Source organism: Lolium perenne, chromosome 3, assembly GCF_019359855.2.
Source record: "Lolium perenne isolate Kyuss_39 chromosome 3, Kyuss_2.0, whole genome shotgun sequence".
NCBI lineage: Eukaryota > Viridiplantae > Streptophyta > Magnoliopsida > Poales > Poaceae > Lolium > Lolium perenne.
This window is the reverse complement of record NC_067246.2, coordinates 266,206,094-266,278,182: the sequence shown is the minus strand read 5'-3', so window position 1 is coordinate 266,278,182 and position 72,089 is coordinate 266,206,094. Positions and strand designations below refer to the sequence as shown.

General features: G+C 44.5%; 2 protein-coding genes and 2 long non-coding RNA genes across 4 annotated transcripts; 3 read left to right on the top strand and 1 right to left on the bottom strand.

The window, feature by feature from the left end:
- Positions 1-44,742: 44,742 nt before the first annotated feature.
- On the top strand, positions 44,743-46,519 carry LOC127344065 (uncharacterized). Its single transcript, XM_051370284.2, has one exon. The coding sequence runs from the start codon at positions 44,810-44,812 to the stop codon at positions 46,295-46,297; it is 1,488 nt and encodes a 495-aa protein (XP_051226244.1). The 5' UTR covers positions 44,743-44,809; the 3' UTR covers positions 46,298-46,519.
- Positions 46,520-53,672: 7,153 nt separating this feature from the next.
- LOC127344066 (uncharacterized) lies at positions 53,673-55,478 on the top strand. Its single transcript, XM_051370285.2, has one exon. It carries the CDS (start codon positions 53,720-53,722, stop codon positions 55,148-55,150), a length of 1,431 nt encoding a protein of 476 aa, XP_051226245.1. The 5' UTR covers positions 53,673-53,719; the 3' UTR covers positions 55,151-55,478.
- A 1,064-nt stretch (positions 55,479-56,542) lies between these two features.
- On the top strand, positions 56,543-68,785 carry LOC127344067 (uncharacterized). Its single transcript, XR_007877727.2, has 3 exons — positions 56,543-59,009; positions 59,108-59,217; positions 68,574-68,785. It is a non-coding gene; the product is annotated as an uncharacterized lncRNA (long non-coding RNA).
- On the bottom strand, positions 60,374-62,798 carry LOC139837653 (uncharacterized). Its single transcript, XR_011754245.1, has 3 exons — positions 62,450-62,798; positions 61,302-61,406; positions 60,374-60,507 (listed from the first exon to the last, which is right to left on the bottom strand). It is a non-coding gene; the product is annotated as an uncharacterized lncRNA (long non-coding RNA).
- Positions 68,786-72,089: the final 3,304 nt, after the last annotated feature.

The window sequence follows — 72,089 nt, the reverse complement described above, 5'->3', positions numbered from 1 at the left end:
GTGACGGTGTCCAGCGGTGGAGACGGCGGTGATGATGGTGGAGATGATGATGGTGGTGATGGAGATGATGTCCAGCTCGATGACGGTGATGATGGCGTCGATTTCCCCCTCCCGAGGAATTTCCCGGCGGATTCCTGCCCGCCGGAGAGCTCTTTTCTCTCTGGTGTTCTCCGCCCCGCAGAGGCGGCTGTAACTCTTCGCGAGGTACCCTCTGTGGCTTAGGTTTTCGGGACGAAGGATTTCGCGAAGAAAAGGAGGCGAAAGGGGCTGTGGGCCCCCCACACTACATGGCGGCACGGCCAGGGCATGGGCCACGCCGCCCTAGGGTGTGGGCCCACCCTGGGTCCTCCTGGCTCCTCCTTCTGGCTTCCTTCGTCATCTTGAAAATAGGATTTTTGGTATAATTTCCTTCCACAGTTGATCTTCCGAAATATTGCGTTCTGACGGTGCTTTTTCCAGCAGAATCCTGGCTCCGGTGCTTGATCCTCCAATAATGATGAAACATGCAAAATAGATGAAATAACATAAGTATTGTGTCCCAATATGAAATATATCAATGAATAACAGCAAATTATGATATAAAATAGTGATGCAAATTGGACGTATCAACTCCCCCCAAGCTTAGACTTCGCTTGTCCCCAAGCGAAACTGAGCTCGATAGACAGGACCACATGTTTATGGAGTGAAGAGTCGATAAATAAAATACGGACAAGAAGCATCATATTCATTCACACAAAACATTATAGTAAACAACCTCTTATAACTCAACTTGAAACAAGTATAAGGTAATCACAAATAAAGGTGCATAAGAAATCATAATTGGTGATGGCAAACTTCGTTCTTGGTCAGAGAACAATTAACAGATTATACTTATCTCATTGAGCAGCGCTCTCATGTTAAAGTTTATAAGGCACAACTTGCATACTCAATCATAATGGTCTTTTCATGATCATTGATAACTTGCAAAGCTATATTCATTCAGATAAAACTTGTACTAAACAAGGAAGAATAAAAGACATGATGAAGCAAATCACAATATAATGGTTTGATCACAACTACTCAAATGCTTGCTTGAGATGGAGGGAAATAGGTTTACTGACTCAACATAAAGTAAAAGACAGGCCCTTCACAGAGGGAAGCAGGGATTAAATCATGTGCTAGAGCTTTTTCAGTTTTGCAATCATATAAAGAGAATAAAAGTAACATTTTGAGGGGTGTTTGTTGTTGTCAACGACTGGTAGCGGGTACTCTAACCCCCTTGCCAGACAACCTCCAAAGAGCGGCTCCCATATTATTTTCATTTTGTGTGGCACTCCTTCCAACCTTTCTTTCACAAACCATGGCTAACCGAATCCTCGGGTGCCTGCCAACAATCTCATACCATGAAGGAGTGCCTTTTTATTTTAGTTTTATTATGATGATGACACTCCCCCCAACCTTTGCTTACACAAGCCATGGCTAACCGAATCCTTCGGGTGCCGTCCATCAATCACATACCATGGAGGAGTGTCTATTTAGTTTAATTAATTTGGGACTGGGAATCCCATTGCCAGCTCTTTTTGCAAGATTATTGGATAAGCAGATGAAGCTACTAGTCCATTGGTGAAAGTTGCCCAACAAGATTGAAAGATAAAACACCACATACTTCCTCATGAGCTATGAAACATTGACACAAATAAGAGATACTAAGTTTTGAATTGTTTAAAGGTAGCACATGAAGTATTTACTTGGAATGGCAGAAAATACCATGTAGTAGGTAGGTATGGTGGACACAAATGACATAGGTTTGGGTTAAGGTTTGGATGCACGAGAAGTATTCCCTCTCAGTACAGGTCTTTGGCTAGCAAGGTTAATTAGCAAGCATAAGAGTCGAGGGAAACAAACAAATATACATGTGATAGAAACAATCATGCATCTTCCTTGTAAGCACAAACAATTTTAACTTCAGAATAATAAGCTATGAGCTAACAAGAAAGAAAGACAACGAAACAACTACATGTATTTCTCTTTTCTACTTAAACCTCAAAGTGTTGTTGCTATTGACCGATGCTAAGTTTGCCAAAACCAAATAGATTTATTCAATGCTCCCAAAGTGATACCATTACTAGCAACAAGGTAAATCATATAATAGAGATTGCAAACTAAAATAAGATGTGCAATATGTAAATGATAAGACTTCTCATTAATATTCCATAACGATAACTCACACCAAGGGATACATAGATAACCAACTAAAGAAGAGATACTTCCAACTGCAACCCATCTTATATGATAACTTCCCTACTCATGATATGACACTACTTGACAATAAAAGTAAAAGGTAGTGATGATGTGATACCGCGGCACTCCCCCAAGCTTGGAACAAACCAAGGGGATGCCAATACCGATGATGAATTACTCCTACGGTGATGGTGGTGATGAACTCCCGTCATCAGACTTCCAAGAAAGAGGCTCTCCATCAAGAAACGACATCTTGGTCTCGGGAATCCTGAAACTAGCAGCACGGCTTATGTATTTAAACCTGTTTTCATACTCACAGTTCTGATTATGAACATCATAGAGTTGTGCTTGGAGCTTGTTGGTGGTGTCGTGAAGTGAGAGGATGTCGCTCCAAAGCTTTGCAGTTTCCTTTTCATGTTCAGCAATGAGTTCAGACACAATCCTGTGGAAGATATCCACCTCACGCTCAGCCATCTTCTTGTATTTGAAAACCTCTTGTTCTAGCTTCTCCATCCTGTCTTCCAAACTTCCTTCTCCTTTAGGACCCTGGACATCCTTGACCTGCAGTTCTCCTTCAACGAGCAGCAACTCCTTGGGGTGCATCCTCAGCTCCTCCATGTACAAGTTGCCAACATCCTTGCTGGAGCTGTCCTTCGGAGTTTCCGATGAAGACATGATAGCTCTAGATCTGAAACAAATCCTGGCAGAAACAACTCGAAACAAAACACGTCGAGAACACGATATACGGAACTCCAGGGGTCCGGGGTGTTATATAGCAAAAAATTTCATGACAAAAGGAAAGTACCAGATCGAACCAGAGTCGGAAAGGGGCGACGGGGCGGCCAGACCATAGGGCGGCGCGGGCCCAGGTCAGGCCGCGCCGGCCTATGGTGGCGCCCCCTCGTGCGTCCTTTCCACTCCGTTTCGAACTCGTAATTTTTCATATTTTCCAAAAACAGCAAAAATATTGTTCGGAAAGTAAATTGCGTACTTTTCATTACCGATCAAGTTACCTATTCAAAGTCGAGTTCTGGCGGACTGTCAATTTGCCCTTTGATGAAAGCCTCCGGTGTTTCCACTTGAATAATATCAACATCAACATTATAGGAATCACCTGAGATATAATGCTTGAGTCTTTGTCCATTCACCACTTGCGTAGCATTGCCTTGGAGAGAGCTAATTTTGATTGCTCCTGAACGATACACCTCCTCGACAACATATGGTCCTTCCCATTTCGAGAGTAATTTCCCTGCAAAGAATCTGAGACGAGACCGATACAATAGGACTTTATCCCCAATATTAAATTCTCTTTTGATAATCCTTCTATCATGCCATTTTTTAACTTTCTCTTTAAAGAGTTTAGCATTTTCATAAGCTTCACTTCTCCATTCATCTAAAGAACTTAATTGTAACAACCTCTTATCACCGGCAAGTTTAGGATCTTTATTTAATTCTCTAACAGCCCAATAAGCTTTGTGCTCTAGTTCTAAAGGTAAATGACAAGCTTTCCCATAAACCATTTTATAAGGTGACATTCCCATGGGATTTTTATAAGCAGTTCTATAAGCCCATAGTGCATCCTTCAATTTACTAGCCCAATTCTTTCTAGTTTTATTAACGGTCTTTCCCAAAATAGATTTAATTTCTCTATTTGATAATTCCACTTGACCACTAGTTTGAGGATGATAAGCGGAAGCAATTCTATGATTAATACCATACTTAGCAAGAGTTTTTCTAAAACCTCCATGAATAAAATGAGAACCTCCATCAGTCATAATATATCTAGGTACTCCAAATCTAGGAAAAATAATGTCTAAAAGCATTCTTAAAGAGGTCTCACCATCAGCACTTTTTGTAGGTATAGCTTCCACCCATTTAGTAACATAATCAACAGCAACAAGTATGTGAGTGTTACCTTCTAAAGAGGGAAAAGGTCCCATGAAGTCAAATCCCCAACAATCAAACGGTTCAATAACAAGAGTATAATTCATAGGCATTTCATTACGTCTGGAGATATTACCAACCCTTTGGCATTCATCACAAGATAAAATAAACTTTCTCGCATCCTTGAAGAGAGTTGGCCAATAAAAACCTGATTGTAGAACCTTTTGCGCGGTTCTTTCTCCATGTGATGTCCTCCATAAGCACTACCATGACATTTACTCAATATCTCTTGTTGTTCATATTCGGGAACACATCTTCGCATAATACCATCCACTCCTTCTTTATATAAGTGTGGGTTATCCCAGAAATAATGCCTCAAGTCATAAAAGAATTTCCTCCTTTGCTGAGCTGAAATGGTTGGAGGCAAGTACTTGGAAATAATAAAGTTAGCATAATCAGCATACCAAGGACTGTCTCGCGAGCTCACCTTTATTACAGCCAATTGTTCATTTGGAAAACTATCATTAACAGGAACAGGATCATAAGCAATATTTTCCAATCTAGACAAATTATCAAAGAACAGGATTATCAAGACCTTTCCTATCTACAATATGTAAATCAAATTCTTGCAAAAGAAGTACCCATCTAATAAGTCTCGGCTTAGCATCTTTCTTTGTCATAAGGTATCTAATTGCAGCATGATCAGTATGAATAGTAACTTTTGAATCAACAATATAAGATCTAAATTTATCGCAAGCAAAGACTACAGCTAATAATTCTTTTTCAGTTGTAGCATAATTTCTTTGAGCAGCATCAAGAGTTTTACTAGCATAATGAATAACATTCAGTTTTTTATCTACTCGCTGTCCAAGAACAGCGCCTACAGCAAAATCACTAGCATCACACATAATCTCAAATGGTAAGTTCCAATCAGGAGGTTCAACTATAGGAGCAGTTGTTAAGGCTTTCTTTAGAGTTTCAAAAGCTTCCTTACAATCATCATCAAAAACAAATGGTACATCTTTTTGAAGAAGATTAGTAAGAGGCTTTGAAATCTTGGAGAAATCTTTAATAAATCTCCTATAAAACCCAGCATGACCAAGAACACTACGAATACCTTTAACATCCCTCGGATAGGGCATCTTCTCAATTGCTTCAACTTTAGCTCTATCAACTTCAATACCTCTCTCAGAAATTTTATGTCCCAATACAATTCCTTCATTAACCATAAAGTGGCATTTCTCCCAATTAAGAACAAGGTTAGTTTCTTCACACCTCTGCAAAACTTTATCAAGGTTTCGCAAGCAACTATCAAAAGAATTCCCATAGACGGAAAAATCATCCATGAATACCTCTACAATACTCTCACAAAAACCATGAAAAATAGCAGACATGCATCTTTGAAAAGTAGCAGGAGCATTACATAAACCAAAAGGCATACGTCTATAAGCATAAGTTCCATAGGGACAAGTAAAGGTGGTTTTCTCTTGATCTTTAGCTTTAACAATTTGTGAAAACCCGTAATAACCATCAAGAAAGCAAAAATGAGTATTTTTAGACAATCTTTCTAGCATTTGATCAATAAATGGTAAAGGGTAATGATCTTTCTTAGTAACTTTATTAACTTTTCGAAAATCAATGCACATTCTATACCCTACAACTACTCTTTGAGGGATGAGCTCATCATTATCATTAGGCACAACAAATGCTCCTCCTTTCTTGGGAACGCAATGCACAGGACTAACCCATCTACTATCAGCAATAGGATATATAATACCAGCTTCAAGAAGTCTTAATACCTCATTCCTTACCACTTCCTTCATCTTCGGAATTAGACGACGCTGATGTTCAACAACAGGCTTTGCATCATCTTCCATATTAATAGCATGTTGGCAAATAGAAGGAGAAATCCCTTTCAAATCATCAAGAGTGTAGCCAATAGCGCCTCGGTGCTTCTTCAATATTTCCAATAACCTTTCTTCTTCAATCTCTGAAAGCTTAGAACTAATAATAACAGGATATATTTTCTTATCATCAATATGAGCATATTTAAGATTATCAGGCAAAGGCTTTAAATCAAAAACAGGATCTTCCTTTGGTGGCGGTGTTGTACCCAGATCTTCCACCGGTAAATCATGCTTCAGAATAGGTTGGCGGAGAAAAATTTCCTCAAGCTCATCTCTTTCTTTCCTAAAAACTTCACCCTCGCTATCCTCCAAATGTTGCTGCAAAGGATTATTAGGAACAAGAACAATAGATGCACACTGCTCCATTTTAAAATCATTACTAGGCAAATCAGCTTTATAAGGAGTTTTAGTAAATTTAGAGAAGTTAAACTCATAAGATTCACCAGCAAATTTAGTCAAAATTTTCTCTTTCTTGCAATCTATAATAGCTCCACAAGTATTTAGAAAAGGTCTACCAAAAATAATAGGACAATAATCACTAGCAGCAGAACCAAGTACCAAAAAGTCAGCAGGATATTTAATCTTACCGCATAATACTTCCACATCTCGAACAATACCAATTGGAGAAATAGTTTCTCTATTAGCCAGCTGAATAACCACATCAATATCTTCAAGTTCACAAGAATCAATTTCGTGCATAATCTCCGTGTAAAGCTCATAAGGAATAGCACTAACACTTGCACCAATATCACATAATCCATAATAGCAATGATCACCAATTCTAACAGATAGCATAGGAACACTAGCTTGTTTGGGTTTATTAGGATGTGAAACAATATTAGAAGCATCTTCACAGAAAATAATATGACCATCCTCCACATTTTCAAATACAAGATCTTTAACTATTGCAACAAAGGTTCAACTTTTATTTGTTCTTCAGGTTCTACAGGTTTCTTTTCACTTTTATGAACCGCACTATTTATAACAGAGTACTCCTTCATTTTAGCAGGCAAAGGAGTTTTTTCAATATAAGCTTCAGGAATAACATGATCAGCAGTTTCAACTACAACGCATTTATTAATAGATGAATCAATTTTATCTTTATAAGGTTCATGATACTTATCAAAATTCTTCTTTGGAAATTCATAATGAGAGGCAAAAGCTTTATAAAGATTTACAGCAACTTGAGAATCAAGACCATATGTAGCACTCATATTACGAAATTTATCAGTATCCATAAAAGCTTCAATGCATTTATAATCATAAATTATACCTGATTCTCTATCCTTGTCGTTCTCCCAACCTTCAGTATTTTCATGGATCCGATCAAGAAGGTCCCTTTTAAACTCTTCTTTGTTGCGTGTAAATGATCCAGAACAAGAAGTATCCAGCAAGGTCTTGTCTTGAAAAGAAAGTCTTGCATAGAAATTATCAATAATAACATTACCAGGAAGCTCATGAATGGGGCATTTGAGCATTAAAGACTTCAATCTCCCCCAAGCTTGGGCAATACTCTCTCCATCATGAGGCCAAAAATTATATATGCGATTCCGATCCTTGTGAATTTCACTTGGAGGATAGAACTTAGAATAAAACCGGGCACAATATCATTCCATTCAAGAGAATCCCCATTATCCAAGAATTTATACCAATGCGCCGCCTTACTGCATGTTGATTGAGAGAATAGTTTCTTCCTCACTTCATCCATAGCAATACCTGCACATTTGAATAACCCGCATAATTCATGCAAAAACAGTAAATGATCTCCAGGGTGGACAGTTCCATCCCCTTCATAGCGGTTATCCATAACACGTTCAATAATTTTCATAGGTATTTTATATGGTATCACTTCCTCACCTGGCGCCTCATCCACTACCGTTGCAGTAGTAGTAGATTTCCCAAATAAAAATTGAAGAGAAGATCTCTCCATAATGACTTATAGCAGCAGTGTAAATAAAATCAGCACAACAAGAAAGGTTTTCCTTACCAATTCCACTTACCAATAGCGCTTCACTCCCCGGCAAGAACGGCGCCAGAAAATAGTCTTGATGACCCACAAGTATAGGGGGTGTATCGTAGTATTTTCGATAAGTAAGAATGTCGATCCCAACGAGGAGCAGAAGGTGTTGACAAGCAGTTTCGATGAAGGATTCACTGTAAATGCTCACAGACAAGTATTCAGGGGGTTTTGATGTAACAGTTGAATAAAGTACGAGTAAGTAAAGTGCGAGAGTAACAATTGCAGCGAGTGGCCCAATCCTTTTTAGCACAAAGGACAAGCCGGTTTGTTTACTTATAATGACCAAACGTTCTCGAGGACACACGGGATTTTAGTCTAGTGCTTTCGCTACATACGGCTAAATAATCTTCATTGTTATGATAAGTGTTGTGTGGGTGAACCTATGCTAATGTACCGCCCTTCCTAGGACTAATACATACTTGTGATTATACCCCTTGCAAGCATCCGCAACTACAAGAAAGTAATTAAGAATAAATCTAACCACGGCCTTAAACTCTGAGATCCTGCGATCCCTCCTGCATCGATATACCAACGGGGGTTTAGGTTTCTGTCACTCCGGTAACCCCGCAATTAGCAAACGAATACAAGATGCATTCCCCTAGGCCCATAAATGGTGAAGTGTCATGTAGTCGACGTTCACATGACACCACTAGAAGAATAACACCACAACTTAAATATCATACCATTGAATATTACTCAACCATAGTTCACTACTAACATTTAGACTTCACCCATGTCCTCAAGAACTAAATGAACTACTCACGAGACATCATATGGAACATGATCAGAGGTGATATGATGATGAATAACAATCTGAACATAAACTTGGTTCAATGGTTTCACTCAATAGCATCAACAACAAGTAGAGATCGATACCGGGAGAGTTTCCCCTATCAAACAATCAAGATCAAACCCAAATTGCTACGGCGGTGACGGTGTCCAGCGGTGGAGACGGCGGTGATGATGGTGGAGATGATGATGGTGGTGATGGAGATGATGTCTAGCTCGATGACGGTGACGATGGCGTCGATTTCCCCCTCCCGGAGGGAATTTCCCCGGCGGATTCCTGCCCGCCGGAGAGCTCTTTTCTCTCTGGTGTTCTCCGCCCCGCAGAGGCGGCTGTAACTCTTCACGAGGTACCCTCTATGGCTTAGGTTTTCGGGACGAAGGATTTCGCGAAGAAAAGGAGGCGAAAGGGGCTGTGGGCCCCCCACACTACATGGCGGCGCGGCCAGGGCATGGGCCGCGCCGCCCTAGGGTGTGGGCCCACCCTGGGTCCTCCTGGCTCCTCCTTCTGGCTTCCTTCGTCATCTTGAAAAATAGGATTTTTGGTATAATTTCCTTCCACAGTTGATCTTCCGAAATATTGCGTTCTGACGGTGCTTTTTCCAGCAGAATCCTGGCTCCGGTGCTTGATCCTCCAATAATGATGAAACATGCAAAATAGATGAAATAACATAAGTATTGTGTCCCAATATGAAATATATCAATGAATAACAGCAAATTATGATATAAAATAGTGATGCAAATTGGACGTATCAAGAAGACGCACGAGGGCGTGCCCCCACAGGCCAGCGCGGGCCCCATCCTGGCCGCGCCGCCCTGTGAGGAGGCCGCCTCGTCGCCCCTCTCCGACTCTGGTTCGACCTGGTACTTTCCGTTTGTCGTGAAAATTTTTGCTATATAATCCCCCGGACCCCTGGAGGTCCGTATATCGTTTTCTCGACGTGTTTTGTTTTGAGCTGTTGCTGCCAGGATCCGTCTTTGATCTAGAAGCACCATGGCCTCCAACAACAAGGACAAGGAGCTTTTGGAGGAAGTGAGGGGGATGTCTTCAACAAAAAGGAAGCGACAAACTGCGGGGAGTGAGCCAATCTTGGTGGGATCGATTAACACTGGACGTTCTTTTTCTCATAACTTGCAGGGACTTCTACCGCCTGCCCTTGACCTTGGCTCTTTCCCTGCTGTGGAGGAAGCACTACGGGTTACCGATGAGTTTTGTGATCAATACCGTGCTCTGAGAAGAGAGGTGGAGATACTTCAGGAGGAGAACCACCGACTTCGCAGAATGCTGGAGTATCACTCAATTTCCATCACAAGGCCACCACCGACATCTGTGGTCAACAATGAACCTCTCCGAGTCTTAGTGCAGAATTGCCAAACTGAGAAGCTGAAGTTGAAGGAGATCTTTAAGAATCGCGGGAAGAATTCACCACCGCCGGAGGAGTAATTCATCATCGGTATTGGCACCCCCTTGGTTTGTTCCAAGCTTGGGGGAGTGCCGCGGTATCACATCATCACTATCTTTTACCTTTTTACTTTCAAGTAGTGTCATATCATGAGTAGGGAAGTTGTCATATAAGATGTGTTGCGGTATGGAAGTATCTCTCTTTAGTTGGTTATCTATGTATCCCTTGGGGTGAGTTATCGTTATGGAATATTAATGAGAAGTCTTATCATTTACATATTGCACATCTTATTTTAGTTTGCAATCTCTATTATATGGTTGATCTTGTTGCGAGTATTGGTATCACTTTGGGAGCATTGAGTATATCTATTTGGTTTTGGCAAACTTAGCATTGGTCAATAGCAACAACACTTTGAGTTTAAGTAGAAGAGATGAAACACATGTAGATATGTTATTATCTTTCTTGTTAAATTCTTGGCTTAGTATTCTGAAGTTAAAATTGCTTGTGCGTACAAGTAAGATGCATGATTGTTTTTATCACATGTATATTTGTTTGTTTCCCTCAACTCTTATGCTTGCTAATTAACCTTGCTAGCCAAAGACCTGTACCGAGAGGGAATACTTCTCGTGCATCCAAACCCTTAAACCAAACCTATGCCATCAGTGTCCACCATAACTACCTATTGTGTGGTATTTCCCTGCCATTCCAAGTAAATACTTCATGTGCTACCTTTAAATAATTCAAAAGCTATTACCTCTTATTTGTGTCAATGTTTTATAGCTCATGAGGAAGTATGTGGTGTTTTATCTTTCAGTCTTATTAGGCAGCTTCCACTAATGGACTAGTGGCTTCATCCACTTATCCTTTAATTTTGCAAAAAGAGCTGGCAACGGGGTTCCCAGCCCCAATTAATCAACTTTCATTAATAACTCTCTTCACATGTTTTGCCCTGATTCATCAGTAAGCAACTTAATTTTGCAATAGACACTCCTCCATGGTATGAGATTGTTGGAAGGCACCCGAGGATTCGGTTAGCCATGGCTTGTGTAAGCAAAGGTTGGGGGGAGTGTCATCCTTAAATAAACCAAAGTACATGTGTAAACAAAAGAGAAGAGGGATGATCTACCTTGCTGGTAGAGATAACGTCCTTCATGGGAGCCGCTCTTTGGAAGTCTGTTTGGCAAGGGGGTTAGAGTACCCGCTACCATTCGTTGACAACAACAAACACCTCTCAAAACTTTACTTTTATGCTCTCTATATGATTTCAAAACTTAAAAAGCTCTAGCACATGATTTAATCCCTGCTTCCCTCTGCGAAGGGCCTGTCTTTTACTTTATGTTGAGTCAGTAAACCTATTTCCCTCCATCTCAAGCAAGCATTTGAGTTGTTGTGATCGAACCATTTATATTGTGATCTATTTCATCATGTCTTTTACTCTTCCTTGTTTAGTACAAGTTTTATCTGAATGAATACAGCTTTGAAAGTTATCAGTGATTATGAGGAGATTATTATGATTGAGTATGCAAGTTTCCCATAAGCTTTAATATGAGAGCGCTGCTCAATAGATAAGTATAATCTGTTAACTGTTCTCTGACCAAGAACAAAGTTTGCCATCACCAATTATGATTCCTTATGCACCTTTATTTGTGATTACCTTCTACTTGTTTCAAGTTGAATTATATGAGGAAGTTGTTTACTAGAATGTCTTGTGTGAATGAATATGATGCTTCTTGTCCGTATTTTATTTATCGACTCTTCACTCCATAAACATGTGGTCTTGTTTACCGAGTTCAGTTTCGCTTGGGGACAAGCGAAGTCTAAGCTTGGGGGGAGTTGATACGTCCATTTTGCATCACTATTTTATATCATAATTTGGTGTTATTCATTGATATATTTCATATTTGGAGATGATACTTATGTTATTTCATCTATTTTGCATGTTTCATGATTATTTGGGGATCGCGCACCGGAGACAGGATTCTGCTGGAAAAGGCACCGTCAGAATGCAATATTTCGGAAGATCAACAGTTGACGGAAATTATATGAAAAATCCTATTTTTCCAGATGACGAAGGGAGCCAGAAGGGGGAGCCGAGGGGACCCGAGGTGGGCCCACCTCATAGGCCGGCGCGGCCCAAGGCCTGGCCGCGCCGCCCTGTGAGGAGGGGGCCCACAGCCCCCTCTCGCCTCCTTTTCTTCTCGTACGTCTTCGTCCCGAAAACCTAAGCCCCAGAGGACAGTCGCGAAGAGTCACAACCGCCTCTGCGGGGCGGAGAACACCAGAGAGAAAAGAGCTCTCCGGCAGGCTGAAATCTGCCGGGGAAATTCCCTCCCGGAGGGGGAAATCGACGCCATCGTCACCGTCATCGAGCTGGACATCATCTCCATCATCATCTCCATCATCATCATCATCATCATCATCACCACCATCTCCACCGCTGCACCTCGTCACCGCTGTAACAATTTGGGTTTGATCTTGATTGTTTGATAGGGGAAACTCTCCCGGTGTTGATTTCTACTTGTTATTGATGCTATTGAGCGAAACCATTGAACCAAGGTTTATGTTCAGATTGTTATTCATCATCATATCACCTCTGATCATGTTCCATATGATGTCTCGTGAGTAGTTCGTTTAGTTCTTGAGGACATGGGTGAAGTCTAAATGTTGGTAGTGAATTATGTTGGTTAGTATTCAATGTTATGATATTTAAGTTGTGGTGTTATTCTTCTAGTGGTGTCATGTGAACGTCGACTACATGATACTTCACCATTTATGGGCCTAGGGGAGTGCATCTTGTATTCGGTTGCTAATTGCGGGGTTGCCGGAGTGACAGAAACCTAAACCCCCGTTGGTATATCAGTGCAGGAGGGATAGCAGGATCTCAGAGTTTAAGGCTGTGGTTAGATTTATCTTAATTACTTTCTTGTAGTTGCGGATGCTTGCAAGGGGTATAATCACAAGTATGTATTAGTCCTAGGAAGGGCGGTACATTAGCATAGGTTCACCCACACAACACTTATCAAAACAATGAAGATTAATCAGCTATATGAAGCGAAAGCACTAGACTAAATTCCCGTGTGTCCTCAAGAACGTTTGGTCATTATAAGTAAACAAACCGGCTTGTCCTTTGTGCTAAAAAGGATTGGGCCATTCGCTGCAATTATTTCTCTCGCACTTTACTTACTTGTACTTTATTCATCTGCTATACTAAAACCCCCTGAATACTTGTCTGTGAGCATTTACAGTGAATCCTTCATCGAAACTGCTTGTCAACACCTTCTGCTCCTCGTTGGGATCGACATTCTTACTTATCGAAGATACTACGATACACCCCCTATACTTGTGGGTTATTGATACGTCTCCGACGTATCGATAATTTCTTGTGTTCCATGCCACATTATTGATGATATCTACATGTTTTATGCACACTTTATGTCATATTCGTGCATTTTCTGGAACTAACCTATTAACAAGATGCCGAAGTGCCAGTTGCTGTTTTCTGTTGTTTTTGGTTTCAGAAATCCTAGTAAAGAAATATTCTCGGAATTGGACGAAATCAACGCCCAGGGTCCTATTTTGCCACGAAGCTTCCAGAAGACCGAAGAGGAGACGAAGTAGGGCCACGAGGCGCCAAACCCTAGGGCGGCGCGGCCTGGCCCTTGGCCGCGCCGACCTGTGGTGTGGGGCCCTCGTGTGGCCCCCTGACCTGCCCTTCCGCCTACTTAAAGCCTCCGTCGCGAAACCCCCAGTACCGAGAGCCACGATACGGAAAACCTTCCAGAGACGCCGCCGCCGCCAATCCCATCTCGGGGGATTCAGGAGATCGCCTCCGGCACCCTGCCGGAGAGGGGAATCATCTCCCGGAGGACTCTACGCCGACATGGTCGCCTCCGGAGTGATGAGTGAGTAGTTCACCCCTGGACTATGGGTCCATAGCAGTAGCTAGATGGTTGTCTTCTCCCCATTGTGCTTAATTGTCGGGTCTTGTGAGCTGCCGAACATGATCAAGATCATCTATCTGTAATTTATATGTTGCGTTTGTTGGGATCCGATGAATAGAGAATACTTGTTATGTTGATTATCAAAGTTATGTCTATGTGTTGTTTATGATCTTGCATGCTCTCCGTTATTAGTAGATGCTCTGGCCAAGTTGATGCTAGTAACTCCAAGAGGGAGTATTTATGCTCGATAGTGGGTTCATGTCTCCGTGAATCTGGAGGAGTGACAAGAACCTCTAAGATTATGGATGTGCTGTTGCCACTAGGGATAAAACATTGGTGCTATGTTCGAGGATGTAGTCACTGATTACATTACGCGCAATACTTAATGCAATTGTCTGTTGTTAGCAACTTAATACTGGAGGGGGTTCGGATGATAACCTGAAGGTGGACTTTTTAGGCATAGATGCATGCTGGATAGCGGTCTATGTACTTTGTCGTAATGCCCAATTAAATCTCACAGTACTCATCATAATATGTATGTGCATGGTCATGCCCTCTCTATTTGTCAATTGCCCAACTGTAATTTGTTCACCCAACATGTTGTTTATCTTATGGGAGAGACACCTCTAGTGAACTGTGGACCCCGGTCCTATTCTTTACATCGCATACAATCTCTTGCCAATACTTGTTTTACTGTTTTACGCAAACAATCATCTTCCACACAATACGGTTAATCCTTTGTTACAGCAAGCCGGTGAGATTGACAACCTCACTGTTTCGTTGGGGCAAAGTACTTTGGTTGTGTTGTGCAGGTTCCACGTTGGCGCCGGAATCTCTGGTGTTGCGCCGCACTACATCCCGCCGCCATCAACCTTCAACGTGCTTCTTGACTCCTACTGGTTCGATTAAACCTTGGTTTCTTACTGAGGGAAACTTGCCGCTGTGCGCATCACACCTTCCTCTTGGGGTTCCCAACGGACGTGTCAACTACACGCATCAAGCAAATTTCTGGCGCCGTTGCCGGGGAGATCAAGACACGCTGCAAGGGGAGTCTCCACATCCCAATCTCTTTACTTTGTTTTTGTCTTGCTTTATTTTATTTACTACTTTGTTTGCTGCACTATATCAAAATACAAAAAAATTAGTTGCTAGTTTTACTTTATTTTACTGTCTTTATTGCACTCTATATCAAAAACACAAAAAAAAATTAGTTACTTGCATTTACTTTACTTGATTCATCATGTTTCCTTTTAATTTTACCACGAAAGACATACCGGTAGGACGTGGGTCTATAATTGGGAGAAATAATATAGAAGAATTTTTCAATCATGTCAGTACCGTTGAAGATTTTGAAGATAGACACTTGGTAGAACTTGCTCCTACTTATGAAATTGCCGCTGCTGCTTTAGTTCGTATGATGGAAACTAAATTTGTTAATCTCAATCCTATAATCCAACACATGTTTCTCACACTTGGTGATATGGAAGAAGGGGAAAAGAAAGATTTTGTTTTAGAAACCCTTCTTAGAGAATTTGGTGGTATAGCAAGAGAAGCTAGAAAGGTCTTTGCTAAATATGATATGCTTGGTTCTTATACCAATTTTGTTAGTCTCCTTGAAAAGATGGATATGGATAGAATAAAGTACACTAATAATATTAATGATGGTGGGGAGATCAAAGCACCAATACCATGTAAGCTCCTAGCGATGAATGATGCACTAGAAAATAATTATGCTTGGCTTGTTCCTGAAAATTTGTTTGATGAGAGTAGCAAGCCCAAGACTAATGGAAAGGGGGATGCTAAAACTTATGTATCTAATATACTATGCCTGGTTGAGAAAACTCCGCATCCCGTTGTAGATGCACCATCTCTTGATAATACTTGATACACACTTTCTGCGCCTAGCTGAAAGGCGTTAAAGAAAAGCGCTTATGGGAGACAACCCATGTTTTACTACAGTACTTTGTTTTTATTTTGTGTCTTGGAAGTTGTTTACTACTGTAGCAACCTCTCCTTATCTTAGTTTTGTGTTTTGTTGTGCCAAGTAAAGTCTTTGATAGTAAAGTTCATACTAGATTTGGATTACTGCGCAGAAACAGATTTCTTTGCTGTCACGAATCTGGGCTGTTTTCTCTGTAGGTAACTCAGAAAATTATGCCAATTTACGTGAGTAATCCTCAGATATGTACGCAACTTTCATTCAATTTGAGCATTTTCATTTGAGCAAGTCTGGTGCCTCGATAAAATTCGTCAATACAAACTGTTCTGTTTTGACAGATTCTGCCTTTTATTTCGCATTGCCAGTTTTGTTATGTTCGATTGATATTTCGATTCCATTGACTTTCAGTAGCTTTGTGCAATGTCCAGAAGTGTTAATAATGATTATGTCACCTCTGAACATGTATATTTTGATTGTGCACTAACCCTCTAATGAGTTGTTCTAAGTTTGGTGTGGAGGAAGTTTTCAAGGATCAAGAGAGGGAGATGATACAACATGATCAAGGAGAGTGAAAGCTCTAAGCTTGGGGATGCCCCGGTGGTTCACCCCTGCATATTCTAAGAAGACTCAAGCGTCTAAGCTTGGGGATGCCTTGGGCATCCCCTTCTTCATCGACAACATTATCAGGTTCCTCCCCTGAAACTATATTTTTATTCCGTCACATCTTATGTGCTTTGCTTGGAGCGTCGGTTTGTTTTTGTTTTTGTTTTTGCTTGAATAAATGGATCCTAGCATTCACTGTGTGGGAGAGAGACACGCTCCTCTGTTGCATATGGACAAGTATGTCCTTAGGCTTTACTCATAGTATTCATGGCGAAGTTTCTTCTTCGTTAAATTGTTATATGGTTGGAATTGGAAAATGATACATGTAGTAATTGCTAAAATGTCTTGGATAATGTGATACTTGGCAATTGTTGTGCTCATGTTTAAGCTCTTGCATCATATACTTTGCACCCATTAATGAAGAAATACATAGAGCATGCTAAAATTTGGTTTGCATATTTGGTCTCTCTAAAGTCTAGATAATATCTAGTATTGGGTTTTGAACAACAAGGAAGACGGTGTAGAGTCTTATAATGTTTTCAATATGTCTTTTATGTGAGTTTTGCTGCACCGCTTCATCCTTGTGTTTGTTTCAAATAGCCTTGCTAGCCTAAACCTTGTATCGAGAGGGATTACTTCTCATGCATCCAAAATACTTGAGCCAACCACTATGCCATTTGTGTCCACCATACCTACCTACTACATGGTATTTCTCCGCCATTCCAAAGTAAATTGCTTGAGTGCTACCTTTAAAATTCCATCATTCGCCTTTGCAATATATAGCTCATGGGACAAATAGCTTAAAAACTATTGTGGTATTGAATATGTACTTATGCACTTTATCTCTTATTAAGTTGCTTGTTGTGCGATAACCATGTTTCTGGGGACGCCATCAACTACTCTTTGTTGAATTTCATGTGAGTTGCTATGCATGTTCGTCTTGTCTGAAGTAAGAGTGATCTACCACCTTATGGTTAGAGCGTGCATATTGTTAGAGAAGAACATTGGGCCGCTAACTAAAGCCATGATCCATGGTGGAAGTTTCAGTTTTGGACATATCCTCAATCTCATATGAGAATAATAATTGTTGCCACATGCTTATGCATTAAAGAGGAGTCCATTATCTGTTGTCCATGTTGTCCCGGTATGGATGTCTAAGTTGAGAATAATCAAAGTGAGAAATCCAAAATGCGAGCTTTCTCCTTAGACCTTTGTACATGCGGCATGGAGGTACCCCATTGTGACACTTGGTTAAAACATGTGCATTGCGATGATCCCGGTAGTCCAAGCTAATTAGGACAAGGTGCGGGCACTATTAGTATACTATGCATGAGGCTTGCAACTTGTAAGATATAATTTACATGATACATATGCTTTATTACTACCGTTGACAAAATTGTTTCATGTTTTCAAAATCAAAGCTCTAGCACAAATATAGCAATCGATGCTTTTCCTCTTTGAAGGACCATTCTTTTTACTTTTATGTTGAGTCAGTTCACCTATTTCTCTCCACCTCAAGAAGCAAACACTTGTGTGAACTGTGCATTGATTCCTACATACTTGCATATTGCACTTATTATATTACTCTATGTTGACAATTATCCATGAGATATACATGTTATAAGTTGAAAGCAACCGCTGAAACTTAATCTTCCTTTGTGTTGCTTCAATACCTTTACTTTGATTTATTGCTTTATGAGTTAACTCTTATGCAAGACTTATTAATGCTTGTCTTGAAGTACTATTCATGAAAAGTCTTTGCTATATGATTCACTTGTTTACTCATGTCATATACATTGTTTTGATCGCTGCATTCATTACATATGTTTACAAATAGTATGATCAAGGTTATGATGGCATGTCACTCCAGAAATTATCTTTGTTATCGTTTTACCTACTCGGGACGAGCAGAACTAAGCTTGAGGATGCTGATACGTCTCCGACGTATCGATAATTTCTTGTGTTCCATGCCACATTATTGATGATATCTACATGTTTTATGCACACTTTATGTCATATTCGTGCATTTTCTGGAACTAACCTATTAACAAGATGCCGAAGTGCCAGATTCTTTGTTTCTACTTGTTTTTGGTTTCAGAAATCCTAGTAAAGAAATATTCTCGGAATTGGACGAAATCAACGCCCAGGGTCCTATTTTGCCACGAAGCTTCCAGAAGACCGAAGAGGAGACGAAGTGGGGCCACGAGGCGGCCAAACCCTAGGGTGGTGCGGCCTGGCCCTTGGCCGCGCTGACCTGTGGTGTGGGGCCCTCGTGTGGCCCCCTGACCTGCCCTTCCGCCTACTTAAAGCCTCCGTCGCGAAACCCCCAGTACCGAGAGCCACGATACGGAAAACCTTCCAGAGACGCCGCCGCCGCCAATCCCATCTCGGGGGATTCAGGAGATCGCCTCCGGCACCCTGCCGGAGAGGGGAATCATCTCCCGGAGGACTCTACGCCGACATGGTCGCCTCCGGAGTGATGAGTGAGTAGTTCACCCCTGGACTATGGGTCCATAGCAGTAGCTAGATGGTTGTCTTCTCCCCATTGTGCTTAATTGTCGGGTCTTGTGAGCTGCCGAACATGATCAAGATCATCTATCTGTAATTCTATATGTTGCGTTTGTTGGGATCCGATGAATAGAGAATACTTGTTATGTTGATTATCAAAGTTATGTCTATGTGTTGTTTATGATCTTGCATGCTCTCCGTTATTAGTAGATGCTCTGGCCAAGTTGATGCTAGTAACTCCAAGAGGGAGTATTTATGCTCGATAGTGGGTTCATGTCTCCGTGAATCTGGAGGAGTGACAAGAACCTCTAAGATTATGGATGTGCTGTTGCCACTAGGGATAAAACATTGGTGCTATGTTCGAGGATGTAGTCACTGATTACATTACGCGCAATACTTAATGCAATTGTCTGTTGTTAGCAACTTAATACTGGAGGGGGTTCGGATGATAACCTGAAGGTGGACTTTTTAGGCATAGATGCATGCTAGATAGCGGTCTATGTACTTTGTCGTAATGCCCAATTAAATCTCACAGTACTCATCATAATATGTATGTGCATGGTCATGCCCTCTCTATTTGTCAATTGCCCAACTGTAATTTGTTCACCCAACATGCTGTTTATCTTATGGGAGAGACACCTCTAGTGAACTGTGGACCCCGGTCCTATTCTTTACATCGCATACAATCTCTCTTGCCAATACTTGTTTTACTGTTTTCTGCAAACAATCATCTTCCACACAATACGGTTAATCCTTTGTTACAGCAAGCCGGTGAGATTGACAACCTCACTGTTTCGTTGGGGCAAAGTACTTTGGTTGTGTTGTGCAGGTTCCACGTTGGCGCTGAATCTTCCGGTGTTGCGCCGCACTACATCCCGCCGCCATCAACCTTCAACGTGCTTCTTGACTCCTACTGGTTCGATTAAACCTTGGTTTCTTACTGAGGGAAACTTGCCGCTGTGCGCATCACACCTTCCTCTTGGGGTTCCCAACGGACGTGTCAACTACACGCATCAGTTATCACTGATCTATAGTGTAACGAGGGCCTCACACTGGCCTTGTTCTCGTAGAGCTTTAGGAAAATAATCCACATCGGTGTGTGGGACATATCGTACACCGCCGCCATAGGAGTCATGTATATTCCACACGTGGCGGCCAAATCGAGCCTCATGCTCGCCGCCTCATAACTTAGCAATGCCGTTGGCACAAACGACGTCCATGATGTACCCAGCAACACCTACAACCGCAGATCTCCGGCCTTGCCACCACCACGGCCACTCCTAATGTTGGGAGCAGCTTGATGTCTACGCACGCTTCTATTCCTGTAGACAGTGTTGGGCCTCCAAGAGCAGAGGTTTGTAGAACAGCAGCAAGTTTCCCTTAAGTGAATCACCCAAGGTTTATCGAACTCAGGGAGGTAGAGGTCAAAGATATCCCTCTCAAGCAACCCTGCAATTAAGATACAAGAAGTCTCTTGTGTCCCCAACACACCTAATACACTTGTCAGATGTATAGGTGCACTAGTTCGGCGAAGAGATAGTGAAATACAAGTAATATGGATGATTGTAAGTAGTAATTGCAATCTAAAATAAAGATGGCAGCAAGCATACATGTAACAGAACTTGTTGGAAACAGTGTTTTAATGCTTAGAAACAAGGCCTAGGGATCATACTTTCACTAGTGGACACTCTCAACAATGATCACATAATTAAATAAATAAATGCTACTCTCAAACACTCTCTTGTTGGATGACAAACATCATTCATTGTGTAGGGCTACAAGAGCACCCTCAAGCCGGAGTAAACAAGCTCCACAACATCATAAAGGAATCACACACAATGCGCACACTGTCACCGTCACACCGTGGAGAGTAACTCCGGAGTTCATATTAAAGTAACCTCTAGAGTGCATAATAGACAAGAGTAACATCTACATATTCAACTAGATTACAAAGCTCATGATCACATAAAGATCACACCATGGGAGAGAGAGATGAATGATGTCTACGCACGCTTCTATTCCTGTAGACAGTGTTGGGCCTCCAAGAGCAGAGGTTTGTAGAACAGCAGCAAGTTTCCCTTAAGTGAATCACCCAAGGTTTATCGAACTCATGGAGGAAGAGGTCAAAGATATCCCTCGCAAGCAACCCTGCAATTACGATACAAGAAGTCTCTTGTGTCCCCAACACACCTAATACACTTGTCAGATGTATAGGTGCACTAGTTCGGCGAAGAGATGGTGAGATGCAAGTGATATAGATGGTGATAATATTGCAGGAAATAAAGATGCAGTAAACGAACATGTAGTAGAACAGTAAATAAACGGTGTTTGCAGTGTTTGGAAACGGTGCTAGAAAATAGCTTGCTGGCGTGGGAGGCAATTCTCTGTGGTGTAGCTTTTCTACTCGGAAACAAGGCCTAGGGATCATACTTTCACTAGTGGACACTCTCAACATTGCAATCATAAAGAAATATAAATAAGCACTTGACTATGCTATTCTGAATTACTCTCTCGCAAGATAACGAACACTAATTCATCATGTAGGCAAACCTTAAAGATGTATTCCCAAGTACTAATAAACACCCCACGCTGTCACTGTGAGCATTCATAGGAGGTACTAACACACCACAATTTCATAGAGACATCCAACTCAAATCATAACTCAGTGAATAAGTATTCTGTGAAATATAGCCTAAGAGACCCACACGGTGCACACACTGTCACTGATACGTCTCAAACGTATCTATAATTTCTTATGTTCCATGCTACTTTTATGATGATACTCACATGTTTTATACACATTATATGTCATTATTATGCGTTTTCCGGAACTAACCTATTGATGAGATGCCGAAGTGCCAGTTCCTGTTTTCTGCTGTTTTTGGTTTCAGAAATCCTAGTAAGGAAATATTCTCGGAATTGGACGAAATCAACGCCCAGCATCTTATAATTCCACGAAGCTTCCAGAACACCCGAGAGGGATCAGAGGAGGGCCACAGGGGGCCCACACGTGTGGCCGGCGCGGCCAAGGAGCCAGGCGCGCCGCCCTACTGTGTGGTGGCCCCAGACCCCCTCCGACTCCGCCTCTTCGTCTATTTAAGCCTCCTCGACCTAAATCTTCGATACGGAAAAGCCACGGTACGAGAAACCTTCCAGAGCCGCCGCCATCGCGAAGCCAAGATCTGGGGGACAGGAGTCTCTGTTCCGGCACGCCGCCGGGACGGGGAAGTGCCCCCGGAACGCATCTCCATCGACACCACCGCCATCTCCATCAACGCTGCTGTCTCCCATGAGGAGGGAGTAGTTCTCCATCGAGGCTAAGGGCTGTACCGGTAGCTATGTGGTTCATCTCTCTCTCCCATGTACTTCAATACAATGATCTCATGAGCTGCTTTACATGATTGAGATCCATATGATGAGCTTTGTAATCTAGATGTCGTTATGCTATTCAAGTGGATTTTACTTATGTGATCTCCGGAGACTCCTTGTCCCACGTGTGTAAAGGTGACAGTGTGTGCACCGTGTGGGTCTCTTAGGCTATATTTCACAGAATACTTATTCACTGAGTTATGATTTGAGTCGGATGTCTCTATGAAATTGTGGTGTGTTAGTACCTCCTATGAATGCTCACAGTGACAGCGTGGGGTGTTTATTAGTACTTGGGAATACATCTTTAAGATTTGCCTACATGATGAATTAGTGTTCGTTATCTTGCCAAAGAGTAATTCAGAGTAGCATAGTGAAGTGCTTATTTATATTCCTTTATGATTGTAATGTTGAGAGTGTCCACTAGTGAAAGTATGATCCCTAGGCCTTGTTTCCAAATACTGCAATCATCGTTTATTTACTGTTTTACTGCATCTTTACTTCCTGCAATATTACTACCATCAACTGCACGCCAGCAAGCTATTTTCTGGCGCCGTTACTACTGCTCATATTCATTCATACCACTTGTATTTCACTATCTCTTCGCCGAACTAGTGCACCTATACATCTGACAAGTGTATTGGGTGTGTTGGGGACACAAGAGACTTCTTGTATCGTGATTGCAGGGTTGCTTGAGAGGGATATCTTTGACCTCTTCCTCCCTGAGTTCGATAAACCTTGGGTGATCCACTTAAGGGAAAACTTGCTGTTGTTCTACAAACCTCTGCTCTTGGAGGCCCAACACTGTCTACAGGAAAAGGAGTGTGCGTAGACATCAGTCACCTTTACACACGTGGGACAAGGAGTCTCCGGAGATCACATAAGTAGAATCGACTTGAATAGCATAACGACATCTAGATTACAAGCTCATCATATGGATCTCAATCAAGCAAAGCAATTCATGAGATCATTGTATTGAAGTACATGGGAGAGAGATTAACCACATAGCTACCGGTACAGCCCTTAGCCTCGGGGGAGAACTACTCCCTCCTCATCATAGGAGACAACAGCGTTGATGAAGATGGCGGTGGTTGATTGCGCGTAGTTAACACGTCCGTTGGGAACCCCAAGAGGAAGGTATGATGCGCACAGCAGCAAGTTTTCCCTCAGTAAGAAACCAAGGTTATCGAACCAGTAGGAGCCAAGAAGCACGTTGAAGGTTGATGGCGGTGGAGTGTAGTGCGGCGCAACACCAGGGATTCCGGCGCCAACGTGGAACCTGCACAACACAATCACAGAACTTTGCCCCAACGTAACAGCGAGGTTGTCAATCTCACTGGCTTGCTGTAAACAAAGGATTAGATGTATAGTGTGGATGATGATGGTTGTTTGCGAAGAACAGTAAAGAACAATTGCAGCAGATTGTATTTCAGATGTAAAGAATAGGACCGGGGTCCACAGTTCACTAGCGGTGTCTCTCCCATAAGATAGCAGATGTTGGGGGAACAAATTATAGTTGGGCAATTGACAAATAAAGAAGGCATAACAATGCACATACATATATCATGATGAGTACTATGAGATTTAATCAGGGCATTACGACAAAGTACATAGACCGCTATCCAGCATGCATCTATGCCTAAAAAGTCCACTTTCAGGTTATCATCCGAACCCCTTCCGGTATCAAGTTGTAAACAACAGACAATTGCATTAAGTATGGTGCGTAATGTAATCAACACAAATATCCTTAGACAAAGCATCGATGTTTTATCCCTAGTGGCAACAGCACATCCACAACCTTAGAACTTTCTGTCACTGTCCCATATTTAATGGAGGCATGAACCCACTATCGAGCATAAATACTCCCTCTTGGAGTCACAAGTATCAACTTGGCCAGAGCCTCTACTAGCAACGGAGAGCATGCAAGAACATAAATAACATATATGATAGATTGATAATCAACTTGACATAGTATTCAATATTCATCGGATCCCAACAAACACAACATGAAGGATTACAAATAGATGATCTTGATCATGATAGGCAGCTCACAAGATCTAACATGATAGCGCAATGGGGAGAAGACGACCATCTAGCTACTGCTGTGGACCCATAGTCCAGGGGTGAACTACTCACACATCGATCCGGAGGCGATCATGGCGATGAAGAGACCTCCGGGAGATGATTCCCCTCTCCGGCAGGGTGCTGGAGGCGATCTCCTAAATCCACCGAGATGGGATTGGCAGCGGCGGCGTCTCAGTAAGGTTTTCCGTATCGTGGCTCTCGGTACTGGGGGTTTCGCGACGAAGGCTTTAAGTAGGCGGAAGGGCAGGTCAGGGGGCCACACGAGGGCCCCACACAACAGGCCGGCGCGGCCAGGGCTTGGGCCGCGCCGCCCTAGTGTGTGGCCACCTCGTGGCCCCACTTCGTTTCCTCTCCGGACTTCTGGAAGCTTCGTGGAAAAATAGGACCCTGGGCGTTGATTTCGTCCAATTCCGAGAATATTTCCTTTGTAGGATTTCTGAAACCAAAAATAGCAGAAAACAGCAACTGGCTCTTCGGCATCTCGTCAATAGGTTAGTGCCGGAAAATGCATAATAATGACATATATTGTGTATAAAACATGTGAGTATCATCAATAAAGTAGCATGGAACATAAGAAATTATAGATACGTTTGAGACGTATCAAGCATCCCCAAGCTTAGTTCCTACTCGCACTCGAGTAGGTAAACGATAACAAAGATAATTTCTGAAGTGACATGCTATGATAATCTTAATCATACTATTGTAAGCATATGAGATGAATGCAGCGATTCGAAGCAATGATGAAGATAATGAGTAAACAAATGAATCATATAGCAAAGACTTTTCATGAATAATACTTTCAAGACAAGCATCAATAAGACTTGCACAAGAGTTACTCATAAAGCAATGAATTCTTAGTAAAGGCATTGAAGCAACACAAAGGAAGATATAAGTTTCAGCGGTTGCTTTCAACTTCAACATATTTATCTCATGGATAATTGTCAACACAAAGTAATATAACAAGTGCAATAGGTAAACATGTAAGAATCAGTGCACACAGTTGATACAAGTGTTTGCCTCTGGGATAGAAAGAATAGGTAAACTGACTCAACAATAAAGTAAAAGATTGGCCCTTCGCAGAGGGAAGCATGGATTACTATTTTTGTGCTAGAGCTTTTCATTTTGAAAACAAGAAACAATTTTGTCAACGGTTGTCGAGGGTGCTCCTCGGCAATGCCCTCCGATAGGGGCTTAGGGTTGATGGAATCCTGCAAGCTGACACGAGACATCGGTACACAGACAAGCGGGGAGAGCGATTTACCCAGGTTCGGGGCCCTCGATGAGGTAAAACCCTTACGTCCTGCTTGTCTGTTTTTGATTATGATGAAAACAGGTTACAATGGGGTGCCGAATAGTTTGGCTGTAATCTCGTCGAGATGCTAGTTGCTAGGGTAACCTAGTTCTAAGCTTCTGATGGCTAATATTGCTAAGGTTGATTGTGTCCCTCGATAGCCCCTCTCCTGGCCTTTATATAGGTGGCCAGGTCCCGAGAGGTCTAATCGAGTACGAGTAGGTTTACAATAGATCTATCTCCAATCTTTCCTTGCTCGGCTTCTTCCGTGTATTGTACTCCAAGTAATCTTCCGCCGCACCGTCCTAGTGGCCCATCTTGCCATCAGGTACCTTCATGGGCCTCCAGTTGGACCGTGTAGGGTAGAGCAACATTGGTTACCCGAAGGGTAATGCCCACGTCAGTAGCCCCCGAGTGTCTAGCCGAACATAGTTCGGGTAGAGACTAAAGCATGTCCTCTTCCGAAGTTCTTCTCCTCGATCATTCTTGCCTTCTGTCGGGTGCGCGTCAGCGCTCCCGATGGGAGTAGCCCCCGAGTCTAGGTACGGATGCTTGCAATCCGCGCGTAGACTCAAGTTGTTCTACTCGAACATCTTCTTCTGCCGAAGTTTTTCCTGCAAGTCTTTGTAGACCATCCGATACATTTTCTTTATGCAAGGGATAACGAATAACGTGCCCAACTTTTGTTGGTTAACTGCCGATGGCAAAACAACATTACCCTACACAGAATCAAGTCCCCGGGCATGATCCTGGAGTGAGAAAAAAGTTTTATCGGGTGCACGTTCAGCGCTCCCGATGGGAGTAGCCCCCGAGTCTGAGCACGGGCGCTTACGTCCGGGTGCAGACTCGAGTCACGTTTTTTCCTTCGAGTCTTTATTCTATCGGGTGCGCGCCAGCGCTCCCGATGGGAGTAGCCCCCGAGCCTAGGTGCGGATGCTCGTAATTCGTGCATAGGCTCAAGTTGAACACCCGATACTTTCTTATCTCTTCGTATGTAATCAACGGTGCCCATGACGTCACTGATGACACGCCGCTGTTGTGACCTGATTGACAAGACTTGACCTCCCGGGCCCACCCTAGTTCTGCGCAGGCAGTTTTTAGGTTTTGACCAGTGCACGCGCAGCGACTGAGGCGTTACCTCGATTTTCGCGCGACGTGGGAATAATGGGCCGCCGGTTCCATCCTGTTTTCAAGTGCCACGTGTACAGCTAGATTCGCTCCACCTCCCACGACGCCCACGGAGTTATGGCCATGATCTCATGTTAATCCTTATGGTATAAATAGAGGGCTTCCTCATTTTTACTTTTTTACACCTCCTACTGCTCATCTCCTTCGCGCATCCTCTCCTCCTTCCTGCATCCTTCCCTTAGAAGCTTTAAGCGCCGTGGGTAAAAAGAAGGGTGCTAGTGCTTCGGGCGCGGCCAAAGTTAGCCGTGATTGGAGTGCCTCCGCCATTTCCAACCGCGACATCAACAGACTGCGGGCCCTCGGATTCATCTCCGCGTCTGAGGACGATATTCGCCTTCCGAGTGCAGTTCTACTTCAAAGCCCCCAAAGGGCTTCACCATCGTGTTCACCGCTTTTTTGTTTCGTGGCCTCTCTCTTCCAGCACACGAATTCCTTCGCTCTCTTCTTTTCTTCTACGAGATTCAGCTCTGGCAGCTGACCCCAAACTCCATCCTCCACCTTTCTATCTTCATCACTGTCTGCGAAGCCTTCCTTGGCATCGACCCTCACTGGGGTCTCTGGAGGAAGATCTTCTACGTGAAGCGCCATAATGATAGCAACGCCCCCCCCCCCCCCCCCGTCGTCAGTGGCGTTGGCTTTGTTGTTAGGAAGGAAGTCGACTACTTTGACTATCCAATGAAGGAGTCCGTCCAAGGCTGGCGCAACAAGTGGTTTTACCTGCGAGACCCGTTGGTGCCTGGGCGACGCTTGAACCTTCCTCCCTTTGAAGATAAGCTGATAGCTAAGCCGAAGAAATCTTGGCAAAACATTCTTTCTCCCGAAGAGAGATTGACAGCCGACAGGCTGTTCGACCAAATAGTCATTCTGAAGAACACGGGAGGCTTGACAATGTGCGGTACTGAGGTTGTCTTGGTGTTCCTCCAACGTCGAGTGCAACCGTTAATGTCTCGCCCCCACCAGCTGTGGCTTTACACAGGCAAGGAGGATGAGTCCAGAGTTAGCTCTGGCGAACTTTCGGCTGAAGAGCTCCGGGACAATGTCCGCCGCTTAACATGCCTTAGTATGAGGGACAACATCGTCCTGATGTCGGCTCGCTCTCCTTATGACTCTGATCATCCTCCAACTGAGGTAATACTTTGTCTTGTTCCTTCTTTTCTGCTGTTATTATTCCTTTACCTGTTGTGTCTTCACAAACTTCTTTTCCTTCGGCAGGCGCTCGCTGCTGCCCGATGCTATCCTCCTACACCCGAAAGCGGTGTGGTACTAGAGGATGACGACGAGGATTCTGACGGAACCGAGGAGGCCCCGCACGCCCTTGAGGACAGCGATGTCCAAGAAGAAGAGGCTACTGAAGACGACGCCTACATCAGGAGTAGGCGTCAGAAGCAGGTGCACGATGAATTTATCACCACGGCTGAATCAAGTCCTAGCGGAGGAGATAATGATGCCGATGAAGCTGCCGCGCCACCTCCCGTCATGAAGAGTTCAACAAGCTTCTTTGCAGGCGAAGATGACCTTGACCTGTGAGTGCCTTATACTCCTTTCTCGATTTACTTCCTATCATCTTGCATGCTAACTGTGCACTGTTTCTATGTAGCTCTGATGATAACGATGATGAAGTCCCTCTTGCAAAGAGGGCCAAACTTTTCTCTGAGAGAGCCGCATCGGCCAAGGAATCCAATCCTTCTCCCGCGAAATCGACGCCTCCCTCGTGAACGGTTGTAGAGAAGGTTCCAGTGTCGACGGTTATTCCTCCTGGCGACGTTCCTACTTCATCGGCTGGTCGTGACCATGTAAGTATTCAACCTGCTCCACGTTACTGAGTTTTTCTTTATATCGACTGAATCCTTATGATCTTATTTTGCCGCAGCCAATTTATGCCACAGTCGATGCTGTGGTGGAGTTCGCCGAAGAGTTCACCCGACTTGAAGCCGAAAACTCCCAACTTCGAAAGACCATCAGATCTTCGGCTGGTCAGGTGCTTGAGGCCAACAGGCTTGCCACTGACGCTAAGAACGAGAACGTCTTGCTGAAGGAGGAAGTGAAGAAGCTGAAGCAGCGACTGAAGGATGAGCTAGATGCCAAGCACACAGCGGCGGCTGCGATCGACAAGAAGGAAGGCGCTCTTCGCGAGTCCATCAGGGATTTGTTAGGTAAAGCTCATAGTTCACCGTTTTTCGTCTTGGTGTTTCTATTATTGACTGCTGATCTGTCTTCCTTTCAGATGCTGCCGACCTAACTGTCACCCGACGTCATCAGCTTCGGGAGGACTCTACAGCCGATGCCTTGTCACTTGCTACCGAGTCTAATGTCCAAGTACTTAGTCTTTTGAAAAAGGCCAAGGAAGCGCTGTCGAGGTTATACTCGATGATCTTCCCGAAGATGAAGGAGGACAAGACTCTCGAGGAGATGGCGGCTTCTTTCCTCGTTGACCCTTCCGAGCCCGTGGAGGTATTGAAACGCCGTAGCCATTTATTTGGGGCGGTTCTTACTTTCCAATTGCTCATGGGCCATGGGATGGGATCAGAATTGGAGGAGTTGTCCAAGGCGTTGCCTGTCGATAACGACAATCATTTAGTCGACCTTGAACCTTACAAGCGATCGGCAGTTACTTGTGCCAACCGACTTCTGAAGCTAGTAGATGAAGCTCAAGCCAAGCCTGCTCCCGAATCTGCCCCTGACTCGCCATCTGCGAATCCTTGAACTTTTCATTCGACTTATTGTAAATAAGATCAGTCGTAACTTCGTCGTAGTCAAATTTTATTTCGGCTCTGTTGCCAATTTGAACATGCTTTTGAATGTATCACATATGCCCAGCGCTCCCGATGGGATTTTTACTTTGATACTAGTCTGAATTAAGGATTGCACTGCAGATTCCTCCGTCTTCTTCTCGTGCTGAACTTTTTCCGAATCCTTCAAGTAATGATGAGTCAAGCCTCGTTCGCCGCTTGCGTGACCAAGTGTCTAGTTTAGACAGAGATATCACTTCTCTTCGTGCGATGGCGGCCTTGGTGAAGAAAAAGGGGGAGATAGCAACAGCTATCGAACAGTACGCTCTTGATGGTCTCCATATTGCTACCGAAAGTTTGAGCTGTAAGTATTAACCCATGCTCTGCTTTCTGCAATAGTTTTGAGTATTCCCTAACTGGTTCTTATTCCTTTCCAGTCGTAGCTTCAGATGCGACTGAGGAGTACAAGAAGATCCATGAAGAGGTTGAGGCGATGACTGACGTTGGGCACCCGAATCACGGTTTGTGGCTGCATCGTCCGAAGGTTGTTGTCATGGCGAAGTTTAAGTATCGGGTGGGGAAGGCGCATTATTACTTTGATAAGTTCCATGCTCATCTCACGATGGTTTCGAACACCTTGTTTCCTCTGGACCAAGCACCCGAAACCTTATCTGCCTTGTTCACCCGATTCAAGTCTCCCGAAAGGGTTCGGCAACTGGTGCGGAAGGAACTCCTGGCTGGTGCGGAGCTTGCTTTTGCTTCAATATTGGCGTGTCATCCATCTCTAGACTTGGGAGCCGTAGCAAACACCGAGAGGAGCTTAGGCCAGTATTATGATGCCGCTAGAGGTCCTGCATACACCGTTGTTTCTCGGATGGAGTCGTGCCTTGAGAAGGATCTGAAGGCCCACTGGGACCGGGGAGCTCGACTATGAGTGTAATAGCCTTATTTCCTGCATAAGATTATTTATTGCGTACGTCGCACGCTATGTTAATTCGATTGATATTTTATTTGTCGGGGGCGGCTGAGTGATCAGTTCAACCTGCTCTCCCGACGACTTCGTTGGATTATGCAATGTTATTGCGAAGCCTTTGTGTAAGTTTTGTAAAAGCGAGACCCGTCGACTTAGTCGAGGGAATTAGACGCTTGGCATCGTCACGCGGTGCACCGGTTTGAGCCTTATTTTGTGATAATGTAACCATCGACTGCAGCACTCGCGTATTTTCTCGAGGCTTGGATTGGTTGTTTTCTTTTTGTGTATCACTAATCTTAGCTCCCGTTGAGAGTATTTAATTAATGACACTGCGTGTTTTCTGGGCCAGCGCTCCCGATGGGAGTAAGAGCTGAAGGTGGGGGCCGCAGTCGACCTGTTCAGGTGGTAGGGCCTAAATTGAAGAAAGGAGGCAGAAAACCTGATTAAAACTTTATTCATAAGGAAAAACAACCTTAAAGGCTATCCAAATAATAAAAACGATCATGCCCTAAGTGTAGAACCGTCGCAGGTGTGCGGTATTCCATGGATTTCCGACATCTTTTCCCGAAGTTGGATTTTTGAGCCTGTACGCTCCTCCTGGTATCACTTCGGTGATGATGTAAGGTCCTTCCCATGGAGACTCGAGTTTCGAGGGCCTTTTTTGTTTCAGCCGAAGTACCATATCCCCAACGCTAAAGCACCGGTTGCGTATTCGTCGACTGTGGTAGTTCCTCAGTGCCTGCTGGTATACCGTGGTCCTGGCTAAAGCAATGTCTCGAGCTTCATCTAGTAGGTCTACAGCATCTTGCAGTGCGATGTTGGAAGAGGGCTCTGTGTATGCCGTCACTCGAGGTGCTTCGAATCGAACATTAGCTGGCAGGACTGCTTCGGCTCCATGTACCAGAAAGAATGGGGTGTACTGCGTCGACCTGTTAGGCGTGGTACGCAAACTCCAAAGTACTGATGGTAACTCTTCGACCCAAGCTCCCTCTGCGCCTGTAAGACGTTTCTTGAGACCGTCCCCTATTAGACCGTTGATCCTTTCCACCTGGCCGTTTGTTTGCGGGTGAGCCACTGATGCGAATTTCAGTTTTATTCCCCTGTCATCACAAAATTCTTGGAATTCTTTGGAGTCAAAGTTAGTCCCGTTATCTGTGACGATACTGTGAGGCTCGCCGAATCGACATGTTATTTCCTTGAAGAATTGGACTGCTGTCTTTGCCTTCTGGTTTCGTACTGGTACTGCCTCGATCCACTTTGTGAATTTATCGACTGCGACTAATAAGTACGTGTGTCCTCCAGGCGATGATCTCGGCAGTGGTCCAACTTGATCGAGTCCCCATTGGGCGAACGGCCACGCCAAGGGTATCGTCATTAGGTCTGTTGCAGGGGCGTGCGGTTTTGGGGCAAACCGTTGGCAAGGGTCGCACTTCATGACCAGATCTCGAGCATCCGACGCCGCCGTTGGCCAGTAAAATCCTGCCCTGAAGGCTTTTGCTACGAGAGCCCTACTTCCCGCGTGATGCCCGCAAGTTCCCTCGTGTATTTCACGCAGCAGTGCTCTTCCGTCGTCGATGGCGATGCACCTTTGGAGGATACCGGAAATGCTGCGCTTGTAGAGTTCACCGTTTACTATGGTGAAGGCTTTCGATCGCCTGACGATTCGTTTTGCTTCTACTGGATCCGCTGGCAGTTCCTGCTTTGCTAGGTACGCCAGGAATGGTTTAGTCCATAGCGGCTCAAGGAGGAGGACTTGTTCGGCTGGGAGAGTTGGAGCTTCGTCGGCAACTTGCTGCGGGTTTGCCTCTGCTTCCTTAGTCGATGGTTTTAGAGGTGCTGGCGCCTTCTCTTTTATTGATCGCTGAGTGATCACCTCGTAAAATACTCCATCTGGGATGGGAGAGCACATGGAGCCGATGTTTGCTAAGGTGTCGGCTTCCTCGTTGCTGGCTCTGCCGATATGTTTGAGCTCACATCCCTCGAATTTGGCTTCCATATTTTGATACAGCCGCCGATAGGCGATCATGTTGTCGCTAACTGCGTCGCACAGATTCATCGACTGTTGTACTACCAAGTTTGAGTCCCCGTAGATTTCCAGGCGAGTCGCCCCACACGCCTTTGCCATCTTCATTCCGTGCAACAGTGCTTCGTATTCTGCTTCATTGTTTGTCGGCAGAGAGAAGTTCATACGTAGTATGTACTTCATCTTATCTCCTTGTGGTGATATCAGCACCACTCCTGCTGCTGCGCCTGTGCTTCGTTTCGACCTGTCGAAATACATTATCCACGATCCCGACATGTCGGGTGCCGCTGGTGTTTGGGATTGAATCCAGTCCGCCACAAAGTCTGGGAGGATTTGGGATTTTATAGCTGTCCAGTTAACGTAAGTTATGTCGTGAGGTGCTATCTCAATAGCCCATTGGGACACTCGACCTGTTGCCTCTGGATTGGTCATTATATTTTTCAACGGCGCTTCACTCACGACGACAATCGGATGCTCTGTGAAGTAGTGCCGTAGCTTGCGGGCTGACCTCCATACTGCATATGCGAGCTTCTGATGATGAGGGTACCTCTGTCTTGCGGGTGTGAGTACCTCGCTGAGATAGTAAACGGGCCTCTGCATGCCATGAACTCTCCCTGCTTCTTCCCGTTCGACGACCAAGACGCTGCTGAAGACTTGGGCTGTCGCAGCTATGTACATGAGCAGCGTTTCCTTCTCGCGGGGGGTTACAAGGACTGGAGATGTCGATAAGATTTTCTTTAGGTTGTCGAAATATTCCTGCGCCCCCTTTGTCCACTCGAACTTTTCCGATTTTTTCATCAAATTGTAGAAAGGCAAGGCTTTTTCTCCTAGCTTGGCGATGAACCTGCTGAGCGCTGCTAGACGTCCTACCAACTGCTGCACTTGATGCAGATTCTTTGGCGGCTCCATGTCGAGAATAGCTTTGATTTTCAAAGGGTTGGCTTCGATCCCCCTGGCTGAGATGAAGTATCCTAGCACTTGCCCCCTGGTACTCCGAAGAAGCATTTTTTGGGATTCAACTTGATCTTATACCTGTCTAGGTTATCGAAGGTCTCCCGCAAATCGTCAACGAGGGTGGCAGTGTGCTTCGTTTTTACCACGATGTCGTCAATATAGACTTCGATGTTTCGCCCGATCTGCTCTCCAAGGCAAGCTTGCATGCAGCGTTGGTAAGTTGCTCCCGCATTTTTCAACCCGAAGGTCATGACGTTGTAGCAGAAAACACCGTGTGGGGTGATGAACACGGTTAGCTCCTGATCTTCCTTCTTCAATTTGATCTGGTTATACCCAGAGTAGGCATCGAGGAAGGAGAGGCGGTCGCATCCGGCTGTGGAATCGACTATCTGGTCGATTCTAGGCAGCGGGAAGTGATCTTTCGGACAGTGTTTGTTGAGGCCGGTGTAATCGATACACATACGCAGAGCGGTGGTGTCTTTTTTGGGTACCATGACAGGGTTAGCTACCCACTCTGATTCCTTGAGCTCTCGGATAAATCCTGCTTTATGAAGTCGATTGATTTCCTCACCAATTGCTCTCCTCTTGGGTTCAGAGAATCGACGCATCGATCTTGCTGCTTGGTTTGGTTGTCGGGTCAACATTAAGGGCGTGCTCGGCGAGTTCCACAGGGATACCTGGCATGTCGGATGGTTCCCATGCAAATATCTCCCAGCGCTCACGGAGGAACTCGATGAGCGCGCCTTCCTATGCGACCGTAAGGTCAGCCGATATATTGACCGTTTTCTTCGGGTCAGTGGGGTGCACCTGCAGCTTCTTGGCTTCCTTTGTAGCGTCAAACTCGTCGGATCTTACATTTCGGTTGTCGGCTGGTGGCTGCGTATGATCCACGGCTGCGTTGATCGCATTGAGTTCCTCCTTAGCGCCGAATTTCGAGGTGATCTTCTGGAACTCCCTGTCACAGGTGTCTGATCGAGCAAAACTCCCGTGAACGGTTATTGGAGTTCCGTTGTTGCCTGGCATCTTCAGTTTTAGATACGCATAATGAGGCACGGCCATAAACTTGGCAAACGTCGGCCTGCCGAGGATGGCATGATACTGGGACTCCCAGTCGACAACTTCGAACTCGATCTTTTCTTTCCTGAAATTGGTGGGCGTGCCGAAGACCACATCCAATGACATTTTTCCAAGAGAATAAGCGGGTCGAGTCGGTATAATGCCATGGAATCCTGTGTCGGATTCCCTCAGCATATCGACTGTTAAACCCATTGCTTTCGTCGTGTTGGCGAATAGTAGGTTTAAGCCGCTTCCTCCGTCCATGAATACTTTGCTCATGTTGTACCCTCCGATCTGCGCCTCGAGGACCAGAGCTGCGTGACCTGGTCTAGGGACGGCTTTCGGGTGGTCTGTCCTGTCGTAGGAGATACTTTGCTCCGACCAGTCGATGAATTCGGGTGTGTCGACCATAGCGACTTCTGCGTACTTCACTTCTCGCGAGAATTTCTTGATTTCCCTTTTTGAAAAGCTGGTTTTATGAATCATGCTGACCTGCCCGCGCGGTTCTGGAAATACCTCGGCTGGTACATACTCGTCCTTTTCCATTGGTTCGTACGGCTCCGGCACGTACGGTTCTGTCCGATAGCTGTAGGATCTTGCCCTCTTCTCCATTATGTGAACTCTTGATATAGCCTCACTCCTGAGGTCATCACAGAACTGATGAATCTCTAGGAAGTGTCGGCAGTTCCTCAATAGGTGGCTGGACTTCTCCCGACCATCCTTTGGGTCGATATAAGAGTGGAGGTAGCATGGCGCATCGAGTTGCTCCGTGGCCGATAAGTGCGGTGAACGAGCGCGGCCATGAATCGATTGCACGCCCTCCTGAAGTGGGTGAGGCGCTGCACGTTCTTCTTCTCCATGGTATAACTCCCTTTGCCTTTTCTTTCGCCCTGTTGTGGGATCGAAACTTCCTCGGCTGCCTCCATGCGTGCTTCTGGATGGAATTCCCAAGGTTGCTGCCAGGGTATCCTCTGCCGAAGCCGAGGGCCCCACACCGGACGTATCTGTCCTAGGGAGGCGAAGAAAACCTCCGGAGTCGATGATGAAGTGGACGCCTCCAAAGGTGGTGGTCATGTCGTCACGTGATTCTGCAGGAATCGAGTGCGACGGCTTGAGGTGCGGTACGAACTCGAAGGATCCGCAGCGAATCGGATCTTTCGGGTCTGGAGGTGTCGGTGACTCGAGCACGAACGCTTCAGATGTGACTGGTACTGCCGATGCCCTGCCTTGTGCCGACAGGTTTCCCACAGACGGCGCCAATTGTCGAGGGTGCTCCTCGGCAATGCCCTCCGATAGGGGCTTAGGGTTGATGGAATCCTGCAAGCTAACACGAGACATCGGTACACAGACAAGCGGGGAGAGCAATTTACCCAGGTTCGGGGCCCTCGATGAGGTAAAACCCTTACGTCCTGCCTGTCTGTTCTTGATTATGATGAAAACAGGTTACAATGGGGTGCCGAATAGTTCGGCTGTAATCTCGTCGAGATGCTAGTTGCTAGGGTAACCTAGTTCTAAGCTTCTGATGGCTAATATTGCTAAGGTTGATTGTGTCCCTTGATAGCCCCTCTCCTGGCCTTTATATAGGTGGCCAGGTCCTGAGAGGTCTAATCGAGTACGAGTAGGTTTACAATAGATCTATCTCCAATCTTTCCTTGCTCGGCTTCTTCCGTGTATTGTACTCCAAGTAATCTTCCGCCGCACCGTCCTAGTGGCCCATCTTGCCATCAGGTACCTTCATGGGCCTCCAGTTGGACCGTGTAGGGTAGAGCAACATTGGTTACCCGAAGGGTAATGCCCACGTCAACGGTAGTAATAAAGCATATGTGTTATGTATAAGATATCTTATAAGTTGCAAGCCTCATGCATAGTATACTAATAGTGCTCGCACCTTGTCCTAATTAGCTTGGATTAACACGGATTATCATTGCATAACATATGTTTCAACCAAGTGTCACAAAGGGGTACCTCTATGCCGCCTGTACAAAGGTCTAAGGAGAAAGCTGGCATTGGATTTCTCGCTTTTGATTATTCTCAACTTAGACATCCATACCGGGACAACATAGACAACAGATAATGGACTCCTCTTTAATGCATAAGCATTCAACAACAGTTAATATTCTCATAAGAGATTGAGGATTAATTGTCCAAACTGAAACTTCCACCATGAATCATGGCTTTGGTTAGCGGCCCAATGTTCTTCTCTAACAGTATGCATACTCAAACCATTTGATCATGAAAATCGCCCTTACTTCAGACAAGACGAACATGCATAGCAACTCACATGATATTCAACAAAGGTGAAAGAGTTGATGGCGTCCCCAGAAACATAGTTACCGCTCAACAAGCAACTTATTAAGAAATAAGACACATAAGTACATATTCTTCACCACAATAATTTTTAAGGCTATTTGTCCCATGAGCTATATATTGTAAAGGCAAAGGATAGAATTTTAAAGGTAGCACTCAAGTAATGTACTTTGGAATGGCGGAGAAATACCATGTGGTAGGTAGGTATGGTGGACACAAGTTGCATAGTATTTGGCTCAAGGATTTGGATGCACGAGAAGAATTCCTCTCAATACAAGGCTAGGCTAGCAAGGTTGTTTGAAGCAAACTCAAGTATAAAAGGTGCAGCAAAGCTCACATATGAACATATTGTAACTATTATAAGACTTTACATTGTCTCCTTGTTGTTCAAACACCTTAACCAGAAAATATCTAGACTCTAGAGATCAATAATGCAAACCAAATTTTAACAAACTCTATGTAGTTATTCATTAATGGGTACAAGGTACATGATGCAAGAGCTTAAACATGATCTATGTGAGCACAACAATTGCCAAGTATCACATTATTCAAGACATTAAACCATTTACCACATGCGGCATTTTCCGTTTCCAACCATATAACAATGAATGAAATAGTTCAAATTTCGCAATGAACATTAAAGATAAAGCTAAGAACATATGTGTACATACGAAACAGCGGAGCGTGTCTCTCTCCCAAACAAAGAATGCTAGGATCCGATTTATTCAAACAAAAACAAAAATAAAAACAAACAGACGCTCCAAGTAAAGCACATAAGATGTGACGGAATAAAAATATTGTTTCACTAGAGGAACCTGATAAGTCTTCTTAAAATATGCAGGGATGAACCACGGGGGCATCCCCAAGCTTTGAATTTTCACTCTTCTTGATCATATTGTATCATCCTCCTCTCTTGACCCTTGAAAACTTCCTCCACACCAAACTCGAAACAAACTCATTAGAGGGTCAGTGCATAATTCATATATTCAGAGGTGACATAATCATTCTTAACACTTCTGGACATTGCACAAAGCTACTGAAAGTTAATGGAACAAAGAAATCCATCAAACATAGCAAAACAGGCAATGCGAAATAAAAGGCAGAATCTGTCAAAACAGAACAGTTCGTAAAGACGAATTTTAACGTGGTACCAGACTTGCTCAGATGAAAATGCCCAAATTGAATGAAAGTTGCGTACATATCTGAGGATCACGCACTTAAATTGGCAGATTTTTCTGAGCTACCTACAGGGAGGCAGGTCGAAATTCGTGACAGCAAGAAATCTGTTTCTACGCAGTAATCCAAATCTAGTATTGGCTTTACTATCAAAGACTTTACTTGGCACAACAATGCAACAAAATAAAGATAAGTAGAGGTTGCTACAGTAGTAAACAACTTCCAAGACTCAAATATAAAATAAACTGCATAAGTAAAATAATGGGTTGTCTCCCATAAGCGCTTTTCTTTAACGCCTTTCAGCTAGGCGCAGAAAGTGTGTATCAAGTATTATCAAGAGATGAAGCATCAACATCATAAGTTGTTCTAATAATAGAATCATAAGGTAACTTCATTCTCTTTCTAGGGAAGTGTTCCATATCTTTCTTGAGAGGAAATTGATATTTAATATTACCTTCCTTCATATCAATGGTGGCACCAACAGTTCGAAGAAAAGGTCTTCCCAATATAATGCGACAAGATGCATTGCATTCAATACCAAGACAACAAAATCAACGGGGACAAGGTTATTGTTAACCACAATACGAACATTATCAATCCTCCCCAAAGGTTTCTTTATAACATTATCAACAAGATTAACATCCAAATAACAACTCTTCAATGGTGGCAAGTCAAGCATATCATAAATTTTCTTAGGCATAACAGAAATACTTGCACCAAGATCACATAAAACATTACAATCGAAATCATTGACCCTCATCTTAATGATGGGCTCCCAACCATCTTCTAACTTTCTAGGAATAGAGGTTTCAAGTTTTAGTTTCTCTTCTCTAGCTTTTATGAGAGCATTTGTAATATGTTTTGTAAAGGCCAAATTTATAGCAATAGCATTGGGACTTTTAGCAAGCTTTTGTAAGAACTTTATAACTTCAGAGATGTGACAATCATCAAAGTCTAAACCATTATGATCTACAGCAATGGGATCATTGTCCCCAATATTTTGAAAAATTTCAGCAGTTTTATCAGTTTCAGCAGTTTTAGCAGTTTCAGGTAATTTTGCACGCTTTGCACTAGGAGTAGAAACATTGCCAACACCAATTATTTTACCATAGATAGTAGGAGGTGTAGCAACATGTGAAGCATTATCATTACTAGTGGTGGTAATAGTCCAAACTTTAGCTACATTATTCTCTTTAGCTAGTTTTTCATTTTCTTCTCTTTCCCACCTAGCATGCAATTCGGCCATCAATCTAATATTCTCATTAATTCGAACTTGGATGAAATTTGCTGTAGTAACAATCTTATTATCAATATCCCTATTAGGCATAACTTTCAATTTTAAAAGATCAACATCAGAGGCAAGTCTATCAACCTTAGAAGCAAGAATATCAATTTTATCGAGCTTTTCCTCAACAGATTTGTTAAAAGCAGTTTGTGTACTAATAAATTCTTTAAGCATGGCTTCAAGACCAGGGGGTACACTCTTATTATTGTTGTAAGAATTCCCATAAGAATTACCATAACTATTACCATTAGCAGAAGGATATGGCCTATAGTTGTTACCAGAATTATTCCTATAAGCATTGTTGTTGAAATTATTATTTTTAATGAAGTTCACATCAACATGTTCTTCTTGGGCAACCAATGAAGCTAAAGGAACATTATTTGGATCAACATTAGATCTACCATTCACAAGCATAGACATAATCACATCAATCTTATCACTCAAGGAGGAGGTTTCTTCAACAGAATTTACCTTCTTACCTTGTGGAGCTCTTTCCGTGTGCCATTCAGAGTAATTTGTCATCATATCATCAAGAAGCTTTGTTGCCGCCCCCAAGGTAATGGACATAAAGGTACCTCCAGCAGCTGAGTCCAATAGGTTCCGCGAAGAAAAATTCAATCCTGCATAAAAGGTTTGGATGATCATCCAAGTAGTCAGTCCATGGGTTGGGCAATTCTTTACCAAAGATTTCATTCTCTCCCATGCTTGAGCAACATGTTCATTATCTAATTGCTTGAAATTCATTATGCTACTTCTCAAAGATATAATTTTAGCGGGAGGATAATATCTACCAATAAAAGCATCCTTGCATTTAGTCCAAGAATCAATACTATTTCTAGGCAAAGATAGCAACCAATCTTTAGCTCTTCCTCTTAAGGAGAAAGGAAACAATTTTAATTTTATAATGTCACCATCTACATCCTTATACTTTTGCATTTCACATAGTTCAACAAAATTATTAAGATGGGCAGCAGCATCATCAGAACTAACACCAGAAAATTGCTCTCTCATAACAAGATTCAGTAAAGCAGGTTTAATTTCAAAGAATTCTGCTGTAGTAGCAGGTGGAGCAATAGGTGTGCATAGGAAATCATTATTATTTGTGCTAGTGAAGTCACACAACTTAGTATTCTCAACAGTACCCATTTTAGCTGTAGTAAATAAAGCAAACTAAATAAAGTAAATGCAAGTAACTAATTTTTTTTGTGTTTTTGATATGGAGAACAAGACAGTAAATAAAGTAAAGCTAGCAACTAATTTTTTTGTGTTTTGATATAAGTGCAGCAAACAAAGTAGTAAATAAAATAAAAGTAAAGCAAGACAAAAACAAAGTAAAGAGATTGGAAGTGGAAGACTCCCCTTGCAGCGTGTCTTGATCTCCCCGGCAACGGCGCCAGAAAAAGAGCTTGATTGCGCGTAGTTAACACGTCCGTTGGGAACCCCAAGAGGAAGGTATGATGTGCACAGCAGCAAGTTTTCCCTCAGTAAGAAACCAAGGTTATCGAACCAGTAGGAGCCAAGAAGCACGTTGAAGGTTGATGGCGGCGGAGTGTAGTGCGGCGCAACACCAGGGATTCCGGCGCCAACGTGGAACCTGCACAACAATATCACAGAACTTTGCCCCAACGTAACAGCGAGGTTGTCAATCTCACTGGCTTGCTGTAAACAAAGGATTAGATGTATAGTGTGGATGATGATGGTTGTTTGCGAAGAACAATAAAGAACAATTGCAGCAGATTGTATTTCAGATGTAAAGAATAGGACCGGGGTCCACAGTTCACTAGCGGTGTCTCTCCCATAAGATAGCAGATGTTGGGGGAACAAATTACAGTTGGGCAATTGACAAATAAAGAAGGCATAACAATGCACATACATATATCATGATGAGTACTACGAGATTTAATCAGGGCATTACGACAAAGTACATAGACCGCTATCCAGCATGCATCTATGCCTAAAAAGTCCACTTTCAGGTTATCATCCGAACCCCTTCCGGTATTAAGTTGTAAACAACAGACAATTGTATTAAGTATGGTGCGTAATGTAATCAACACAAATATCCTTAGACAAAGCATCGATGTTTTATCCCTAGTGGCAACAACACATCCACAACCTTAGAACTTTTCATCCTTTGTCCCAGATTTAATGGAGGCATGAACCCACTATCGAGCATAAATACTCCCTCTTGGAGTCACAAGTATCAACTTGGTCAGAGCCTCTACTAGCAACGGAGAGCATGCAAGAACATAAATAACATATATGATAGATTGATAATCAACTTGACATAGTATTCAATATTCATCGGATCCCAACAAACACAACATGAAGGATTACAAATAGATGATCTTGATCATGATAGGCAGCTCACAAGATCTAACATGATAGCACAATGGGGAGAAGACGACCATCTAGCTACTGCTATGGACCCATAGTCCAGGGGTGAACTACTCACACATCGATCCGGAGGCGATCATGGCGATGAAGAGACCTCCGGGAGATGATTCCCCTCTCCGGCAGGGTGCCGGAGGCGATCTCCTGAATCCCCCGAGATGGGATTGGCGGCGGCGGCGTCTCAGTAAGGTTTTCCGTATCGTGGCTCTCGGTACTGGGGGTTTCGCGACGAAGGCTTTAAGTAGACGGAAGGGCAGGTCAGGGGGCCACACGAGGGCCCCACACAACAGGCCGGCGCGGCCAGGGCTTGGGCCGCGCCGCCCTAGTGTGTGGCCACCTCGTGGCCCCACTTCGTTTCCTCTCCGGACTTCTGGAAGCTTCGTGGAAAAATAGGACCCTGGGCGTTGATTTCGTCCAATTCCGAGAATATTTCCTTTGTAGGATTTCTGAAACCAAAAACAGTAGAAAACAGCAACTGGCTCTTCGGCATCTCGTCAATAGGTTAGTGCCGGAAAATGCATAATAATGACATATAATGTGTATAAAACATGTGAGTATCATCAATAAAGTAGCATGGAACATAAGAAATTATAGATACGTTTGAGACGTATCAGTGGTGTCGATGGAGATGCCTTCCGGGGGCACTTCCCCGTCCCGGCAAGGTGCCGGAACAGAGACTTCTGTCCCCCAGATCTTGGCTTCGCGATGGTGGCGGCTCTGGAACTTTTCTCGTATCGTGGCTTATCCTCGTAGGGTTTTCGCGACGGAGTCCTTAAGTAGGCGGAAGGGCAGCCTCGGAGGGGCCCTGGTGGGGCCACACAATAGGAGGGCACGCCCCACCCCTTGGCCGCGCCGCCCTGGCGTGTGGGCCCCCTGGCTCCCCTCTGGTCTCTCTCCGGTGTTCTGGAAGCTTCCGGGAAAAATAAGGTTCTGGGCGTTGATTTCGTCCAATTCCGAGAATATTTCCATACTAGGATTTCTGAAACCAAAAACAGCAGAAAACAGGAACTGGCACTTCGGCATCTCGTCAATAGGTTAGTTCCGGAAAACGCATAAAATCATCATAAAGTATGAACAAAACATGTAGGTATTGTCATAAAAGTAGCATGGAACATAAGAAATTATAGATACGTTTGAGACGTATCAATGAACCACATAGCTACCGGTAGAGCCCTCAGCCTCGGGGGAGAACTACTCCCTCCTCATCATGGGAGACAGCAACGGCGATGAAGATGGCGGTGGTGTCGATGGAGATGACTCCGGGGGCAATTCCCCGTCCCGGCGGCGTGCCGGAACAGAGATTCTGTCCCCCGAAACTTGTCTTCGCGATGGCGGCGGCTACGGAACTCTTCGTGGAATATCGTCGGGTGTGTTAGGGTTTTCGGAGACGGAGCTTTATATAGGCGAAAGGGCGGCATCGGAGGGTTCCCGAGGTGGGGTCCCCACCTGGCGGCGCGGCCAAGGGGTGGCCCGCGCCCCCCTAGGGTGTGGGCTCCTCGCGGCCCCCCTTCATCTCTCCTTCGGACTCCGTGAAGCCCCTGGAAAAATAGGAACGTGGCCTTTTGTTTCGTCCAATTCCGAGAATATTTCCTGTGTAGGATTTCCGAAACCAAAAACAGCAGAAAACAGGAACTGGCGCTTCGGCATCTTGTTAATATGTTAGTGCCGAAAAATGCATCAAAATGATATAAAGTATGAATAAAACATGTAGGTATTGTCATAAAACTAGCATGGAACATAAGAAATTATAGATACGTTTGAGACGTATCACAGCTCCACCGCCATCACTACCTTGGAAAGGAGGACTGTTGCCTCCATGACCCCAGCCGGCTCGGCCCTTATTCATGTGGACTTCCCCCGCCATCAGAGCGGACTCGTATGATTGGCGATGATGTAGATCTCGATCTCGGCCCGTGCGCGCTCGCTGCCGGTGGCTTCGGTCTCCGAGTAGTCGGAGAAAACGGTAGGGGAGGATGAAGAGTAACTACGACTGGCGCCGTCGTCAGAGAGGAGGGCGTTGGATCGCCCCTCCACGATTCTCGGATCAGGAGGTTTTTTCATCTTCTATCGGTTAACCTCGAAGAGATGGAGGGTGGTCCTATTTGACGCTTCAAGCGGTGGTGAGCGTGTCGACGCACGCAACCAGCCATTATGGTAGCGGCCCGTAAAGCCACCGCCGTATTCTTCCTCGGTATACTATGCGTCGAAACAACCAGCTCCACACACCTCGTGGCCATTGTCGGCTAGGGCACCTGCTACCACCACCCTCTCGGTGCCTCGCCGACCCTCCTCGACCGCAGCTCATCATCGGTCCTCCGCCTACCCTCCCCGCGGTCTCCCTCTAAATACCCCCACCACAAACGTAGGCGAACCCTTTGCACACCCTAAACCCTAAGCCCAATTTGTCGGCAAATTCCTCGCATCCCACTCGCACCGCAAACCCTAAGCCCAACTCATCGGCAAACTCCTCGTGTGTGGTCTTCGTCTTCCAAGCGTCATCCTCTTCCCCTGCCACCACTGTGGCCATGTGGGCCAGCCAAAATCAACAACATGAGACGGGGAGGGATACGGGTCAAGTCGACACGTGAAGCGTCAAATTTTTTTTTTTTGAGAGAAACGTGAAGCGGCAAATAGGAATCAGCTAGCTACCCCCATTTCGCACTTTTGATAGTGGGCTTGGCCCGTTTAGCTCCTTCTCCCATTCCTCCTCGTCGACCTCTCAAAAAAAGAAAAAAAAAATCCTCCTCTTCCCCCAAACCGGCAAACCCCCATCCATGGCCGCCGCCGCCTCCGCCTCCGCCTCCACCCGGGCGAACACCCTCTCCCGCATTTTCGCTTCCTCCTCACCTACACCACCACCCAAGCCCAGTCCCAAGATCAAGCGCGCGCCGACCCAGAAACCGCCCGCCGTCGACGCTGACTCAATCGCAGGCAAGAAGCCCCCGAAACCCCTCGGCGCACAGCCGGCCGCCGAAGCTCCTTGCTCCGACGCGGGCCACCACAAGCCTCCGAATTCCCTTCGGGCGATCTTCAAGGGCCTCCTCCGGCAGCGCGACCCCGACAAGCTGGCCGCCGAAGCTCCTTGCTCCGACGCGGGCCACCACAAGCCTCCGAATTCCCTTCGGGCGATCTTCAAGGGCCTCCTCCGGCAGCGCGACCCCGACAAGCTGGTCTCCGAGTTCGTCGAAGCGTCGGCCGCATCGTCGCGCTTCCGCGACAAGCACCACGTGTACAAGGCAGCCGTGAGCCGGCTCGCCTCCTCCGGCCGCCAAGACGGTATCCAGGCCATCCTCGACGCGCAGAAGCGCTTCCTCGAGGCCTCCACCGAGGCGTTCGCCGCGCGTCTCATCCGCCTCTACGGCCGCGCCTCCATGCCGTCCCACGCCGTCGCGGCCTTCCACGAACTCCCCGCGAAGCATAAGTCCACCGGGACATTCAACGCCGTCCTCGCCGCGTGCGACGAAGGTGGAGACTTTGACGCCGTCGTCGCTGCGTTCCAGGAGATCCCAGCCTCCCACCCCTCGGTTGCCCCCAACGTATACTCTTACAACGTACTCATCCGCGCACTGTGCAAGAAGCCCGACCTTGCTGCTGCTCTTGAAGCTGTCTCGCTCATGGAGAAGCATGGTGTTTCGCCTGACACTATTTGTTTCAGCACGCTTTTGAATGGCTTTTACAAGCGTGGCCTCATGGATGACGCGGAGACGGTGTGGGATATGATGAAGGAGAGGAATCTGGAGCCAGACGCCAAGTGCTACAATGCCAAGCTGCGGGGTTTGGTTGCGGCAGGGAGGATTGAGGACGCAGCTGCTGTGGTTGAGAGGTTGGAGAAGGGTGGGCCCAAGCCTGATACGGTGTCTTACAATGAGCTCATTCGAGGATACTGCAAAGCAGGGAGATTACAGGATGCCAAGAAGCTGTTCGATGATTTGATAAAAAATGGGTGTGCCCCAAATAAGGGGACATATGGAACTCTCCTACCACTCCTTCTGCAGGCGCAAGAGCTGGATTGTGCACTGAGGTACTGCCATGATCTCTTAAGTAGTAAAAAGACCAATGGACTGGAGTGTGATCTCCTGCAGGATGTAGTGAATGCATTGATAGAGGCGTCCAGGGTGGAGGAGGCTACCAAGCTGGTCGAGCTCGGGCAGAATGGGTACTACCTCCGAAAGGGTTTGAGGATGCCACATACTGCACAAGACAACGAAGTAATAGCTGAAACTGATGAGGAAGAATCAATATCAGAAGAAAAGGTGCTTTAAGTGTAAGACCAGACTGAAAAATAACATTATTTGACGAGGATGTTCCTTCATTGGCTAGGCTTTGATCTGTCACACTGATGTAAGCCAGATCTCACCATCACCTGTTTTACCCAAAAAAATTATCTTGTTTTAATAGAAAAAGTGCAAGTTAATATAGTGCTGGTTAAATAAGACATTGCTTTATCTTGCCCTGTGCTGTAATACCTACCGAAAGTCTTTCTAGCCTCTGCTGATTTTTCTTCGTTACATTAAAATTAAATATATAAATCTAATATTTTGTGCTCATAAAAATTCTTCAAAGGTTGTTGTGTACTTTGTTATTAATTTCATTTTTGGCCTTTGATAATTCAACTGTTTGCTCTGTGATGAAGATAAACATGTACCTCAAGTTTGACCATTCTTGTTGTTGATGTGCTATTTTCTCTTTGAAGAATGGACAATGCAAATGTTATGAAGTTAAAGGGCCATCGATCAATGATCAGCTTCATGCCTCACTAGCTTGCTAAGCTAGAGGTGGAATAGTTGCAGCTACATCACAGAATGGGTCCATTGCACTGTCAATTAATTTGCTGTAGTGAGCTTCGTTTATTTTCTTTTATGAACCGATCTTCATAATTGATCAGATAACGAGCCGCTAGAGTTGTAAACCATACAATCACGAGCCATAGGGATTAGGATAGTAGGTGAACTACCCTTTTCTCACATTCAGTTTCTTGCTTGGCAGGACTGGACCTTCTTTAATTGTGGGATATGTAGAGAGTGCACTGTAGGATTTATCTATCTACCCATTTGAGTAAAGGTTTTGTTTTTGTGACAAATTTGACCTTCATTATGACACCACTAGGTTTTGTAATGATACTCGGAATTCGTCTAAGAGTTCAAACTATGAAACTAAGCATGAAGTCAAATAACCGTTTTCTGAGTTTATGTTAAAATACAAATGGCTTTGTGAAATGTTAGTATTAAAATCACATATGGATTATTATCTGAACAACTCAGTTAATGTTACTGTCTATATTTTAGAGGGAGTGAACCACCCTGGGTTCTAGGACTTCGTGAATATGAACTAAATCCTTTTGATTTTCTTCCATTCCATAAAATAAAATGTCTTGGTGTGTGGACCTTTTGATGCCACACGCCCACACCTCATCGGCCGAGCAGTGCTGAGGTGCTGTCCACTTGTTCATGTCAAATTTAGTATTTTTGCTGGCAGATGGTTACTTTCTCTGTGTTGTTCAGGTAGATCGTCATCATTTATCAGACATTTATTTGGGCAGTGGCACTTGTCTATCCATCTGAGCAATGGAAATGTTTCCTCAGTTTCTCTGATACCTAATGAGGTGTGTCTTTCAGTATTTGTCCAGATATTATGGAGTGCAGGTTATTTTCATGTTTCATTTTGCCATCTGGCTTTGTCATTCGTGTAAGATCATTGTGAACCACGAGAATATATCAGCCATCCTGTTGTTCATGCCTTCTCAGTTTTCCTGATCTTGATGTGCAAAGCTTACTGCTTACTGAAACATCTTTTGCAACTATGAGACATACTCCTATCAAACATTTGTCCTTAAGACCATTCGGAGGTAACTTTTCTGACCTACAATGTCCAAAGTTTGTGATTTAACAGTTTCCCAATCTCTGGTAGTTAATCATATCTAGTTGCTGTCATATATAAATTGTACCTTTTCGGTTCATTTTGGGAACTTATTGTTCTCACAGTTTCATTTTTTAGGGGAAAATGGGAATCCATTAACTAGAGGACTCAGCGATCTCCCTGGTCACCATGACAGATACAAAATCTGGGGCGCTCTGGGCCCATCCAACACACACATCATTAGCGCGCAGGCCGTGTTGAGCTAATTCATGTGCAATTTTATAACAGGAACAAGGACAGTAGCTAAACTCGTAGGATTCAGAAGAAACAATGCAGACGCTTCTAGCTTCACGGATAAGGGCTCCCATATCAGATCGTAACTCTCATTCTTCATCGCATTCACCAAAGTCTGGCAATCAGATTAAAAAACAACACGGTGCAGACCTAGAGCTGCTGGTCCTTCTGTTGCAGCTGCACAAGTTTCTGTTTCAGCCTGGAGCACAGTGCGGATATGTCTCAGCTTCCCAGCCCGCTGCCGCAATGAACTCACCCATATCATCTTTTGCGACAAAACCCCATGCACCACACTTGGTGGTATTCCCAATGAAGGATAAATCAAAATTTACCTTGACAAGGTTCAGTGGGGGTCTAGTCCATCTAGCTTTGACAGAGAGTTAGAAGGAGCTGGTGGGCTAGCTGACCCATCGTCCATGGTGGTAGGTTTAGTGAACTCTAGGAAGTGTTTCTGAATTATATGAAAGGGCACGTCTGTGGTACGCTCCATCTCCCATGCATTCACCTTATTTCTCACAGACTGCCAGTCTCATAGCAGAGTAGTAGCCAGCAGCTGTTTCTCCTTTGGCAAAGCCCATACCAATTCCATCATAGATCAGGGGGTCTGGTGCACTAAGCAGTGAGAGTCACTTATCCTCTAGAAGCAGGTTGCGCCACACCAGTTGAACCTCCTGGCACTTCAAAAACAGGGGATATTTAAAAAGAAAAAAAGGGATAAAGGGTTAATTTGTTCTTTATAGCCATTTCTTTAACAATTGAATAGGAATATACTCTGGATCGGAAGCTGAAGAAAGTACTACTTGATAATTTCCACAAATTTCAAGTCCTTATTATGATTCCTTTTATGGGAAAAATCTCTAATGTCTTAGATTCTCCATTACTAATCCTTTATGTACTTTAGTGTTTCTAACCCTTCACTAACTTTTGATGGATTCTTCTTATTATTATAAGTTCATAGTAATAACTAGAAATGTTCTAGTAATGGAATTCCATATTGCGAATCCTTTATTCTTGCCTGCTTCAAGATATGATGACTAATTTAAAAAGTGGCCGCCATCTTCATCATACCGATGACACATCAGATGTATGGTATTCATCTGGGTCGGTAGGATATTATGGCACAACCTTCTGATGATAATCCTAACTTTACCCGGCAGTTTTAATCTCTTCCACAACGGCGATGTTGCTGCCGGCGCAGACAAAGAGCTCAGATCCAGATCCTTCCTTGAGTTCCTCAACCGCTGATTTGTCCATCGCCGAGGCATCTCCACGGCCATGGGCCTGAGTTGGGGCGTAATGTCGGGAGGTACCCCAAATCATCAACATCTGTTCATTCTCACCCCCACACGTGGCTCACACTGTCACCCTCAATGTACTTCATTTTTTAGATGATTGATGAAAATAGCAGGTGATTAAAAGAGAGGGAGAGGGGGGTTACTTTGTTGTTCTCCCCCAGATGCAATCTGAGGAGAAAGAACAGTACGGATATGCATATGCATCGCACCAATCTGCTTCATGGTGACCGAGTACAGGCCTGTAGGTAACCATGGACTCATGCTTTTTTGAATTCAGATTCCACTGGAGCCTATTTGATCACTTCAATTTCTATCTTTAGTTTTATGGCATACTAAGCAACTTAATTACTCTGCATATATATTTGTATCTGAATTTGGATCCGTTTTATTTCCACGGATCTTTCACTTGGACTCAAGGTAGCTAATTTTCGTGGATTTGTTGCTAATGGATGGATGTGACTTCTCTTCTTGGTTTTCAAGGCATCGTTAAGGCGTTGCTGAGGCGCTTCTTAGGCGTTAGAGTGCCCCCCATCCGCCTTAGGATGCCTTACCGCCTTAAAAACCATGCTTCTCCTGCCTTTTCAGGAATACCAATATAGCTTTACGCTCAGCAAGTCTACAATTACAAAACTCCAAAATTGGATGTATGACTATTACAAATTTTCTTGCCAGATGCTTATTACTGGTACTATCTTAGTCGGACTTCTTTTGCTTTGTTTCTTAGTGATATTGATGTTCACAACATTCGTCCCTGCAGTTGGTGGCTCAATGCCCTTTCTGTAACATCTTAATTTTCCAGGTATGTTCACATGGACCACCTTCCAATCTTAATAATAATCAATATTTTCTTTGTACTGCTTTTCACATTTGTCATTTCTGCACATATCTGTAGTTATGCTTACATATTTTTTTCTCTCAGTCCACATATGTATCAATTTGAATGAGCTCAAACTTGATCCTTTGTTAAGTTTTCACTAAATAATTTAATGTCCACGTCAACGTCTCCAGAATAATTCTTCCCTTAATGAAAGTTTCACTACTAGGTACTTTTATTTATTGTTTGTTGAATATCAAATGATCCAACATACAACATGACCAGGTTGCAGTAAACAATTGACCCGGAGAACAAACCCTGCCCCACCGCGCGCCGAGACACGCAGAGGGAGCCCTTATTCCTCCACCACTGGCACCTCCTTGACTGACATCCTAAGACATGCCCCTGCGAAGCAACAACAGCAACAGCGTTCAGAAGGAGTGCTCAGAAAGCCATCAGGGATCACTCATGGAGAAGCTTAAGCTGGGCGATGCAAGGGTCTCTGCCTCCGTCTTATCCATGGTAAACAACATCAAGGGGCAGCAGCCTGAGCACGAATATGGGCAACAGCCTGAGCACAAACCGGAGCAGCACCCACAGTCCCGTTTTCTCCTCGAATCGCCTTTTTCAGCCGCCGGTCCATCCGATTATGTCTCCACCCACGGGACGCTGGTGTCAAGAAGCAAAGGGAATGGCGACAGTCATGACTGAGACATCCGTATAAGCGTGTCAGAGAGGGCTGACCAGCGGTACAGATGACAAGCATCATGACACTCCACACCCTGAGGCCCTAACCTCATGCTCCTTCCATCGGCGTGTAGCAGGTCCATCCTCTCTTCCTCTTCTCTTCACACTATACAATCGAGTATCCATTTGTTTCAATTGACATCTTCTGCTAGATGGTTGTGTGGGCTCATGTTTGGATTTGTTCCTTCATCACAATAGGAAAAATATGCCACTCCAACGTTGAAGAGTGTGATTGAATTCGTTGCCAAATTTCTTTCTCGGTTTGTTGTAGGATATGGCCTTAACCATGATTGACAAACTAATTAATTACCAGAATGCAAAAAAGCTTGGGTAGGCTAGATCACGGTACAAATCGTACTCTCATTTTTTAAATTTGTGGTTGAAAATATGACATTTTAATTGTCCAAGAAGAATTTTATATAAGCTACTTTCACTACTTCGGGCCATTAGTTCAGAGAAAACACTTTATGATTTTCCTTCTGATGCTACTCCCGACATTTGTAATTGCTTTCCATTGCGAGTGTTGTTCTGGCATTAGCCACTATCAAGTATCAACACCTTATATTTATGGGTATTTGAATTTAGATCTGTGATGGCCACGCTTGGATTCTTCATTTGTGGGCATTAGACACTATCAACACCTTATATATTGTACCCTGGTCTTTCATTTGCATCGGTCTATGTTTGTGGAATCTACAAGCACATTTACTCCTAATATCATTTCCTGATTCATCGATTTATTGACCGAGTTTTCGTTTATATCTATCTTACAGAGAATACAATCAATTGCTTGTGGATGTGATCTCACACAGTCATTGAGAGAATAGCGATGTCAATGGTACAGATGAATTCACTATAGAAGAAGAGAATGGTCAATTTTCCAGTTTAATATTCAACATATTACAACTAATTGCACACACTTGCGAAAAGGAAGACCAAAACCTAAGACAATCGGCTCGGCGAAGCTGACTCCAGAGTGTAGTTTTCATAGTAATAAAAATCAAGTTGTTTGAAAATATAGGGAAAATATCAATAATCTCAATGACAACTGCATGTTTTTATTTAGTTCGCGTTCTAATCTTTTTTAATGTCAAACATGATCAAGTTTGACCAAAAATATAGAGAAAAATATCAACAATCATAATGCATATAGCATGAAAATACAGCTGATGGCGATTCTAATACTATAACTTTTATGTTGTGGATGTTGATATTTTTCCTACATATTTAATTGAACTTTATAAAGTTGAACTTTGACTAAACCTAGAATGCAAATTAATTGTAAATAGATAGAGTATGATCACTCACCGATACACCGCACAAGACAGGGCATGCACCAAAGACTGGCAGCTGGCGCGGCGAAGCACACATACCAATCTAGTCATGACTTAACTACCCATGGATATAAAAATGTTCGTAACAAAAATGTTCGTAACCTGCCCATACGGGTACTATATACCCATGGCTGAAATTAAGATCCTTACGCCAGATTGAAAACTGAAGTATACTTACACTGCAACCCAGGTACAACCGGAATTGGAAATATAGAAAACAAAACCCAGGCATAACCGTAATTGGAAATATAAAAAACAAAACATTAAAACTGTCAACATATGATCTTGTCTTGAAGATATCAATGCACGCTAGTAGTTCAAAATTGAAAAAGATTCTCTATTATGATGAAAAATTAAAAGGATATTTCATTTTGAAAATTCATATCTCAAAAATAGATGCGAGTACAACCTCCCATCGTGGAATCCCACCAAGATTCCGGCACTTTCAAACATGGTGACCCTACAGAATCCTAGCAGAAAAAGAATATTACATTTAGCGAGACGACGACGGAGGCTTGGAGATGGGGCCTTGGAGGCGATGGAGACTTTGCTTCACAGGTTGGTGCTAGGATTTGGCTTGCGGGACTTTCCCGCCCGCATGTGAGTCTGGTGTTTGATGACTTCCAAAAGCAGTAGTGGCAAGTGGAGGCGGCAGCGTTGGATGTGTTCATTTTTGCTGGTGCTCATCGAGTTCTAAGTTGTGACTTTTAGGGTGAAAATCTAAGGTCTGTTTTTTATTGGTTGTGCCACACAATGTCCTTGCCGCATGAATTGTTTGAGGGCCTAGACTTCTTTAGAGTGAAAATCTAAGATCTTGAATCGGGTGACAATAGTATTTTTCACATTTTCCTTCATAGAGTCATCACTTTTAGAGACCTTTTCTGTATTTTGAGTGTTGTCTTCGGTAATGGTTTGTGTGCTCCTGCTGAGAGGAGTTGCTTTTGATTTGTTTGTTTTTTCAGTATGTGTGTATCCTATAGATGACTTTTATGATATTTAGTGGCCAGGCGTAATTGATATCTTCATCATATTAATATATTTTTTTAGAAAAGAAAAAACAGTCCGTATAGAAGAAGACACCACACCCAGCGAGACAGCGCGGTGCGGGCCTTTGCAAAAGTCGGTCTTTTTCTGGAGGTGTCCAGGTAATTTTTTTTTTGAGAAGTGGGTGACCGGGTAAATGGACCGGCCCGTACGTAGGAGGCTTTTTTGTGGTTGGGCTGTGTTCTGTTGGGCTGGGCTAACATTTCCACGGCCTGATTAAGAAGCAGTGAAGTGCGTCTCGCAAAACCCTCCCTCTCCCCATTCCTCCTCTCGACCCAAACCCCATCCGCCGTCTTCCCCATGGCCTCCCAAGCAGCGGCGGCCGCCGCCGCCGCCGTCTCGACCCGGGCGAACAGCCTCTCCCGCATCTTCGCCACCTCCACACCAACCGCAAAACCACCACCCAAGCACAAACCAAAGATCAAGCGCTCGCCGACCCCGAAACCCCCCGCCGCCGCCACCGCCACCGACTCCATCGCCGACAAGAAGCCCGCGAAACCCCTCGGCGCACAGCCGGCCGCCGACGCCCCTGCGTCCGGCGCGGACCACAAGCTCCCGAAGCCCCTCCAGGAGACCCTCAAGCGCCTCCTCCGGCAGCGCGACCCCGACAAGCTGGTCTCCGAGTTCGTGGAGGCGTCCACCTTATCCTCTCGCTTCCGCGACCGGCACCGCGTCTACGAGGTGGCCGTGAGCCGCCTCGCCACCTTCGGCCGCCAGGACGGGATCGAGGCCATCATCGACGCGCAGAAGCCCTTCCTCGAGACCTCCACCGAGGGGTTCGCCACGCGCCTCATCCGCCTCTACGGCCGCGCCTCCATGCCGTCCCACGCCGCCGCGACCTTCCGCGAGCTCCCCGCGCACCATCAGACCACCATGCCGTTCAACGCCGTCCTCGCCGCGTATGCCGAAGCCGGAGAATTCGACGCCCTCGCCGTCGCATTCAAGGAGATGCCAGCCTCCCACCCCGCCGTCGCCCCCAACGTGTACTCCTACAACATACTCATCCGCGCGCTGTGCGAGAAACCCGACCTCGCAGCTGCTCTTGATGCCGTCCAACTCATGGAGAAGAATGGCGTTTCCCCTGACGTTATTTCGTTCAACACGCTTCTGAACGGGTTCTACAACCATGGCCGCATGGATGAAGCCGAGACTGTATGGGGTATGCTCAAGGAGAGGAATCTGGAGCCAGACTCAAAGTGCTACAACGCCAAGCTTAGGGGTTTGGTTGCCGAAGGGAGGATTGAGGACGCAGTTGCTGTGGTTGAGATGTTGGAGAAGGATGGGCCAAAGCCTGATACGGTGTCCTACAATGAGCTGATTCGAGGGTATTGCAATGCTGGGAGGTTACAGGATGCCAAGAAGGTGTATGATGATTTGATTAAAAATGAGTATACCCCAAATAGGGGGACATATGAAACTCTTGTGCCACGGCTTCTGCAGGCTGGAGACCTAGATTGTGCACTGAGGTACTGCCATGATTTACTTACTGGCAAAGGGAGCTCTAGAGTAGCAGTTGGTCTGCTGCAGGATGTAGTGGATGCATTGGTGGAGGCATCGAGGGTGCAAGAGGCTACCAATCTTGTTGGGCTTGGGCGCAAGAAGTACTACCCCCGAAAGGGTTTGAGGATGCCACATACTACAGAGGACAATGAATCAGGAGCTGAAACTGATGAGGGAGAATCAATATCAGAACAAAAGGAGCGTGAAGTGGAAGACGAGGCTGAAAAATAAAATTATCTGATCAGGATTTTCCTTGTCAGGCTTTTATCTGTCACACTGATGTAAGCCAAATTTCATCATGACGTGTTTTACCCAATTTCTTCTCTTGTTCTGATAGAACAAAAAAAGTGCAAGTTAATGTAGTGCTTACACTAGTTTAATAAGGTTGCTTTATCTTGCCCTGTGCTGTAATACCTGTAAAATTTTCTATCCATTTTAGATGAGATCCACAGGAAGTCTTTATTGTTACTACAATATCTAGCTTGGTGCTGGTTTCCCCATTGCATCAGAAAAATTGATTTTATGAATGTAATATTTTATGTTTGGAAAGATTCCTCAACTGTTGTGTGTTTTATGGCTATTTTCATTTTTGTCCCTTGATAATTCAACTGTTAGCTCTGTGTCAAAGATAAACTTATACCATCCAATTTATTCGTTCATGTTTTTTGATTTAGCATTTTCTCTTTGAAGCATGGATAATGCAAATGGTATATGACATACATCAAGCTAAAAGGCTTTGATAGAAGTTTCTTAGTTAGTAGTCCTCTAAGTAGAGGTGGATTAGTTATAGCTCCATCCCAGAATGGATTCATGGCACTGTCAAGCACTATTTTCGTTTGCTGTAGTGAGCTGTCTTTTTTTCCCTTTATGAACTGATCTTCATATTTCATTAGATAACGAGCCACTAGAGTTGTAAACCAAACAAGCACGAAACCGTATGAATTAGGGTAGTAGGTGAACTACCTTTTTCTCACATTCAGATTCTTGCTTCCTGCAAAGATGATAGGAGTGTCCCTTCTTTAATTGTGAGAATATGTTCATAATGCACTGTAGCATTTATCTATCTACTCGTTTGAGTAAAGGCTGTGTTTAATGTGATGAATTTGACCTTCAGTATGACACTGCTAGGTTTTGAAATGATCCTCGAAATTCTTTGAAGAGTTCAAACTATGAAACTTAAGTATAAAGACAAATAACCAATTATTCTGAGGTTATATTAAAATAAATTACCTGATCAACTCAGTTAATGCTACTCTTTTTGCATATCTTTTAGAGGGAGGGAGCTACCCTGGGTTCACACCTCATCGGCTGAGCAGTGTTTTGTGCTGTTCATATCAATTTAGTATTTCTGGTAGCAGCTGGTTACTTTCTGTGTGTTGTTTAGGTGGATGGTCATCATTAATCAGATATTTATTTGGGCAGTGACACTTCTCTATCTATCCGAGCAATGGAAGTGTTTTCTCAATTCTCTGATACCTAATGAGGTGTGTTTTTGTCCAGACATTCTGGAGTGCAATTTATTTTCAAAAAAAAAATAACACCTGCCTTTGTCATGCATTAAAGATCATTGTGAACTATGAAAATACATCAGACATCTTGGTTATTCACGCCTTCTACAGGTCACTTTTCCTGATCTTGATGTACACAGCTTACTGAAGCGTCATTTGTAGCTATGAGAACATATCAAACATTTTATCCTTAAGGCCGTTCAGAGGTAAGTTTCCTGACCTACAATGTCCAAAGCTTGTGATTTAACAGTTTCCCTATCTCTGGTAGTTAATCATATCTAGTTACTGTCATATATGAATTGAGCCTTTTCGGTTCATTTGGGAACTTGTCACTCTCAATTTCATTGTTGAAGGTTAACATGTCGGAAGCCAACAACACGACTCTAATACTCCCAAAAGATTAACAATGCCCAGAGCATAACCTGGTACTACAATCTCCAAATCACAAGGATATTTTATTCCCTTTTTTTAGTTTTTTTAGCAGAGCTTTATTCTCTCTTTAGTGGTCCAGTGATGACGATGTTACAGTGTGTGTTGCTTTCTCTGCTCTCTGGTAGGTTGATTGCAAATCTGCATGCGAGAACACTCGGGGCCATTATCAGCCCCCCTGTCCCGGATAAGTAGCCCTGAACCAATAGGCCCAGCAGATTCTGCATCTGTTCAGCTATTTCAATGTCACGGACCATATTTTGCATACAAAAGCTTCTTTTGCATCTAAGACATTTTAAATGTCCCGGGATTTGCTCGATCCTCTTGTTTGCACATGTTTTCTCCAATCTCCATCTTCCTCTTCTTATATTGGTGCAGAGTCTTCTTCTTAGGAAGCTCCCAAACCGCCTTTGTAATCCACTCCTGAGCAAACTCATTCCCAGCATCATGAGGGATTCCTTTCAGGCTATAGTCGAATTTTGAATCCAAATCTGACCATGCAATATTCTTCAGGTTCCACAGCATGGACTTGTCATGTGAGTATCAGCCAAATGCATTTTACTGACTTCCGTCAAGGCAGGTGTGAACTCCAGCTTTTCCTTACTGACTAGCTTCCAAATCGCAAAAAAAGATGCTATCCCATCCTTCACGGAGCCAGTAGTCATGATCCAGGCTCCAGGGATGTGCTCTTTGTAAGCAGTGTAAGCTAAATACGGAGTCAGTTTGGGATATCTGGTCGTCATCATCAGTGCTTCGTCAGCTCCTCTAGTTTCCATCTCTGTCCACTCGTCTGATCCTTGATTCCCAATATAATATTTTAGCCAGTGGAGTTTTTCTGACATTATTTGAGGACGAGGTGGGGAAGTAAAATTATTTGATGATGATGTTCCTTGGCTTTTATTTGTCGCACTGATGTAAGCCAAATTTCATCATGGCCTGGTTTACCAAATTTCTTCTCTTGTTCTTATAGAACAAAAAAAGTGCAAGTTAATGTAGTGCTTAACTGCTTACACTGGTTGAATAAGGTATTGCTTTATCTAGCCCTGTGCTGTAATACCTATTGAAAATTTTCCATCCATTTTACGTAGATGAGATCCAGGAAGTCCTTATTGTTACTACACATTATCTAGCTTGGTGCTAGTCTTCCTGTTCCATCGAAAAATTGATTTTATGAATCTAATATTTTGTGTTTGGAATTATTTCTCAAATGCTGTGTATTTTATGACTATTTTCATTTTTCACCCTTGATGATTCAACTGTTAGCTCTGCGTCGAAGATAAACTATACCTTCCAATTTGTCCATTCCGGTTTTTGATCTAGTATTTTCTCTTTGAAGCATGAACAATGCAAATGGTATGACATACAACAAGTTAAGGCTTTGATAGAAGTTTCTTAGGTTACTGGTTTGCTAAGTAGAGGTGGATTAGTTGTAGCTCCATCCAGAATGGATTCATGGCACTGTCAAGTACTATTTTCGTTGCTGTAGTGAGCTTTGTCTTTTTATTTTCCCTTTTATGAACTGATCGCCATAATTGATTAGATAACGAGCCACTAGAGTTGTAAATCAAACAAGCTCGAATCATATGAATTAGGATAGTAGGTGAACTACCTTGTTCTCACATTTGGATTCTTGCTTCCTACAAAGATGGTAGGAGTGGCATTTCCTTAATTGTGAGAATATGTTCATAATGTACTGTAGCATTTATCTATCTACTTATATTTGAGTAAAGGTTGTGTTTACTGTGATGAATTCGACCTTCAGTATGACAAGTATGAAACTTACTATGAAGTCAAATAACCAATTATTCTGAGGTTATATTAAAATAAATTACCTGATCATCTCAGTTACTGTTACTCTTGTGCATAACTTTTAGAGGGAGCGAGACACACTGGGTTCAATGCTTGGTGGTGGACCGGTTGACTTCCACACCTCATCGGCTGAGAAGTGCTTTGTGCTGTCCACTTGTTCATCTCAAATTTAGTATTTCTGGTAGCAGATGGTTGCTTTCTGTGTACTGTTCAGGTAGATAGTCATCATTTATCAGACATTATTTGTGCAGTGCCACTTCTCTATCTCTCCGAGCAATGGCAGTGTTTTCTCAATTCCTCTCATACCTAATGAGGTGTCGCCATCCAGATATTCTGGAGTGCAGGTTATCTTCATTTTATTTTCATCTGGTTTGTCATCCATGAAAGATCGTTGTGAACTAGGAAAATACATCAGACATCTTATTATTCAGGCCTTTTGCAGGTCAGTTTTCCTGATCTTGCTGTACAAAGCTCACTGCTTAATGGAGCATCAATTGTAACCATGAGAACATATAATGATATAAAACATTTTGTCCTTCAGGCCATTCAGAGGTAAGTTTCCTGTCTTGCAATGTTCAAACCTTGTGATTTATCTGTGGTAGCTAATCATATCTAGTTGCTGTCTTCTTTATCTGTGGTAGCTAATCATATCTAGTTGCTGTCATATGTAAATTAAGCCTTTTCGCTTCATTTTGGGAACTTGTCCCTCCCAGTTTCATTGTTGAAGGTGTCAACTTAACGTGTTGGAAGCCAACAACACTACTCTAATATCCCCTAAAGATTAACAACACCCAGAACATAACTCGGTAGTACAATCTCCATATAACAAGGGCATTTTATTCCCTTTTTAGTTTTTTTAACAGAAGTAGTGGTGCAGTGTTGATGATGTTACGGAGTGTTGCTTTCTCTGCTCTCTGATAGGTTGATTGCATATATGCATGCGTCCCCGATAAATAGCCCTGAACCAATCGGCCAGCAGGCTCTGCATCTGTTCAGCTATTTCGATGTCCGGGACCATATTTTGCACGCAAGCTTCTTTTGCATCTAAAGACATTTTAAATGCCTACACATTGGTCACAGATCTTGCTTAGTGCAAGTGCTCAACGGTTCCACTGTTGGTTTGGCCTGCCTGTGAATGAACATTTGAGAGATGCAGTGATAGTGCAGACTGTAGAGCGTTGATGTCATTCAGCCCAGGCTCTGCTCTTTAAAACTCCAGCATTGTCTTTTTTGATGCAAAATATGCAAGCTCGACTCACTCCATCACTCCACCAGCTACCGTGAAACATCCTTTTTTGAGAGATTTTTTTACACAACGGGCTTTCCATTAGGTCAACAACATGTGCAACCACTGGATATGCAGAGACCATTACATTATGCATAGTACTTAGGCTTTGTTTACTCCTAGGGTATTTCCATCCCCTAGAGGTTTGGGGATGAGAGGGGATTGGGTGAAAACCCCCCTTTCACCCAATCCCCATTTTCTCCCTAATTTTCCCTCATGTCTCCACACCCTCCCCCACAGTCTCTAGTTACTTTGTTTCTGGGGATGAGAGGGAATATGACAGGATTGTGATCAGATGATAAAAACTCAACTTTTGTATCCCAAGACGTGATAATGGACACTCAATAAATTAAAAACTCCGTCTTTAACATAAACTCAGTGTCATGCAATTTTCTCAAATAAGAACACACATAGATAAATGCTCGACCCAACACATCCAACACATAGCAACCGCCGCCATAAACTCAATGTCATGCAGTTTGACAGAACATTAGAAGTCATGGTGCGCTCGTCGCCCAAAGCCAGAAACCACGTCGCCGAAGCAAGAGGATCTCCAGCTAGAAATACACGCAGAGGTAAAATTTAGTACTGATACATCGCTTATAGATACTTCAAAAGTATACTAACTGCAACTAGAGAGCATTGGTGCATTACTGTTCATTTAAAAGTAGTTCCAGATGCGGAGGATTGGTGCATTACTATACAGAATTTATGCGCATTTTTAGAATATCGAATGATATGTAGGCTTGGAGCAAAGACACAACCAGAGAACCTACATTAGCAGGATTAGTGTTGGCATGATAATTATAAGATGGTACATCATAACTTAACAGAGCTAGACATCATCTATGTGCTTCTAGTTCTAGGTCTCAAAATAGGAAATGGAAAAAATAACATCTACTCTATCAGGTTACCAAACTGGAGAACAAAGGCTTTCTTACTGTAAATGATTAACTTCAACAGTTTCAAAAGTAGCATCTACTTCATGTTACTTTACCAGGATACCAACTATAACATGATAGAACAGTTAGGTAACCTCATAAGTAACATACTTATGATGCCTCAGAATCATAATCAAGCACTAGAGGGAGCACGATCTTGCAGAAATTAAATCTTGTAAAGCAGAATACTAGAAAACAGAATGCAAATGCAAATTAATTTGGAGCTAATATCTAAGAGCTAAGAGCTAGCAGGTAGCACAAAAACATATGATTACCAAACTATACAAGATTACCAAACTGGAGAACAAATGCCCTCTACTCGAAATGACTGTGGTATATTGGTATTGCAGTGAAATATAGGTATTTCAGTGACTAGACTTGAAAAGGAATTTGCAGAACAGAAGTGTTACCTCAAGTCACAATTCTTGCAGCTCACCCCGGAGCCACATGATAGCCGACTCCTCGTCTTCAGCAACCCAAGTGAGGAAGGTCTCACGGTTTTAAAGACGACAATTCTTGCAACACATTATTTTTTATTAAAAAATACATAGAGACTACAATCAAGAATAAAACATCTAGTAAGGTTAATTGTATCATATATTCTTACAAATAAAGTGCAAGCAGAAAGTGCAGCTAGGCATATATTGTCTCCACTATTTTTATTAATAGCCAACAGAACATAAAATAGATGAAAATAAAACTACACAGGCTCAGCAACTATGGCATCTATATCTAGAGCCTTGCTCGGACCCGCAAAACCGTGTGACGAATCGTCAATTTGAGCAAGAACTAAACTCTTAACTGAAAAATATATTTTGCACATAACTATTTGATCATAGTATCATGGATTCGAACAAGTACTTCACTAAATTTTTACTGGACACATAATTTACTTACAAATTTTCTATTTATCAAGCGTTAATCAAACATGAGTGTACCATATACTTTCTAAAGCAGCTTCATAGTAAAATTTCTGAAACCAATCAGAGAAAAAACTAACACAAAATCTGTGCGATGATTAATGACTAATGAAGTGTTGGTTACACAAAGATTGAAATCCTCATTTCCGTGTCCATGTTGGTGTTGGTGTCTCAAAGCAAATATGAAGCCTAGGAGTATAAAGATCTATGCAATCTGAAGCGAACTGTATATGGATTCTGGTGAGCTAGCTGAGTAGAAAGTCCTATGGATTCTAGTGAGCTAGCTGCGCGAACTTCATTTCTTATAGAAGGACGATATCAGCTGGGAAAACAGACTCGTGCCCCGTCCTCTCCCGGCTCCTCCGTGGCTTCAAGCCTGCGCAACTGCCCATGCCTAGCTCCTACCAGCGAGCTCATGCACCGCTGCTACCGGCGGCTTGTCCAGGGAGCCGGCCGCTGACCCACCTCGCCCGTGGGTGGAAGCACGAACCGCGGATGGTCACCATGGCTGGACTCCTCGCCTACTCCACGGTGCTATTGCGAGGTGGCTCCAGATCCGAGCTCCGATGCAGATGACGGCGGCAACGACAATGAAAACCTAGCAGGGAGGGGAAAAGGGACGAGATGCGAGGACTCACCGGGGACCAGTCGCCGGAGGAGGATCTCGTCGACGCCGATTTGCTCCTTCTTTCCACGCCACCGTCTTCTTTCACGCCGCCGTCGGCTCCTGGCGCCACCGGTCGCGTCCCTCTCTACCTTTCCACGAGAAGAAACACGAGGGTACCCTCGTGGGTGAGGATACCCGAGGGTGAAGCTTAACGGGTCGAAAAGTTCGGGGATGGGCCGGAAATTTCCCCAGAAATACATGAGAAGTAAACGGGCCGTTCGGGAAATTTTCCCTCCCAGCCCCAAAAAAACCAGAGAAGTAAACATGGTCTAACTTGCTTCCGTGTGCACGTCGTCGCCCGTCCTCCTTCCCTCGATTGCTCCACCAAGCTTGTTCCTTGCATCGCAGCCGCAGCCGCCGTCCTCCTCCAGAGAAGGACCGGTGATCCGAGATGCTGCACGAGAAGACCATTCAATACGATCATCCGGACGGCACGGGCATCGGCGCCGATACCGGTTCAGGACAGTGGACGGGAGAGAATAAGCCCAAGCACCTCGGCTAATCTCCTCTGACGGTTTCCGGCGAGGTGTATACCAGCTCATCATTCTCTCCTGCCCAGGGGGTTCAAGAAGACCCTTCAACACGATTGCTGAGACGGATATGTAAGACTTGGACATCAGCCTTGAGGCCATAATTGATATCAAGACGGCTCTGAAGAGCAAGGATACCGTCCTAAGACGCGGCACCCTCGACGACGAGTCGCAGCGCCATGTCTACGAGCATCTCGTGCTCTACCGCCTCAGAGCTCACAAGCTGTCGACAAGGAGAGAGTCGTCAGACAATAAGCTGGATTACGATGACGAGACGCTGAGAAAGGAGCTACCTGGTTTTCTTGGCACCGTGTCATTATTTCGGCTCCACATCTACGTGCGCCGTTACTTTGAACATCTTGAGAAGGATGAAGATGGGCCCGTAGATTGGTGCTTCGACCCTGAATTCTCCAAGCTCAAGCACTTATCCAACTACCACCGGCTTGTTGTGGCAAACCGTGGCGGCGTTGAATACCTACGCTGGGAGGACTACCGCTCGAATTTCAGTACCTATGAAATGGACAAAGACTATGTCACCTTCTGTGACGAAATGTCAGAACAGCTCCAGTGGCTAAAACATTATATCGGGGATCAAGGATCGTATGGGTGGACAGAGATGGAAACCAGAGGCGCTGAGCAAGCGCTGATGATGACCACCAAATATCCCCAACTGACTCTTGATTTAGTTCACACTGCCTACAGGGAGCACATCTGGAGCCTGGATTGTGACTACCGGGTCCGTGAAGGATGGGATGTCATCTTCTTCGCGATCTGGAAGCTAGCCAGCAAGGAAAGGCTGGAGTTCGCACAGGCCTTGGCTGAAGTCAGCAAGATGGGGTTGATTGCCGCTCGACATGACGAGACCATGCTGTGGAACCTGCAGAATATTGCATGGTCAGGCTTGGAACCAAAATATGATTCTTGCGTGAAAGGCATTCCTCGTGATGCCGGGAATGAGTTTGCTCAGGAGTGGATTACAAAGGCGGTTTGGGAGCTTCCGAAGAAGAAGACTCTGCACCAGTACAAGAAGAGGAAGATGGAGATTGCACAAAACATCAGACTTGAAGGCCAATGTGTTTCAAATGGACACTGAGGTAGGGCGGCTGGTCGAAAACGTCGACCCAGTCTCATTTCTACCCACTAAGGCCTTGTTTACTTCTCTGGTTTTTTTGGGGGATGGGAGGGGAAATTTCCGGCCCATGACCAAATCCCAAAACTTCCCGAATGGCACGTTTACTTCTCATGTATTTCTGGGGAAATTTCCGGCCCATCCCCGAACTTTCCGACCCGCTAAGCTTCACCCTCGGGTATCCTCACCCACGAGGGTACCCTCGTGTTTCTTCTCGTGGAAAGGGAGAGAGGGACGCGACTGGTGGCGCCAGGAGCCGACGACGGCGTGAAAGGAGACAGCAGCGTGGAAAGAAGGAGCAAATCGGCGTCGACGAGATCCTCCTCCGGCGACTGGTCCCCGGTGAGTCCTCGCATCTCGTCCCTTTTCCCCTCCCTGCTAGGGTATCTTTGTCGTTGCCGCCGTCGTCTGCATCGGAGCTCGGATCTGGAGCCACCTCGCAGTAGCACCGTGGAGTAGGCGAGGAGTCCAGCCATGGTGACCCTCCGCGGTTCGTGCTTCCACCCACGGGCGAGGTGGGTCGGCGGCCGGCTCCCTGGACAGGCCGCCGGTAGCAGCGGTGCATGAGCTTGCTGGTAGGAGCTAGGCATGGGCGTCTGCGCAGGCTTGTAGCCACGGAGGAGCCGGGAGAGGACGGAGCGCGAGTCTGTTTTCCCAGCTGATATCGTCCTTCTCTGTCTGTCTATCTCAGAGGAAGAAGAAATGAAGTTCGCGCCACTAGAATCCATAGGACTTTCTACTCAGCTAGCTCACCAGAACAGTTCGTTTCAGATTGCATAGATCTTTATACTCTGAGGCTTCATATTTGCTTTGAGAGACCAACACCAACATGAAGGGAAATGAGGATTTCAAGCTTTTTGTAACCAACACTTCATTAGTCATTAATCATCGCACAGATTTTGTGTTAGTTTTTTCTCTGTTTGGTTTCAGAAATTTTACTATGAAGCTGCTTTAGAAAGTATATGGTACACTCATGTTTGATTACCGCTTGATAAATATAAAATTTGTAAGTAAATTATGTGTCTAGTAAAAATTTAGTGAAGTACTTATTCGAATCCATGATACTATGATCAAATAGTTGTGTGCAAAATATCTTTTCCAGTTAAGAGTTTAGTTCTAGTTCAAATTGACGAGTTTAGTTCTAGTTCAAATTGACGATTCGTCACAGAGTTTTGCGGGTCCGAGCAAGGCTCTAGATTTAGATGGCACAATTGCTGAACCCTGTGTAGTTTTATTTTCATCTGTTTTATATTCTGTTGGCTATTAATAAAAATAGTGGAGACTAGTTTTACCTAGTTGCTTCTAGCTGCACTTTCTGCTTGCACTTTATTTGTAATAATGTATGATACAATTAACATTACTAGATGTTTTATTCTTGATTGTAGTCTATATGTATCTTTTAATAAAAAATAATGTGTTGCAAGAATTGTCGTCTTTTTAAACCGTGAGACCTTCCTCAGTTGGGTTGCTGAAGACTAGGAGTCGGCTATCATGTGGCTCCGAGGTGAGTTGCGAGAATTGTGACTTAAGGTAACATCTGTTCTGCAAATTCCTTTTCAAGTCTAGTCACTGAAATACCTATATTTCACTGCAATACCAATATACGGGAAATACATTTGTACACCCAAGCATGAGTGTGGATGTTTCAACAGCCGTTGGATTCTTTGAGATTCGGATAAGATGTGAGGTGAGAGAAATCATTTTACATTATTTCCTTCAATTTTGCAAAGCTCGTAGGTCCCAAACAGAGGCAAAAAGCCTCAGGACACGGCTTTTGGCACCAGGAATCCCGGATGCAGGACGCACCGTACGCTCCTGCGTCTCCTCTGTTTCCCTGCCCGTCTCGTACACCTTCCTTGCGCGCCTCCATTTGCTGCACCATGTCACAGTCTACTATTTGCAGCCGCGATGCAGCACCGGCGGCGGATGTGGCGGCGGATGCGGATCGTCCTCCACGGGCACACCTCGAGCCGCTGAGCATGGCGTCCAGGAGGATGGCAGCGGCGCCAACGCACCGTCCGCGGCGAGCGCGCATCGAAAGATGTCCGGGTCGATGATCTTGGCCTCGGTGCTGGGCGACAGCAGCCCGGCCATCTCGTGCCGATGTCTTTCTCCGGCCGTGTCCGTGGACGCGCCGCTCTTTGTTAGCCCGTACCTGATCTCCACCTGCGGTAGCTGCCTCGGGTGCACGACCATGGCGATCAAGATCGGCGGACCCAGCGGCAAGTAGGTGACATCGTAGGCGCTGATGTAGCTCAGAGGATCTCGGGCAACTCGAACTTTGGAGACGGCTTCAGGTGCGCGATCATGACGACCGGCCTCCGACGACCGTCCAACTCTGACGACGGCTGCGGCAACATCATAGGGCGCCGACAGCCACCGGGGGAGGTGAAGCTCTCCTGTCTTCTTAACTTCACCAACGGCCTATCGTTGTGCTGCGGCGGCTGAGCCGGTGCCCGCCGGGAGGATGGACGTGCAGGTCCGCTCTGCGTGAAGTTCAGGTGTGCGTGCGTGCGGCCACCACCACCAACAGTGAGCAACTCCGTCGCTGACGTGAAGTCCAGGTGCGCGTGCGTGTGGCCGACGACGGCGAGCAGCTCGGCAGCTGACGTGAAGTCCATCCGCGTGCGTGTAGTCGTCGACGGCAAGCATCTCGGCCGGCGACGCGAAGGCCAGGTACGTGTACGTGCGGCCGTCGACATCGAGCAGCTCGGCCAGCTCCTTAAGATTCTCTAAATTTCTGTTCTGAACTTGATCACCAGCTCGACGTAGTAGCGCACGAGATGGGCCAATATCCATGTATTTCTCTTGCAGCCATGGGGCGAATTAAAGAGAAGGCAAACCCAAAACAAGACCGAATCACAAAACTGAGGGAACCCAAATCCAGATCGAATGCAAGCAAAGGGAACTCCTTAGATTTGTTTTTATTTTTCTGCAGGCCTAGCAATCCAGATCGTAGTAATCTTTTCTGGCATGGGGAAATTTTGCAAGCGCAGAGTAACTGCCGCGGTGAAATTGGGTTGGAGAGGTCTTCCTCGAGGCTGCGGGACTGATTCCATGCGGAGGTGGAGCCGCGCCGGCCGCACGGCGGAGAGGACGGGAGGCGGACTGGATGCACCGCCCAGCAGCCGCGCCGGCGGCTAAAAAAAGGCGGCGTGGCTCGGCCCGCGAGCGGGGAAATTCGGGGGTGGATAGAGAAAACTTGATTCTCGCCGGCGACAAGGAGTAATGGCTGGCGATGGCGACGACGCAAGGCCGACGTGCACGGCGACGGCGTACTGTACCTGCGCGTCGGCGGTGCGGTGCGGCCGACTCGCTGGCGACGGCGCACGGCGGCGGACGGCGACGGTGAAGGCGTGCTCTACCTGCGCGTCGGTGTCGCGGTGTGCCAGGCTCGCACGACGAACGGCGTGCTTTACCTGCGCGTCGGCCGCGTGGTGTGGGCGGCGGAGGCTACATCACGAGGAAAAACAGGTCAGAGAGGTTGGGGATGGAGAACCGCACCCTACTACTACTGTACTTCTGGACAGAATCAACATAGGCGTGTCTGCTGCTATATCCGACACGAACAGCCGCGGCCCATGTGGCGCGGCGAAAAGCGAGGAGAAAAGAATGCAGCGATGTGATGGAGAAATAGAGAAATGGAGGAAAATGTTCCATCGAACCTGCATTTGCACGAATCTCCAACACCAAATAAACGGCAAGGAGTACACCCACACCCATGCTTGGGTGTACAAAATCCACACTCACCAATATACCACATAGTTATTTTCAGTAGGGGGCATTTGTTCTCCAGTTTGGTAATCTTGTATAGTTTGATAACCATATGTTTTTGTGCTGACTGCTAGCTTAGCTCTTAGATATTAGCTCCAAATTAATTTGCATTTTGTTTTTTAGTAGTCTGCTTTACAAGATTTAATTTCTGCAAGATCGTGCTCCCTGTAGTGCTTGATCGTGCTCCCTAACTGTTCTATCATGTTATAGTTGGTATTCTGGTAGAGTAACATGAATTAGATGTTACTTTTGAAACTGTTGAAGTTAATCATTTATAATAAGGGAGCCTTTGTTCTCCGGTTTGGTAACCTGACAGAGTAGATGTTATTTTTTCCATTTCCTATTTTGAGACCTAGAACTGGAAGCACATAGATGATGCCTAGCTCTGTTAAGTTATGATGTACCATCTTATAATTAGCATGCCAAAACTAATCCTGCTAATGTAGGTTCTCTGTTTGTGTCTTTGTCCCAAGTGTACATATCATGTCGATGTTCTAAAAATGCACATGAATTTTGAATAGTAATGCACCAATCCTCGGCATCTGAAACTACTTTTAAATGAACAGTAATGCACCAATGCTCCCTAGTTGCAGTTAGTATACATTTGAAGTATCTATAAGCGATGTATCAGTACTAAATTTTACCTCTGCGTGTATTTCTAGCTGGATGTCCTCTGGCTGCGGCGACGTGGTTTCTGGCTTTGGGCGGCGAGCGCACCATGACTTCTAATATTCTGTCAAGCTGCATGACATTGAGTTTATGGTGGCGGTTGCTCATGTGTTTGATGTGTTGGGTCGAGCATTTATCTATGTGTGTTCTTATTTGAGAAAATTGCATGACACTGAGTTTATGTTAAAGACGGAGTTTTTAATTTATTGAGTATCCATTATCACGTCCTGGGATATAAAGGTTGAGTTTTTATTATCTGATCCCAATCCTGTCATATCCCCTCTTGTCCCCAGAAACAAAGTAACTTGAGGCGGTGGAGGAGGGTGTGGGGAAATAAGGGGAAAAATGGGAATTGGGTGAAAGGGGGGTTTTCACCCAATCCCCTCTCATCCCCAAACCTCTAAGGGATGGAAATACCCTAGGAGTAAATAAGGCTTTAGAATTGGGGGCATTCTTTTCTTTTGGCACGCGCCGGCTGATCCAAGTTTGTTCTGGGCGGTTGGAGAGCCGTACGGTCTGGGCGTTCGTTTAGTCCTTCTCTTCTTTCCGGGCTTTCTCCAACTTCCAGAACCGAACATGCCAGCCTCCCTCCAGGCTCCAGCGCTACCCGCCTGAAGAAACTAATCCAGCGTCAAGAAATTAGTATTCCAGCATCAGAGAGAAAATCAGAGAGAAATCCGATTTCCATCGGTACACACAACGTGTCTTGCCAACAAACCGAGAAAATCCTTACCCTAAAAAAACCTAGAAAATCCTTCCAACAAAAATCACCGACGAAAAGAAACATTGAGAAATTTTCATCAATAATTGTGCAATAACTCTATGCAATGGACCCGAAAAACATTTCCAACAAAAAAACACCAATGAATCCAACATTAAGAAAATTCTTATGTAGCATCAACGAAAAAAAAATCTATTTCATCAATACTTAGGTAGCATATCTTTTCAACAGAATCCAAAAAACTTCCAAGAAAAAGCACCAACAAATCCAATATTTGAAAATTCTTAGTATGTAGCATCAATGGCTCTCCTCCCGAGTCGCCTCCCCCGGGCGGCTCCGGAGGATCCCTCCTTCCCCACCCTAAGAGCCTCACCTCTCCTTCCTCTCCCGGTCGCCGACGCGGGCGGTGATGGTGGCGCCTACCCGTTCGGTGCGGTGGTGGGCAGGGGAGGTGGTTTTCTCGGCCGCTGTTCAGGGGAGTTGGTCGGCGGCGCAGCTGGCGTGGCCGGGGCCTGAGCGCCTCCACCGGATCGGCGACAAGGGGTGGTGCGCCGTCGGCGCCCTTCGCGCGGTGGTGCTCTGGGCCGCCTCGATCCAATCTAGGGTTTCGGCCAAGATCTGGACCGGGTGAGCCTAGGCAGGTGCATTCCTGGTGTTGGTCCTTGCCACACCATCGGGTCGTGCTGGACTGCCCTCTCCATGTCTTCTGATCTAGTTGGTAGTTGACCGGCGACGAGGGGGTTGCTAGTCTTGCCAATAATGGTGGTGGTCCTCGGATTCCTCTCGCGCCAAGTGAAGATCGGTCGGAAGCTTCTTCCCGCCGGGTTGGTTGGATTGTCGTGTTCCGAAAGGCCCTGCTGGCGAAATTCATTGTGCGATCAATGCCCGAAGATTGTTGGATTGTGTGTTTTCGGTCGTGCACCCATGTTTTTTATCTAACCGTTTGGTTTCATAGGAGCGCTTTGAAGCTCTGTTGGTTGTTAGTATCATTGAGCTCGTTTTCTTTCCATGGTGCTGGGGGAGAAGATCATGAAAGCCAAGACCAGTGGAAGAGCAATGGTGATTAGATCTTGGTGGTGAGTTGGAATTGGCTTAGTGCTTCGTGACTTCAAATAACGACTTGTATGCGGGGGCGACTGCATAGGAGAAGTTCAGAGTTTCATCTTTCAGGGTGAAAATCCAAGGTTTGGCCTTAATTGGTTGTGCCCGACAATGTTCTTGTTGAAGGCATTGTTTTGAGAGTGAGGATAAACCTAAGATCTATGATCGAGCGACAACAACGTTTGTGCACTGTTTTCTTCTTGGAGGCGTCGCTCAAACTGTTTCCTTGGAGGCGTCGCTTATGGAAAAGTTGATCTTTTGGTGTTGTCTTATGGAGAAGTTGATCTTTTGATGTTGTCTTGGTGATGCAAGTGTTGCTGTTTCAAGTTTTCGATCTCCGTAGCGGGACATTTCTGACATTTCTTTTTTTGTAATTCTTCTCTATTTTTTTGGCTGTGTCCATCCTTTGTGTCATTAGGGCATGATGTTGTTGCAGAGGTTGAGTGTAATTGGTATCTCCGCGATATTAATATATGCTCTTTATCGAAATTTTTTAGATCAATGAATTCAAATTTTAATAAATACTTAGGAAACAACAAATTCAAAAGTCTTTTTCAGCAAAAAACAACAACGATTCCAACATTTTGGAAATTCTTATGCAGCATCAACGAGAATTCTACTTTTCATAAATAGTAATATATTTTTGCAGTAAATCCAGACAAAAATTCCTAGGGAAAAGTACTAGGAAATCCAACATTAAGAAAAGTTCTTATGCACATGTAGTGAAAGAGACATGAAAGGTCCGGATCACATCACATCATTTGTAACCAACAACAATGCATTTATTTAAAAACATAAACTACAGGTAACCAAACACTGAGGTTGAGTTTCTCCTTCAATGTCAAAACAATGTGGGCAACTAAACTAGTTGCACAACATTGCCCAAACCGCGGGAACAAAACTGAAAAATAGGAAAAACTCTTTTTTTGACATAGGAAATAAATTAATATCATGGAGATACCAATTACATCTAGCCTATGCACCAACAAAATATCGAAAAACAAAATATCGAAAAGATATTACAATGCACATAACTAAAAAGCAAAAAAAGAAGAAGAAAAAAAAAAGCCTCACCACAGTGATCAATTTCTTGCATCTGTAGCGTAAATCACCGCCAAAGGCAGCATTCAGAGTCCACATTCCCCAAAAGTGACTCCTCGGACAACTCAAGAGTCGCCATTGCCTAATCATAGATTTTAGGTTTTGACCTGGAAGAAAGTTCGCGCTCTTAAAATAATGCTTTTAACAAGGACAAAAAAATTAATTAAAGTCAGATTATAGGTTTAGAGACAATACTTCGTACTCCTCCAGTGCTGCCCTTCCCACTTGATGAAACGGCTACTACAAGTCACGAATCACCAGCCTCACAAGTAACATGTATGGAATGGACGAGGATATCACCCCGTAATGCATGGGCAAAAACCTATGAAGCAAATTCTTCATCGCCTTTAGCCCTTTATGACCCCTCTACCATTATTGGTCCGCAAATCACAGCCGCCATGACATTATCCGCTACTGTATACCCATAGAAATAGAAACAGTAGGCTCGCACGCCGCCGGTCAGAGCAGCATAACGCCTTCACGCCAGCAGCACTCCATGAGCATGGTCGACTAGCCTAGATCGGTCCCTGACCTGCCACCAGCCCCGCCGGAAGATCACACTGCAGGAGCGGCGCGCCGCCCGTCT

Coding starts and splice junctions, on each gene's coding strand:
- LOC127344065 (XM_051370284.2), top strand. CDS start 44,810: ATGGCCGCCGCCGCCTCCGCCTCCGCCTCCACCCGGGCGAACACCCTC.
- LOC127344066 (XM_051370285.2), top strand. CDS start 53,720: ATGGCCTCCCAAGCAGCGGCGGCCGCCGCCGCCGCCGTCTCGACCCGG.